The sequence below is a fragment of the Ranitomeya imitator genome, chromosome 5 (assembly GCF_032444005.1).
Source record: "Ranitomeya imitator isolate aRanImi1 chromosome 5, aRanImi1.pri, whole genome shotgun sequence".
Taxonomy (NCBI): domain Eukaryota; kingdom Metazoa; phylum Chordata; class Amphibia; order Anura; family Dendrobatidae; genus Ranitomeya; species Ranitomeya imitator.
In genome coordinates, this window is record NC_091286.1 from 569,203,855 (window position 1) to 569,275,943 (window position 72,089).

Below are 72,089 nucleotides of genomic sequence, written 5' to 3' on the forward strand. Positions count from 1 at the left end.
TACGTTCTTCCAAATTTAAATTGTCTTTGGTTATGTGGGAGGTATCTTTTTAAATTCTTCGCTAACAATTTTAACAAAGAGATCAATATTGGGGTACATAGAATAAGGAGGAAATTTTTGGAACGTGGTGCAATACAAGAGGAGATCTTACCTCCTTCGGGTATCGAGGGTTCCTAAGCTAATTCATTTAAGATTTGTAGTGTCTCTTGCTCCGCGTCTGTTGGAAATAGATCGTATATAGTCTCATCATGAAAATGTTTTTTAAACATCAAGGACCTTGCAAAAAGATGCAAGTCCTTGATGGCAGAAAATGTGTCAAAATAGGAATCCGGACAGAAAGGGAGGCCCTTATGGAGGACCTCTACATCTGTCTGGGAAAGAGAATGAGTATTTAAATTGATTACCTTCAAACAACTGTCATCAGAGGAACGATTAGCATTGCGATTGTAAGGCGCATTATGAAAATTCCGTTTGCACTTAAATGCATCTTTGTAGGACGTGGAGGAAGAAGTAGAGGCGTCAGAACATTCGCTGTGCGATGGAATGGAAGACATAGATGTTGTTCTGGTACGAGTTGAATTAAGGGCTAGAGGTCTTTTTATTTATAAATTGTATTCATTTGTAAATCTTTCACATCTGTTGACAGTTTATTCGCTTGATTCTCTTGTATTTCCTTAACCCAGACATCTAATTCCTTTTCCATGGATGAATTGATGGATTGAAAATTCTCCATAGATAGTTGAGTTTTTGCCAAAGTATATGTGATATCAAGTTGTTGATCAATATTTGCAATATTCTTGGCATTGAGATTAATTAGTAGTTCCATACATTTTTTGGAGGTGTTATTACACACATCCTCCCAACCTTTTATGAACTCTTCATCATCAATGGGAAATGAGGGTATAACTCTGACTTGTAAACCTCTAGGGATCAAATCTTTTGAAATATAATTCTGTGTGGTTGTGAAGAGGTGCATGAGAATACACCTCCCCAAAACAGAGAATGTATTTGAGGTTTTGTTTCGCTGTTTTCACTTGGTGGTGTACAGAAGTCTTTCCCAATCCAGCTCTTGTTCATTTTTATAGCTAGTTTCACACTAGCATTTAGCTGGGCTGCAGAGGGATGCGGACTTCCTCCGTGGAGCTCCGCCCACTGCTGCACCTCTTCATTCAGCTCCGCCTACGGCTGCATGCGGCGTGCGCACCCTATCTTTAATATTGGGTACTCAGGTCATGCTGGTGCGACAACCTGCGCCGAACGCAACAAGTTGCAATTTCGTGCAGATGCAGCACTGTCAAAACGACGCATGCGGTGGCATCCGCATACAGCGGCATGGCCTACGTACCCAATGTTAAAGATAGGGTGCACACGCCGTGTGTAGCCATAGGCGGAGCTGAATGAAGAGGCGCGGCAGTGGGCTTAGCTACATGGAGGAAGTCCACATGCCTCTGCAGCCTAGCTAAATGCTAGTGTGAAACTAGCCTATAAGAGTCAGCCTGTCAGCATTTTCAGTTGACAGGCGGATGCGCTTATCTGTTATAATTCCACCAGCGGCACTAAAAACCTGCTCTGACAGAACGCTAGCAGCAGGGCAGGCCAGGACCTCCAAGGCATAGAGAGCCAGTTCATTCAACGTGTCCAGCTTGGATACCCAATAATTAAAAGGCACAGAGGAATACCGGAGGACGTTTGTACGATCTGCAAGGTACTCCCTCAGCATCTTCCCAAACATTGCACTTCTTGTGACAGCATGCCTTGCCTCTGTCCAGGGACGATGAGAGGGTCAGAGAAAACTCACAGAATTTTGCCATTGTTCCCCTGCCTGAGCTGGATTGTACTTCTGTCTCTCTCTCGCTTGGACTCCTTGGTTGTACAACAAACTCTGACGTCTGCTGCCAGCGTTCTCACATGGGAACTTTCTAAGTAATTCTGCTACAAGGGCCCTCTGGTACTGCAACATTTTAGTACACCTCTTTGCCTCTGGCAGAAGAGATTGAAAGTTCTCCTTGTAGCGTGGGTCTAGAAGTGTCACCAACCAGTAATAAGTGTCACCCAAAATTTTTATAATGCGAGGGTCACGTGAAACGCAGCGCAACTTAAAGTCAGCCATGCGCGCCAGACTGCTAACAGGCAAGACTTCCGTGTCCTCACCAACAGGACGACTGACCATGCTGTCCTCATGCTCCTACTCACTGTCCTCAGGCCATCCCTGCTGAACAGATGGTATGACATGTGTTTGTAGTACCGTCTATAGTGCATGAAAGTAGCTCCTGTTCTTCTTGACTAACAATCCACATTGAGAAGACATGAGGCTGGGCTGAGTGTAATCCCCCTGTATGGTTCCTTGCTCCATGTCCTCGTTCTCTGCCTGCAATGCATCCTCTTTAATTTTGAGCAGAGAGGTTTTCAGAATGCTGAGAAGCGGTATGGTGAAGTTAATTATGGTGTCATCGCCGCTCACCATCTTGGTGTATTTCTCAAAGTTTTGGAGGATGGTACATGTGTCTGACATCCATGTCCACTCCTGAGGTCTTATGTGTGGAATCTGAACTTAATATCGATGGCCTTGTTGATGTTGGCAGTCAACAACTGCCCTCTTCTGCTCACAAATCCTTTCCAACATATGCAGCGTCGAGTTCCAGCACATGGGGACATCACACACCAGTCAGTGACAGTGGCGTATCCAGGGGGGGGGGGGCATGTGCCCCAGGCACAGCCGACAGGGGGGCGCCAGCGGGCCGCCTGATGATCCGGCGGTCCAAGGAAGCTCTCCGTCGGCGGCATTCTGCTGACCCCACAGTCTGAGATAATTCCGTTCTCTGAGCCGGCTGTCAAATTGACAGCCGGCTCTGAGAAAGTGCTGGGCGCCGTAGTCTAATGTCCCAAGGTGTACAGCGACGCCGCGGCTGTGCCGCCGCTGTCGCTAGTACCCTTGGCTTGCCTGGCTGTTGTGAATGTGTGATCCCTTCTGACGACCGCTGAGGTGCCGCTGACCGCTGCTGGCACTTCCGCATCAGTGAAGCGCCAGCAGCGGTGATGTCACTCTCTCTTCACACACAGACACAGCAGGGCAGGCAAAGCACAGGCTGCTGCGTTGCGGTGTTGTTGGATGGTGGTAAGTGTGCTCCAGCTCCAGACCGCGGGGATCGGCTGGGTAATGGAACTGAAGACACCTACCGAACTTAGATTAGAATCTGATAACGTTTGATATTTAAGGGGGCTGGTTGGGTTGGGGGGTCGGTTGGCTATATGGAGCCTGCAGCCAGGATAGGGAGGGAGCAGGGGCCAGGGGCAATTGTCAGTAGTAAATTGTGTGTGTATATATAGAGGTGAGAGATGCTGTGTGTGTGTTGTGCGTGTGTATATAGGTGAGAGGTGCTGTGTGTGTGTGTTGTGTGTGTTTATAAGTGAGAGGTGCTGTGTGTGTGTTGTGCGTGTGTGTATATAAATGAGAGGTGCTGTGTGTGTGTGTTGTGCGTGTGTGTATATAAGTGAGAGGTGCTGTGTGTGTTGTGCGTGTGTGTATATAAGTGAGAGGTGCTGTGTGTGTGTGTTGTGTGTGTTTATAAGTGAGAGGTGCTGTGTGTGTTGTGCATGTGTGTATATAAGTGAAAGGTGCTGTGTGTGTGTTGTGCGTGTGTGTATATAGGTGAGAGGTGCTGTGTGTGTGTGTGTTGTGCGTGTGTGTATATAAGTGAGAGGTGCTGTGTGTATGTTGTGTGTTTGTGTATATAAGTGAGAGGTGCTGTGTGTGTGTTGTGCGTGTGTGTATATAGGTGAGAGGTGCTGTGTGTGTGTTGTGTGTGCGTGCATGCGTAGTGCTGCGGGTGAATGTGCAGAGATGTAAATGGTTTTGTGTGTGCGTACGGGGAGGAGAGGTGAGGGCAATGATGGGGCTGATGGGGAGAGGGCAATAATTGGGATGGAGGGGGAGGAGGAGATGATGGATGTGGTGGAATGGGCAATGATGGAGGTGGCAGTGATGGAGGTGGAATGGACAATGATGGGGTTGGGGGAGGAAATGATGGATGTGGTGGAATGGGCAATGATGGGGAGAGGCAATGATGGAGGGGGAAATTGGAATGGGCAAAGATGGTGGTGGGGAGGAGGAAATCATGGAGGTGGTGGAATGGACAAGGATGGGGGAGAAAATGATGGATGTGGTCGAATGGGCAAGTATGGTGAAGTGGTGATGGCGGTGGAAAGGACAATGATGATGGTGGTGGAAAGGGCCAAGGTGGGGATGGTGGGGGAAGAGAAAATGATGGGTATGGTGGAAAAGGCAAAGGAGGAAATGATGGAGGTGGTGGGTATGGTGGAAAAGGCAAAGGAGGAAATGATGGAGGTGGTGGAATGGGCAATGATGGGAGTGCTGGGGAAGGAGGAAATGATGGAGGTTGTGGAATGGGAGGGGAAGGAATGGGAGGTTGTGGAATGAGAAGGGAGGGGAATAGTGTGATGAGACAGTATGGGGGGAGAAAAATGAGTGGGCACAGAATAGAAACTGAGCAGCGGGGGCGTAGCATGGGGGGACAGTGTAAGGGCACAGCCAGGAGTGGACAGTATACCAAGGAGGGGGAGTGTGATGAGAGAGTACAATATAAATACTGGGCCCTATAGGGGGACACAGTATGAGAGGACAGTGTGAAGAGGGGGCCGGTATGGAAAGGAGAGGTCAGTGTGAAGAGAGTGTACCATAAGAGGGACAGTGTGGGGGTCATATTTTGTGCAGACAATATAGTGAGGGGCAATATTTTATACAGGAGCATTATAATGACACTTGCATCTTTAGGGGCATCATGTGGAGATTTTCTGCAAAAGAACGGAAAAGATGGAGGTCTGCAGAGACGAGCTGTGGATGAGAAAACTCATCATGGGGTCTGGACAAGATGAAGAAAGGAAGGAGAACGGCTCCAGAGACGACATCATGTATAAGGTACCTGGATGTAAATGTTATTTGTGATACTAACTAACTCTCATGTTTTTATTTATGTTAGGAGCATTAAAGGGGATGTCCAGGTTTGTGCTGAGTCTGCAGTCATTCTTTGTGACTACAGACTTCTAAGTTCTCACAGTGCGCACTGCACGCTGTCAGGATTCTCTCGTGCTGGCGATTTACATACATGCGGTCACGTGCTGATTAGATATGTGTGGCTTCACTCAATGAAAACGAACTGAGCGAGGCCGGTCAAGTCTAGTCGGAATGTGGTCGGAAGTATACAAATCACATGCTTGTGCTGACATGACTGTCCACCGGCAAGGCAGAATCCTAAAAGTGTGCAGTGCATGCGTTGTGAGAATTCAGTAGACTGCGATGTTAGGATTCAGCTCTGCAGGTTCCAGTAGTCGTCACATGGACACTTCACTCATATGTGACTTTCACACAAATGGTCTGGGGACAACGAGCTTCTCTTCTGCTTCTCGGTTTTTCACTGAACATTGAGAGCATTAGGGAGAGAGGCTCGTCGGTACATGACTAAGTGTGCAAATCGCATATGTCCTGGGGGGGGCGCCAAAATGAATTCTTGCCCCGGGTGCCAGAAACCCTAGATACGCCTCTGGACAGTGAGCTGGAACCTGCAAATACTGCTGAAGCACGGCAAGGGCGCTTGAAGCTGTAGCTGACTTTCTAAAATGGGCAGACAGACGGCATACTTTCACTAGCAGATCCGGCAGCTCCGGGTAGCTTTTCAGAAAATGTTGAACCATGAGGTTAAGCACATGGGCCAAGCAAGGTACGTGTGTGAGCTCACCTTGCCTCAGAGTCGCCACCAGGTTCCGACCATTGTCACACACGACCATGCCTGGCTTTAGGTTCAGCGGTGTCATCCAAATATCTGACTGCTATTGCAGTGCTGTCCACAACTCTTCTGCATTGTGCGGTTTGTCACCTATGCAGATTAGCTTCAGCACAGCCTGTTGCTGCTTGGCTGAGGCATTGCTGCAGTGCTTCCAGCTTCTGACTGATGTGTTGATTTCAGAGATGAAGAATGAAGAGGAAGAGGAGGAGGTGCAGGAGCTATAGACTGTGGGTGCAACCCTGATTGACGTAGGGCCAGCAATCCTCAGCGTGGGAAGGATGTGTTCCATCCCAAGGTCCGACTGGGTCCCAGCTTCCACTATGTTAACCCAGTGTGCTGTCAGTGAGATGTACCATCCCTGCCCATAAGCACTTGTCCACGTGTCCTTGGTTAGGTGGACTTTCCCTGTAACAGCATTGTTGAGGGCATGAGTAATATTGTAGGACACATGCTGGTGTAATGCTGGTATGGCACACCGGGAAAAATAATGGCGACTGGGGACCGAGTACCTTGGGATGGCCGCCGCCATCAGGTTGTGGAAAGCTTCCGTCTCAATGAGCCTAAAAGGCAACATTTCTAGTGCAAGCAGAAGAAAAATGTTAGAATTTAGGACTGTGGCCTGTGGGGCGTTGGCTGTGTATTTCCGCTTGCATTTCAAAGACTGGGGTATAGACAACTGAAGGCTGTGCTGGGACAAGGAGGTGGACGGGCTTGATGATGGTGCTGCTTGACTGTGGGCAACAACAAGTCCAGGCATCTTCACATGAACGGTGGACTGGGGATTGGCTTCGCCTTCTAAGCAAAACAGTGAAAGAAGCAGTGGTGCACCTGCAGACAGTGTTCCTGGAGCCTGGGGTTTGGCCCACAAAGTCGGGTGCTTTGCTGCCATGTGCCTGATCATGCTGGTGGTGGTCAAGGCTGTTTGTTTTGCTACCCCTGCTGATTTTGGCATGGCAGGTGCTGCAAATGGCCTGTTTGGGGCTATAAGCAGAGTCTTTAAAAAAATAACCATACTTGGGAAAATCTAAGAGTTTGAATGGCAACTTCCCTCATGTTGGTGTTACGGGGAACGGATGCACGCCTTCTGTCTGTGGCCATCACACTGCTTCCTGCCTTTTGTGGGGATATGCCTCCTTCCCCATGTGTGCTGCTGCCCTCGCTCTGCATGTCCTCCTGCCAGGTTGGGCAAGTCTCTATGTCATCCACCACCTCGTCTTCCACATCCACACCCTGCTCCTCCTCCTGACTTTCTGGCAATTGTGTCTCATCATCGTCCACCTCTTGTAACACTTTCCCACCATCACCTTCGTGTGACCGTGGCTGGTCAAAGCTTTGGGCATCGCTACATGCGATCTCATCTGGCCCCACTTCAAATTGACCAGCCGAGAATCCAGAATCTTGAAATGGAAAACTGAATCGCTCTTCAGCGTGTCCAAGTGTGGGATCAGTTGTTCAGGGCACTTGGCATGGTGGGAGGAAGGAGGATAAGGGTGAGGAATATCCGGGCCACACTCACGGCAACTCAGACTTGACCATGCGGAAGACATGCTGGTGGTGGTGGTGGCTAAGTGACTGGAAGCATTATCCGCTATCCAACCAACAACTGTTTCACACTGCTCTGGCTTCAATAGTGGTGTGCTACGGTCCCCTAGAAACTATGACAGGAAAGTCGAGCGAGAAGATTTGGATCTTTATTGTGGCCCACTTTCACCTTGGCCACGGCCTCGTCCTCTGCATGCACCATCAGCATCACGTCCACTTCCCCGCCCCTTGCCTTGCCCATTTTAAATGGACTACTGCACTATTCCCCGCCCCTTGCCTTGCCCATTTTAAATGGACTACTGCACTATTTATAAAGCTCAACACAAATGTATTTATTTGGAGCTAAATTATATCTGATTAGTATGCCTCAAAAGCTATGATTTTTCAAACATAAACACCAGGTCTCAGCCTGACATAACAGACTGTATTAAATTTTGTTGGGGGTTTTGTAGAATTTTTTTAATGCAAAATAGTGCTGTGTATAAGTAGAGTAACAGAAGAGCAAAAACAGTGGGAAACCGGCCTACAATGTCCAAACTTGGAACATGCAGATATATGATGCCTGTCACAGAAATACCACACTGCCAAATATGTGCCCTGTATTTTTATTCGGACTCCCATGACAGCACCACGAGAGAGGGGATTCGCCCTTCAGGAACAGGAAACCTACAGATACAAAAAGGGGCTCCTCTCCCACGTATCAGATAAGTTATTACATATTCAACAACAGGCGATCGATAGACCCTCAATGATCCTTAGGCAGGCTATGTCCCTGTTAGGATCCCTGGCTTCTTGTATCCCAGCTGTCCGATGGGCTCAATTTCACACTAGACCTTTACAGTAAGAGGTGCTGGTTAATGATAGAGCCTTGGAAGGGTCCTTGTAGGGTAAGATAATATTTAATCAGTTAACGCTTACGTCCCTTAGATGGTGGCTAAATAAAGACAACTTATCTGCAGACGTGACTCGTGTAATAACCACAGACGCTAGTCCCTCGGGGTGGGGGGCCCATATGGGTGACATTGTGGTTCAGGGGCAATGGGACTCCCAGGCAACAGCTTCATCCAATCAGAGGGAGTTAATGGCAATTGAACTTTCAGTTAAAAAACTCCTCGTATATCTACAGGGTCACCATGTCAAGATCCTCTCGGACAACCAGATGGCAGTGGCTTATGTAAATCACCAAGGTGGAACGCATTCGAGACTCTGATGCAAGTGGCGGATCGCCTATTCCAAACAGCAGAAAAACATTTTCAATCTTTAACTGCACTTCATATCAGAGGGAAGGAAAACGTTAAGGCAGACTTTCTGAGCCGCAATATCCTAAGGCAAGGAGAATGGTCTGAACAGAGACATCTTCGATCACATTGTCCGCAAATGGGGTCAACCAAAGGTCGACCTCTTTGCCACCAGAGACAACAGAAAAGTGAGAAAATTCTGTTCCCTAAATCCCAGGGAGAATCCTCTGGTAGTGAACGCCTTCTTGATAAGATGGTATTTTTCTTTGGCTTACGCATTCCCACCATTAACCCTGTTGCCTCTTGTGGTGAGGAAAATCAGGGAGGATCGGGCAAGAGTCATACTAATTGCCCCGTTCTGGCCCAGGAGGGCCTGTTTCACATGGCTATGTCGGTAGGCGACCCCTGGGTGCTTCTAGACATTCCGGACTTGCTCTACCAGGGTCTGATCAGCCATACACAAGTGAAGGGACTCCATTTAACAGCATGGAGTTTGAAAGGTCATTGCTAAAAGACAGAGGCTTCTCCCCAAATTTAGTAGATACCCTTCTGAAGAGTAGAAAACAAATCACAACAAAAATCTACTCTAGAACCTGGAAGAAGTTCCTGGCCTTTCCAGATTTTAATGTTGAAGAAGGGGTGCCGATACGTCAGATCTTAGAATTTCTGCAGAAGGGTTTGGAGTTGAATCTTTCCACATGTTCACTAAAAGTACAGGTCTCAGCTCTGGGTGCCCTGTTCTCTTGTAACATTGCCAATAGCTATTGGGTTTTGAGGTTTATTAAGGCAGCTGGTAGAGCTGGACCCATACACAAAAATAAAACCATACCATGGGATCTTAACCTAGTCCTTTCAACCTTGACAAAGCAACCGTTGAACCCTTACGTTCAGCCTCAATTAAGATGTTCCTTACAACAGCTTTCCTGGTAGCAATAACATCTGCTCGTAGAGTAGGAGACATCCAGGCACTTTCTAGACTTTCCCCTTATACAGAGTTCTTACTGGATAGAGTAGTCCTCAAGCCGGACCCAGCCTACTTGCCGAAAGTAGCATCCCATTTCCACAGGTCACAGGAGATAGTTCTACCATTATTTCTCCCTAATCCTTCTAACCCTCTGACTCCATACATTAGATGTTAGAAGATGCCTTCTAGAATATATCTCAGTCACTGATGCTTGGAAGAAAGATAATGTGTTATTTTTATCCTTCCAAGGTCCTAGGAAAGTGTTTCGAGTATCAAAATGCACACTAGCAAAGTGGATTAGGGAGGCTATCTTTCTGGCTTATACTACAGGTGAGGGTCCGGCTCCGCAGAATCTGAGGGTGCATTCCACCTGGGCCATGGCATCATCCTGGGCGGAAAGATCTGGAGTGTCAATCGACCAAATATGTAAGTCGGCCACACCTTCCACCTTTTTAGAAGCACTATCGGTTGGACTTGGGGTTCTCCTCAGATCTCACCTTCGGGTTGAGGGTGCTACAGGCTATAGTCCCTCCCTAAGGTAGCTTACATCTCTGTAAATCTCTCGTGTTGCTGTCATGGGAGTCCGAATAAAGCATTGTTACTTACCTGTAACGGCATTTTTCAGAGACCCATGACAGCACCCTTAGTTCCCTCCCTATTGCACTTCCTAATATAAAAAAATAAAGTTTTTTGTCACGTGTGGTAACTAGTTACAGTTGAAATAGGATGTTTTGTATATAACTGTATATAATGTAATGTGTGCCACTAACCGCGGTAGTTCTCTCAGGCTCTGAAATACAACTGATACGTGGGAGAGGTGCCGCCATTTTTGTATCTGTAGGTTTCCTGTTCCTGAAGGGCAGATCCCCTCTCTCGTGGTGCTGTCATGGGCCCCGGAAAAATGCAGTTAAGTAACTTAATGCTTTTTTAATGCAAAATAGTGCTGTATATAAGTAGAGTAACAGACAGCAAAAAAAGTGGAAAACCGACCTACAATGCCCAAACTTGGAGCACGCAGATATATGAGGCCTGTCACGGAAATACCACACTGCCAAATATGTGGCCTGTATTTTTTTTAATGCAAAATAGTGCTGTATATAAGTAGAGTAAGAAACAGCAAAAACAGTGGGAAACCGACCTACAATGCCCAAACTTGGAGCACGCAGATATATGAGGCCTGTCACAGAAATACAACACTGACAAATATGTGGCCTGTATTTTTTGGGGGGGCTGCAAAATAGTGCCGTATATAAGTAGAGTAACAGACAGCAAAAACAGTGGAAAACCGGCTTAAACTGCCCAAACTTGGAGCACGACGATATATGAGGCCTTTTTTGTTTTCTGGTGAATTTAAAACAACAAAAAAAGAGTGGCACAAAGCTACCACACAGAATTATGCTATTGAGGAAATACGATTATTCCAAAAAAAGATACACCAGGACTCAGCCTGACATAACAGACTGTATTATTTTATTTTTTTTGGCTTTTGGGTGAATTTATAAAAAAAAAAAAATTAGTAGAACAAGGCTAGCACACACAACTATGCTACGTATGCCAGACAAACTATGATATTTAAACAGATGCACCAGGACTCAGTCTCACATATCAGACCGTATATTTTTTTTTGGGGGGGGAGGGACGTGAATATTTTGAAAAAAAAATAAAAAATGAAAACTGCAACTAGGTATATAGTAAATAAGCAGCAGCAGACAGTTATGGAGCTTTGGGAGGGATGCAGTGGGAGCTATGTACTCACATACAGTGCCTGCAGGCCTTGCACTGATGTGGATTTGCTGTGCCCTGCCTACCTAGCGCTGCAATCTCGGGACCCACGAATTAGCCCTAAAAAGGACTGTTGGTTTCTCAGGAGTTGTGGAATTAACAGTTGCAGACCTACACTAACTATTAAAAGCACGATTCTGTCCCTATCTCAGCAGCAGCTCTCCATACTCTCGCTGAATACGGAGCTGAATGCGGCGAGCAGGGTGGCGCCAGGTCTTTTATACTTGTGATGATGCTGTGCGTCCAAGCCAATCACTGCACGACCATAACAAAGATGGCTGCAGCGTTTCATGGCCTGGCAGACAATCCCTGCAGCATGATTGGGTCTCTAAAGTTCGCCAAAAATGTTGGGTGGAGACACCAGTTACCGCCTAATAATCCTGGAAATGCTCGGTGCTCAGCGAGTACACAGATACTCGGGTGAGTAACCAGTAGTGGCGAGCACATTCACTCATCACTATAGGGGACATGTCACTTTGAAATTGTTTGGAGCATCTAGTCAAAGTTATACAGGCCTCATTGACAGGCCCCCAAAAATTCTTCTGTTGCTAACATAATACATTAGGGGACATGTCACTTTGAAATTGTAGCATCTATTCAATGTTAAACAGGCCTCATCAACACTCAAAAAACAAAAAAATCTGTTACTAATTTCATACAGTAGGGGACATCTCACTTTCAAATTTTTTTGGAGCAGATCTTCTTTGTCATACAGGCCTCATCGCCACTGAAAAAATTATTCCTGCTGTGAGTAACGTGATTAATCACCCCGTATTTCACCTTCTAATTTTGTGCCACTGAAATTCAGCTGTGTGCAGAGTAAAAAAATCTATTTTTATTTGCTAATAGTGTGCTCCTAGCACCCTATATAATAATAATAAATAATCTTTATTTTTATATAGCGCTAACATATTCTGCAGCGCTTTACAGTATGCACACATTATCATCGCTATCCCTGATGGGGCTCACAATCTACGTTCCCTATTAGTATGTCTTTGGAATATGGGAGGAAACCAGAGAACACCCACGCAAACACGGGGAAACAAACACCTTGCAGTTGTCCTTGGTGGGATTTGAACCCAGGACTCCAGTGCTGCAAGTCTGCATTGCTAACCACTGAGCCACCATGCTGCCTACGATATATGACCAACATGACTGGGAAAAAGTGAGGTCTTGGAGGAAGGGGGATTAGGCTTGGTGTTCGAGGTGTAGGTGTTAATGTTTCTGAAAGCACTAGTGAACCACTAACGTGACATCCTATAATAAGACAACTGACAACTTCTGTTACTGGATGTTGTAGCTTTTAGGCTACATTCACATTTGTGTTGTGCGCCGCTGAGTCGGCGACGCAACGCACAACGCAAATAAGAACGCACCAAAACGCACGCAAAAACGCTGCGTTATGCGATGCATGCGTCGTTTTTTGCCGAAATTTGGCCGCAAGAAAAATGCAACTTGTTGCGTTTTCTGCGCCCGACGCTTGCGGCAAAAAAAACGCATGCGTCGCACAACGCAGCACAACGCATGTCCATGCGTCCCCCTTGTTAAATATAGGGGCGCATGACGCATGCGTCGCCGCTGCGTCGCCCGACGCAAACATGCAAAACGCTAATGTGAACGTAGCCTTAGTGTGCTGCATTGTAGTCTCTGATATCTTTAGTGGGGCTTACAGTGCCTTGCGAAAGTATTCGGCCCCTTGGAACCTTTTCCCACATATCATACTTCAAACATAAAGATACCAAATGTAAATTGTTGGTGAAGAATCAACAACAAGTGGAACACAATTGTGAAGTTGAACGAATTGTATTGGTTATTTTAAATTTTTGTGAAAATTCAAAAACTGAAAAGTGGGGCGTGCAATATTATTTGGCCCCTTTAACTTAATACTTTGTTGCACCACCTTTTGCTGCGACTACAGCTGCAAGTCGCTTGGGGTATGTCTCTATCAGCTTTGTACATCGAGAGACTGAAATTTTTGCCCATTCTTCCTTGGCAAACAGCTCGAGCTCAGTGAGGTTTGATGGAGATCGTTTGTGAACAGCAATTTTCAGCTCTTTCCACAGATTCTCGATTGGATTGAGGTCTGGACTTGATTTGACCATTCCACCTAGATACATTTATTTGTGAACCATTCCATTGTAGATTTTGCTTTATGTTTGGGATCATTATCTTGTTGGAAGACAAATCTCAGTCCCAGTCTCAGGTCTTTTGCAGACTCCAACAGGTTTTCTTCTAGAATGGTCCATCCATCTTCCCATCAATTTTAACCATCTTCCCTGTCCCTGCTGAAGAAAAGCAGGCCCAAACCATGATGCTGCCACCACCATGTTTGACAGTGCAGATGGTGTGTTCAGTGTGATGAGCTGTGTTGCCTTTACGCCAAACATATCATTTGGCATTGTTGTCAAAAAGTTCGATTTTGGTTTCATCTGACCAGAGCACCTTCTTCCACATGTTTGGTATGTCTCCCAGGTGGCTTGCTGCAAACTTTAAACAACACTTTTTATGGATATCTTTGAGAAATGGCTTTCTTTTAGCGACTCTTCTATAAAGGCCATTTTTGTGCAGTGTACGACTGATTGTTGTCCTATGGACAGACTGTCCCACCTCAGCTGTAGATCTCTGCATCCAGAGTGATCATGGGCCTCTTGGCTGCATCTCTGATCAGTCTTCTCCTTGTTTGAGATGAAAGTTTAGAGGGACGCCGGGTCTTGTTAGATTTGCAGTGGTATACTACTCCTTCCATTTCAATATGATCGCTTGCACAGTGCTCCTTGGGATGCTTAAAGTTTTGGAAATGATTTTGTATCCAAATCTGGCTTTAAACTTCTCCACAACAGTATCACAGACCTGCCTGTTGTGTTCCTTGGTCTTCATGATGCTCTCTGTGCTTCAAACAGAACCCTGAGACTATCACAGAGCAGGTGCATTTATACGGAGACTTGATTACACACAGGTGGATTATATTTATCATCATTAGGCATTTAAGACAACATTTGATCATTCAGAGATCCACAATGAACTTCTGGAGTGAGTTTGCTGCACTGAAAGTAAAGGGGCCGAATAATATTGCACGCCCCTCTTTTCAGTTTTTGAATTTCCACAAAAATTTAAAATAACCAATAAATTTTGTTCAACTTCACAATTGTGTTCCACTTGTTGTTGATTCTTCACCAAAAATTTACATTTGGTATCTTTATGTTTGAAGCATGATATGTGGGAAAAGGTTGAAAAGTTCCAGGGGGCAGAATACTTTTGCAAGGCACTGTATGTGCCTGCTGTTGCTGCTGCTGGAGATGTTAACACTAATTTGTGGAACTGTGAACACTACAGTCCTGATTGGGTGTCCATCTGCTGTGTTGGATGTAGTGGAAGACTTGTCAGTCCCTATTATACTATTTTACTGTGGTAAAATTGATGCCACTTTGTTAATGTCTGACACTATTTTTTGGAAATGTGAACACTCTTGGTTGAGTGTCAATCTGCTGGGTTGGGTGTAGTGGAAAGCCTGTCGTTTCCTATTAGACTATTTCTACTGTGGTGAAATTGATGTCACTTTGCTGGCGTGTGCAAATACATTTTTGTAAATGTGTAAATTCCACGTTTGGTCTCCTTCATGTGTGTTGCCTGTAGCAGTAAGCCTCTGATACTGGCAGTCCTCCATTGTCTTTGTGTCAACTACTAGTAATAGTAATAGTAATAGCCTTACATTTTTCTGACAATAGTAATGTATGAAACGGATATGAGTGCCCCTTGAGTGTGGCTGAGCATCACTTTCAAGTTTTTGGGTGTTTTATCACTTGTATAGCGCCAATAATTCAACATTTGCTTTACAGACATTACTGGCACTGGCATCATTGGGACTCACAATCTAAATGTATTATCTGTATGTCTTTGTAGTGTGGGTAGAAAAATGATTACTGGGAGAAAACTCTCACAAACAAGGGTAGAACATACAAACTCTTTGAAGATGCTGTCCTTGGTGGGGTTGTGACACAGGACTACAGTGCTGCAAGACTACTAATGTTTTTCCATTGACAACTGAATGTTTCTGTGGTTGGAAAGCTATCCCTGTGATTCAAAGTGTGTGCCTCACTGCTACATTGGGGAAAACCACTGTGAAGATTGCCTTCCATCATGTTTTGATACTGCAGCATGAGAGCGACCATTTCCAGAGATGAAGCAACAGCCAAAATTTACTTTTGTATTATGGATAGAAAACACTGGCAACCCAGTACTCCAGCACTATTTGGAATCATAACTATATGGGTAACAACAGGTACGGACTGGGGTGAAATTCAGCCCTGGCATTTGAACTTATACAGGCCCATGTTGTCCCCGTCCAGAAGCACCAGATGGGATACATTACAAATATTTCCCTGGATGGAGGAAAGGAAGATTTACTACAAGACCAATATTTCTAATGATACCCGTAGCCTGCTGGAGTAAGTGATGGAGTCAGCGACTTTGTGCTCCATCTCAACTCTTAATAGTATGGGTATCTTGAGAACACAGATTCTGTTAACAACATAGCAGACAAGGCAGCCCATGACCAGACAGGCCCTTCTGGCATTTGCCAGAATTGCCAAATGGCCAGTCCGGCCCTAGGTAACAATCATATTGCAGATAGTGCTGCAAGAAGGCGCCTATGGGTCCGTCTCTTTCATGAGGTCAAACTCCACAGTGTGTTGGTGGTGGTATAACACTCAAGTTTTCTTCTTCCATCCCCTCCTGACAACCACTGACAACATAGAATCAATATCGTCTTCATCTCCTAACTGTTACGCGTCCCTCACCTCTTCCTTCTCAGCCATTTCATAGTCCTTCTATATTTGTTTCCCCCATGGCAAACATCTGTGAGACGACAGACCTGAACTTATAGATATTGTTAATCCTAAAGGTATCCTCCTCTGCTTCCTCCTCTTCCCCCAGGACCACCAGCACCACCTGCTCACCCACACTATTTAAAGTGTGCTCCAGAATGTAGATGACAGTAAGGCTGGAGTCACACTTGCCATATAAAAAATTGGGCCAATTTTGACGGAAGAGAATCGCAACAATGATACATGTGTTATCCGTTTGCTATGCGATGATGCAATTTCCTCGCATCTAAGTATCTGTGTGTCATCCGTATGGCATCCGTATGGCATGCGTATGCCATTATTTTCTCACTCACTTGCAAAATGGACATTTAACAGATCCATGGCCTGAAATTAATTAAAATTATAATCAACGACCCTATTTACTGCCTCAACAACAGGTGACACCCTCCAATCTTTGCATTAGAGTCCATGCTTGTGTTGTGGTATTTGTGTCTAACATGTCAGACAGGCTTACTTTCAACACTACTGAGCTGGTGCTTTTCCACTGGGTTTTGTCCCGACGTCTTGGGGAGCCATACCCAGTGATTGTGAATCCGAGGAGGTGGAGAAGAATGTGGGTCCATCCATTTTTGAGGCGACGGCTGACTAAAGGCCATTTCCACAATCTGTGTGCTTCGTTACGCAGCCTGACAATTTCTTCCAGTATTGTCGGATGAGCATGGCCACATTTGACATGATGGAGATTGTGTGCCCTGGCCTCACACCAAGATGCGCAATTGTATTTAAGCAGAGGAGCACCTTTTACTTATATTACGGTATGTATTCATCCTCTATGTTGATTATGTATTTTATTGGTGTTTTATTGAAAAACAGTCACACATTCCTATTGTTGTACTGTTTTTTTCCTTTTTAGTTCCTTATTTTTAGTGTAACATTTTGCCTTGGACATTATGTGCTGCTTTGATTATGAGCAAAGGCATTGAATTATGTTTTTAATGAAGCCAGGGCTTATTTTCTATTGCCCATAACTTTTAGGAAGGCCTAAACATTTTTTCAGACATGGATTTGTAATGTTTTTCTTATTCCCTTACAGATTCCTTTCCACTGGGCTCTCCTATGCGGCACTGCATCTTGTGTTCTTGTGTTCCCAAAATAGAAGACTGGCTGCTGATAGCCCGTGGGTTGGAGGAAACGTGCCAGTTTCCAAACTGTATTGGAGCCCTGGATGGCAAACACATTCGTATGCGTAAGCCGTCAACCTCGGTCCCAATATTACAATTATAAACAGTATTTTTCTGTAGTACCGTTGGCCCTGGTTGACAGTGCCTATAGGTTTATAATTGTAGATATTGAGGCCTATGGAAGAACAGGAGACTCCAGAGTCTTCAATTCTTCCATTATGGGTCGGCGGCTGCGCAATAATGAGTTGGACCTCCCACCCCCGCGTCAGCTACCAGGGTCTACTATGGAAGTAGTGCCTTATGTGATGGTGCCTGATGAGACCTTTCAATTAACACACAACCTCATGAGGCCATATCCACGTTGAGGTGTGGACTACCGGTGCAGAATATTTAATTTCCGCTTATCACACGCATGATGACTTGTGGAGTGTGCCTTTGGCATTCTCTGTGCCAAATGGCGTGTACTACAGTCAGCCATTCATTAGTGAGGGAAATCTGAATGAGGTTATAAAAGCCTGTATTGTACTTCATAACTTCACCACATTACAAGACTGTACCTCAAATGCTGGTGATGAATTTGGCTTTGCAAATAATGGAAAGGTTACTACACATGTACTTCATCCACGTCATCAGCCCTCTGGACTTAAAGTGCGGGATGTGTTCACAAATTATTTTGTTTCACCAGAGGGATCTACTCCATGGCAAGACAATGCAGTCTCTATGTAGTTTTTTTTTAATTTTTAAAATAAATGTACTGTTAATGTCAGGAAATAAGAAAATGTTCTGATTACTTCAATTACACATACAGGGCTCTCAGTTGCAGTTTCCTCTGCCTGCCAGCACAGACTGTAATTCTAAGCCACTCTTCCTCCCTCCCCCCTGTTAAATAGATGTAATGTGAGACCAGCGTGCTAGCAACATTCACTGAGGAATTTTTATGGCTTTATGCTGGGAAAGCCAGTCTCCTGTCTAAACCCCTCATCCCCCCTCCCACCTGATACTAGCTAGAACTGGTACAGCAATTTTCAAAATGCATGGGACTCTTTTGTTCTTGAAAAGTTATGTATAATGGCACCGATCAGGGATAGAGATATAAGGGTTACATATTCCGTATGTCCACCGAGAAATCTTTAACTCACTGAAATCATTAGGATCTAAAACCATCGAGATGCAAGGAATGGATTTCTCCATAAGCGGGTCACATGTCTACGCCTTGTTTATACTTAAAAGAACCCCCATGACGTGGTGAGCATCATGATCATGGTGCCGTTCTTCTACTAGGGTCCTACAGCGAGTTATGTATAGAAATGACTTGTCATAACTCTAAGAAAGGAGAGTATTTAGCCTCTGAGTGAGGTCACCACAGGGGGAGTGCCTTGGTTCTGCGCACAGAGATAAGTGAGTGAGCCATCAGTTTTCATGGTTCTTTTATCCTGGGTCCAGCTGCGAGACAGATCTGTAATGCATCTGGATGTATGCCCATCCCCCACAGCACATGGTCTGCCATGAGATGAAATGACATAACGAACTGTAAGTTTTTTTCAACTTTAATCCCATTTTATTTGTCATTGTACTGTACATACGACACTTGTCTACTTTTATAATATCTTTTACTACTTTTGTAAACACTGCCTATCTTTTGGAGTAAAATATATAAAATTACTTGCTTCGTTTCTCCTTGCTCTATAATGTACTGTGATGTCCTCTGAAGGAATTACGCTACTAATTTGGGTTGGCTCCAGACCCGTTATTACTTAAGAAATCAGAGCTGGTGGCAGCGAATTTGTCCTGTGCGTGTGGGAGACTTTGTATCGATGGACGGCATTGATAATTATTGTTCCTGAGTGGAAGTAGTTATATCGCCCTCGCTGCAGTGTGCCCATTAGCCAGTACAAAGTAAGGCAGTAGTTCTGGTGACTAATTATCCTAGGTGCAGTACCCTGTCTGACCTGAGGGTATGGGGGGCGCCAGAGAGCTGCAGGTTGTAAACCGGAAGTGGGATATAGATAAATCTCCTTCAGAAAAGAACTGGCCAACCAAACAACCCCGGTTCATAGCATATTAGTGTGAGCAGTGGGGATGATAAAGGTATCCTCCCTGGGATCAATGACATATTGGTGTGAGCAGTGGGGATGATAAAGTTATCCTCCCCGTGATCCCTGTTTGAAGTGTGTGTTTGCATTGGCATAACAAAGTGTAGACTCAGAAAATAAGCATATCATCTATCTCGTCAGAACACCACAAAATACTCATATTGTTTACACTTTTTACTCAAAACATTTTTTTTAAACAATCAACAATATTTCCATTATATGGCATATTTGGCCTATGCAACTGGGCCTATATTACAGTAAAAAAATACAAACAACATAAAATAAAGGGCCATCTCCAATGAACCTTATAGGTTCTGGTAGTGTCAGTATTCCGGGTTTTCCAAGTCACCTTGTGAGTGATCTTGCCCTTTGTTAAGATGGAGTTTGCTGTTTTTGTCTGCCCTACTTCCTGTTCGTTTGTTTAAAACCTGTCTCAGGTGTCAGCCTCCTTGCTGGAGTATTCTGCTTCCGTTTCCCCTTCAGCTCAGCTACTTGTTCTACTGTGCTTCTACCCATGGCTCTGGACATTCTCTACCTATGTAAGCTACACTCTCAGTTATCTTTAGTCTGTTAACTTAACTTAACCCTTGGTTCACTCCTCCTGGTAAGAACTCTGTTTTTGAACTGTGTTTTGGAACTATGTTGCTGAACTGTGTTTTTGCTACTTAATCCTTCATTTACTCCTCCCGGTGGGAGCTACTGGAATCTACACCAGTATAATACTTTAATGTGAATTTGTTCTGGACTTACCCGTATTTATACCACAACTGAGATCAACTTGAGAACTTGTTTCTGGACTTACCCGTGTTCATGCTACACCTGGGATTAACCCAAGGACTTGTTCTGGACTTCCCTGTGGTTACTACATACCTGGATTTGACTCTTTCTGCACCGACAGTGTTTTGGATCTGCACCACGTCACCTGTCACACTCACCTTGCTGAGGACTCTGCCCTATGAACTCTGCCGATTTGCAGTATATGGTTAAGGGACTTGTTTCATTGTGGGTTATCAGTATATTGTTTTGGGTGTTATTGCTGTGGTACAAATACACTAATTGCACTAGAGAAACCCGTCTCTGTCTGTTCATTGCCCCACGCAACCAGAATCCTAGAGTTCCTACAATAGTATTACAGGTAGCTTGGGGGTGGTGATGGCGGGAGGGCACCTTGTGGGGATTGCCTTGGTTGTTGTGCAACCTCAATTTCACCCTTTGGGTTGCCAGATGCTGAGTCATGATGATGTGCCATGGAATGATACTGTGGTGGAGGATAGTGGGAGGAAACCGGAGAACACTCACATGTGGTGGAGGATAGTAGTGGCCAGTTGGGTACTGAAATGGGTACTCCTGGGTAGATGCGTGCCCAATTGTTTCATACCCCCCAACATGGCCATGTCGACCATACCCATGTTGGGACCAGCCTCCAACAGTGGGTCTGATCAAGTAGCCATATTGGGCAGGTGTAGTATGGTCATAATATTGGTCCTGGACAAATAGTCCAAAACCCCACTGTCGACTTGCCTCCTGGTGCCTGTGGTTGTTTGCTCTCTCCTGTGCCGTCCATGGTGTGTGATGGCGGAAGCCTGGGGTGATGTATCCAGAGCCAAGGTTGGGCTGCTACTGTTGCCCTGGTCCTCTGGATTTGCCTCCCGTGGTGCAGATGCCACTGGTGATGGTGGTGGTTGGGTGCACCTTGAAGGAGCAGAAGATAGGCCAGCCACTTCTTCACCTTCCCCCACTGGATCTATATTGGCCTCGGAGTCCGATGCTATCTCCCTCTCTGTAAGGTTTGACTCGGTTCTGTTTTTTAAAATAAAGAAGATTTAAATAACCTATACAGCTTTGTCCGTAACAGCATATGTAAAATGTAGTGTCACGCATTCACTTACAGTCTCAGATACATAGCGGTAGCCAAAAAATTTAGACGATCAAAGTAGATATCTTTCTTTTTGTGGGAGCTGCATCCCCACTCATGGCCCGCTACTGTCACTCCCGCTGGTACTGGTCCCTGCAGCTGTGCCACCATCTTGTGACATCAGTGCCTGCAACGCAACACACAAAAGGTTATACATTCAATCAATTTATTTGAATAGCAAATTTTTTTTTACAATGTAATGTGGCTGGCTACTTGGCAAGTGTAAAGTGTGAAATAGGCCACATATTATACACAAAATATCATATATGATGATTTTCTGTTAGTTTGCTAACACGTGCTAATTTTATTAATAGTGCTTTTTAATGATTGTACTTACTAATTTGTTTCTGGGCCTCATGAGATCTTAACTCAAATTCGGTGTACATTTGTGTGCAGATTCTCCTTCATGCTGCCTCTTTACGTGCCCGGTCTGCATAGTGTGCGTTCCGTTGGTCCCATAGTTCTGGCCTCTCTTACACCAGAAATATGAGCATCTCCACATTAATATGTGTAGCCATCATGCTGGACTCCGTGGAAGTGTTTCCTGGATTTTTCTAGAGGTTGCCAGGGAAATTTGCATGCGAAAGCTTCCTGACAATGCCTGATTCAATTTCCTGTCACCTGGAGGATGCTTGCATATTTCTCGCAAGTCACGCATGGTCCGTGTGGTATACAATTTTTTTCTCGCACCCATAGACTTGCATTGGCAAGACTTTGCCGATATACTGTGCAAATTGTAGCATGCTGCGATTTCACTCGCACCTATAATACAGCCGAGAAAAAAAACGGTGACGGGAGCTGCCCCATAGATTAACATTGGTCCGAGTTCGATGTGATTTTTTTTCTCGCATTGCACTCATCCATATTTCTCTCTAGTGTGACTCCAGCCTAATAGGGATGCTGATGATGGCATCATGACCGCTAACCATCTTAGTAACCATTAAAAAACGTACAGAAGGGTACAGAGTTCCTTCATCTGTATCCATTACACAAGTGTGAATTGCACCACGTCTGTTGTGCCAGGCTATGAAAAATGTCATCCTGAACCAGGTCTCAGCACTGCTGCCACAGTCGCTGCAACATGTGTAGAGTTTAATTCCATGGTATGGTCATATCGCATATCAACTGGTTAACTGATAGTCCGAAAGATCTCTATATCAACTTAAGTGGAATGGGGGAAGTCAACATTACAGTGGTTTCTTTAGCAATTCATCCAGGCTGGGACAGTAGCGGAGGAATTACTGAACCATCAGGTTCAGGATTTGAGCCATGCAAGGCACGTGTGTAAGGTTGGCCTGGCGTAGGGCCACCACCAGATTTGCACCGTTATGGCACACTGCCTTCCCTGGCTCCAGGTTGAGTGTAGACAGCCATTGCTCAAACTCGGCATGGATAGCTGTCCACAACTGTTGATCTGTGTGACTGAGATCTCCAAGGCATATTATTGAAAACACTGCCACACTGCCTGATTACGATGGGCCCTGGCTGTGCAGTACAGAGGTGGGGGAGGGATTCTCTCTGCATTGTTGGAATGTGTTTAATTAAGGCAGAGGTTGAGGGCGCAGGGCGCAGGTGGAGGCCCTAGAGGAGGTGGAGGAAGCAGAAGCACTGCAGGAAATGTTACATACAGAGGTTTGTTCCGTAAGCCCTGTGGATTCCAAGACTTGGTGTCTAGTGACACCTTGGTGCCTACTGCTTTAGTTCACCATCCCCTGGTGTGTGCTAGCTTAGATCTCCAATAGTGATGAGCGACTGTACTCGTTGCTCGAGTTTTCCTGAGCACGCTCGGGTGACCTCCGACTATTTGTTATTGCTCGGAGATATAGTTTTCATCGTCTCAGTTGCATCATTTACGGCTTCTAAATAAGCTGAATACATGTGGGAATTTCCTAACAAACAGGCATTCCTCACATGTATTCAGCGTATCTGGAAGCCATAAATCATGCCACTGAGGCGATGAGAACTATATCTCCAAGCAATAACAAATACTCGGAGGTCACCCAAGTGTGGTCGGGAAAACCCGAGCAACGAGTACACTCGCTTATCACTAATCTCCAACCCAAGATGTTTAGTAGTTTAGTTCTCCAATCCCTGTTGTCTATTAGTTTAGTTCTCCATGTTCTGGTGTTAAATTGTTTAGTTCTGCAATCATAGCTGTTTAGTGGTTTAGTTCTCCAACCCCTGTTGTCTAGTAGTTTAGTTATCCATCGTATGGTGTGTAGTGGTTTACGTCTCCATCCCAAAGTGCCCTGCTAGCCTTGGGGATTGCAAGACTTTTGGAGCAGCCCCTTCCCTGACTGCACCTACAGCCACCAGAATCACCCAGTGCCCCTGCCTGTCCAAGCTTGCTCGTCTTGGTGTCGTTGTTGAAATGCACCCTGGCAGACATAGAATTTTTCAGGGAACAGGTGATGTTGTCTGTGACTTGTTGCTGTAGTGCAGGCACATCTTTCTTAGAGAAGTAATGGTAACTGGGCAACTGGTACTGGGGGCATTGCGACGGAAATCTGATTTTTTTAAACTGTCTTTATCTATAAAGTGGAAGGGCTGCATTTCCTTGGCCAACTGATTGGTGTGACCATGCAATAATCAGTGAGATCACAGGCCATGAGTCATACAAAAACTAGCGCTGTGATCTTTGTAGCGAATATCTCTCAGCTGGCCCCTATCGTCCAGACAATGACGCAATTGGGCGACGAATCATCCGAGGAGGCCGCAAGGCTGTTCACAATAACTAGTTGTCAGAAAAGTAATAGTGAGCATATGGTTTATCCACATCCAGATTACAACACATGGAATATGCGTATATCCCGCCGTACGATCACTGCTAACTCCACGATAACCCTACACTGCTCGCTGCCAACAACAATCCTGTTTTTAACTCAATAATTCAGGCCGATTGGATGCCATTCTTCTTTTGAGGTTCAAACCATCAAGGTGTTCCATCCCCTCTCCCTCAGAGTAGCAGCCCTCTACCGGCCCCCAGGCTCACCCACCCACTTACTTGACCACTTTTATTCATTGTGGCCACACTTCATGTCCTCAGAATTGACTTTTTCTGGTTCAGTTCAATCTCCTACCTAGATGACTAACCTCTCACCCTTTATCCTCCACGAAATTAGGAGTATAACCACAACTTAGACATGTTTAGGTGATCCTAAAAAACACATCTGTTTAGGGAGGTCTATCACGTCCTTAATCAAAGTCCTATATATATATATATATATATATATATATATATATATATATTTATATATATACAGTGTATATATATATATATATACATATATATATATATATATATATATATATATATATATATATACATTGTAAGATTGCTCTCACTAAGTGTGGCACGGGATTGACGTAGTCAGGCATGATTTTTGAACACAAAACAGTCCATACGGTTTATTAAAGGGTCATAAACCGGGTATGCACAGTTCATATTATACTTTCATCAAACACAATAGGCACCAACTGGTGATATTAACTTGCACGGACACTAAACATGCTGGACCTCCCACTTCGCCCAGTTACCATGGGTGTCCGTACGCCATACACTTCACCAATGTCCATGGAGCACAACAGGCACCAACATACAACATTACGGTTTGCAGAAACTAAACACGCTGGTCCTCTCCTGACCAGTTGCCGTGGGTTACCACACAGTTCATATTATAAGTACCAACAGACTGTACAAGTACCTGACGGGAGCTCCTGCTCCACCTGCTGACTTCTTGTCAGACCTCTGGGAAAGCTGCCTCACAGGAATCACCAACTTGCCTTTGCGGCATATCTTAGTCAGTCCAGACCCACTGAAGGATGGTAGCTTCCCCAACAGTTCCACTGTGCGCTTTTCAGGGATCCGGTCCTACTCCCAGGACCTCCCAACACACAAGCGTGTGACCTGTCAAGGTGCTATTCAGGACTCCGTCCAACACCCCAGGCAACCAGGTCTGAAGCCCCAGCATGTGCTCTTCAGGAAGCCTCCTCCCAGGTCTTCCAACACAGGCTTCAAACAGGAACTTCACAGCCACCATACACAGGGACCATGTGACCCACACCCTGGTCACATTATATACCCTTAAACCACTCCTCTGGGTGGGAGTGTGGGTGTGTGTGGCTAGTTTGTCCCGCCCATCTCACATAACTAGCCCTGCCAAACCTCCCATGACTATTATACAACACTATCACTATAGAACTACAGGTCCCAGAACACCACATCGCTTCAGGCTGGCAGCGCAGAATCTCCTCCTCTGCGACACATATATCGGCCATTCACCACAATGCCGGACTTTGTCACATAATCACATCCATGCATGCAACTGCCATGCACTCTCACAGCCTCAATACGCCTCCGTGTGTATACTGAGGAGACCATGCAGCGCCCTCTACCTGTTACAGGGGTCACTGCATCACAACATATACTGCATCTTTTGGATTATAAGACCCACCCCAAATTTTAATTAGAAAAATAGGAATTTTTTAAAATAAAATGGTGACGCTTCTTATAATCCATGCGTCTTATGGCTCACCGGAGGTGGTGGCTGTACTGAAGTGGGGTCCCATGGTCACTGCTGGAGGAGTGGGGTGATGCTGCAGGGTGGGATGAGGAGGTATTCTGATGTGCGGTGTGCCGTTGCGGGTGTCCGCTGCTGCTGCCGGTGTCTGGTGGTGCTGCAGGTGTCCGGTGCTGTGGGGGTGTCTGGCGCTGCAGGGGGTGTCCGGCAATGCTGCGAGGGTGTCTGGGGCTCTTCTGATGTTTTGTGAAAGGCCAGAGCCCCTGCAGTTCCATGGTTTCCTATGCGGTGGACTTCAGGAAAATAAGTGCCCGGGGGCAGCGCATGCACAGATGGATATCTCGGCACCAAGATCTCGGGAGATGAGCCCACCCTTGACCCATCCTCTGTGTCTACCTATCACCCCATACCATTTCTCCCATATGCCTCCAAACTACTGGAACAACATGTCCATTTTGAACTGTCCTCCCTCCTCTCCCCTTGCTCCCTCTTTGACTGCTTACAATCTGACTTAAGACAGCACAATTCTACTGAAACTGCCCTTACTAAATTCACCAACGATCTACTAACCGCCAAATGAAAGTGACGAGAGTTTGTCCTCCTCCTTTCCCTGGACCTGGCATTTGTCTTTGACACAGTGAACTATTCTTACCACTTACTTACTAGTGAACTCTTACTATAGACTTTCTGATCTGTTGACATTACAGACTTGGCCCTTTGTTGGATCTCTTCGTACTTAACAGACAGGACATTCAGTGTCTCCCTCTCACATACCACTCCCACATCTCGCCCCCTGTGTGTGGGTGTCCACCAAGGTTCAGTTGTAGGACCAGGAACTATGCTTAGAGGGTGCACACTTGCGCTACGTCCCTCTTAAAGGGACAGCTCGCATCAACCTAAGGTATTCCCAACCTATAGCTGGGTGACACCTTCTATTTAAGGCTTCTCCACCATTTGCTCTTACCTGTCTGTGCCCATCTGTTCAAACCTGTCTGTGCTCTTCTGTCCATCAGCCAGTCTAGATCGCACCTGCCAATATCCATCTGTCTAACACCCGATCCAGCCCACACCTGCTTGTGCTTTTCTGTTCCTCATCAGGTCCCATCTGCACCTGTGGTTCCAGAGTGCCTACAGTGCCTGCCTGCATTTTTAATTCCTCCTTTGGGTTGTAGCAGCTTACCTGCTGTATGGGGTCAGCTGCCACGTTTTGTAGGTCAGTCATGGAGTAGCACCTGGTGTCACCTCTTTGTACCTTCTTGGGTCGCAGTTTTCACCTGCTGCCACTCGTCCAAGTAGGGATTTGGTAGGCCACCTAGTTACACCCCTTCCAGGCTTACAGAGGGATATGGAACATTGATTCCACCACCTTGCCTGTTACAGTCTCCATCTGCTGGGTTAGCTGTAGTGGAAGAGATGTCTGTCCCCGCTATACTAATTCTACTTTATTGCAATTGATGACACTTTTTCAGTGTCTGCCACTAATTTTTGTAAATATGTAGACTCCTGGTTGGGTCTCCTTCATGTGTGTTGCGTGTAGCAGTAGGCCTCCAAGACAGTCCTCCACTTCCTTGTAGTCAATGACCTGTGTTACTATCCTTAGATTTTTTGACAATAGTAGTCTATGAAATTTATATGATACTTGTGCTACCCGAGTGTGGCTGAGTATGAAAACAGGTTGAGCTGTTGCATGTGGTATCAGAGTTCCCAGCAAAGGGGCCCTACACTTATCCCTCACCCACCTCGTCTCACTGTGATGTTCAATTGAAAGCTGTAAATGCTGTCCCAGACTGATACCTCATGCCTGGCTGATTGCTGCAGTTCCAAGCTGCAATTTGCATTGAGGGTGAATTGAGGCCACTTTCCTGGTGTCTGCCCTTCATTTGATGTGTTTTGGCAGGATTTGGGTCTGTTATAAGGTTTTGTGCATGTTTGTTTTTTGCCTCCCATTGACCTGAATGGCGTTCAGTTATGTTTGGTGAATATTCGATGAATTTATCCGTATATATTGCAAATTCGGCAATCGTAATCTGACTGGAACATAGAAATATTTGCTCATCTTTAGTTGTAATGTAACAAAATAGGTAAAAAGCCAAGGGGAGTAAATACTTTCGCAATCCACTGTAGGAGTGAGCGCCTCTACTCTGTCCTCTCAAGTTTTAATAATAAATTCTAGTCAAATATTAATTCAATAATTTAATACACTCCATTTGTGTAAAAAAAAAAAAGATTTTCCTGTGTATTTATTCTATGAAATCAGTCATTTAAAAAAATGTAAACACTTTTATTGGTTTCAAGACATACAATGAGAACAGATTATCATCCATTTTAAAAGCATTCAATTAAAATCACATTTACTAGAAAAAGTTAAAAAACATCCAATTGCTTGTTATGTTGAAATGTTACATTCTGTTCATTAATACATTCACGGAATAAAAGATCTGCTATGGCAAACAATGGACCCTCATTCATGTGACACAACAATAAATTGGAAATGTTAGTCCCCCAAATTCTTTTCTATTTCTACAAAATACTAGGTGTCTTAAGTATAGAAAGTACATTAAGAACTTGCTGCAAATCCTTTGCAAAATGAAATCAGATAATCTAAAGGTTCCATTCATTGCTCAATGTATTTTAATGAGTTGTTCCTAAAATAATAAGTTATCCCTTATCTATGTAATAGGTGATAACTTACTAAGTTACTGGGGGTAGCTGCTAGGACCCCATGTGATAATGAGAATGGGTCTCTTCCGCACCATCTTCTAAAGAGTGAAGGCACTTATCCTTTAGCTGTTGGCAAGTTATTCCCCTTGTTATTTTGGGAATAACCCTTTAATAGAACTGACTGCTAGCCTGGTTAAGGTACCTTCACACTAAACGATATCGCTAGCAATCCGTGACGTTGCAGCATCCTCGCTAGCGATATCGTTCAGTTTGACACGCAGCAGCGATCAGAATCCTGCTGTGATGTCGTTGGTCGGGGCTAGAGGGCCAGAACTTTCTTTGGTCGCTGGCTCTCCCGCTGACATCGCTGAATCGGCGTGTGTGACACCGATTCAGCGATGTCTTAGCTGGTAACCAGGGTAAACATCGGGTTACTAAGCACAGGGCCGCGCTTAGTAACCCGATGTTTACCCTGGATACCATCCTAAAAGTAAAAAAAACAAACACTACATACTTACCTACCGCTGTCTGTCCTCGGCGCTCTGCTTCTCTGTACTGGCTGTGAGCACAGCGGCCGGAAAGCACAGCAGTGACGTCACCGCTCTGCTTTCCGGCCGCTGTGCTCACAGCCAGTACAGAGAAGCAGAGCGCCGGGGACAGACAGCGGTAGGTAAGTATGAAGCGTTTGTTTTTTTTACTTTTAGGATGGTATCCAGGGTAAACATCGGGTTACTAAGCGCGGCCCTGCGCTTAGTAACCCGATGTTTACCCTGGTTACTGGCATCGTTGGCCGCTGGAGAGCTGTCTGTGTGACAGCTCTCCAGCGACCAAACAGCGACGCTGCAGCGATCTGGATCGTTGTCTGGATCGCTGCAGCGTCGTTTAGTGTGAAGGTACCTTTACTCCTTAGGCAATGCACTTATGCATCATAGTTTCCATTTAGATATAATCTGCATATTTTAAGGTACTCTGTAAATACTTTATCTTATCAACATAAAGATATTAAATGTATATGTTTCCATATAATATAGTCCATTTATATTAACAAGTACAATGTGGGTTCAGTAAGGGCCCTTTCACACTGCGCTTTGTCCCACGTTCAGTGGTCCATTCGGGGATAACGTCTGAACCCCCTGCAAAATGGATTTCGGGCGTATGCATCGATGGGGCGAATGACTATAATGGTGCCGAAAGAGTCAACGTGGACTCTGATGTGCATCATTCATGGGTGTATGGAGGTGGACACTTAGATGCAGTCTACATACACCCAAATCCTATTTTGTGGGCGTATTCGGCATTTATTCATCAGACAACTATCTCTCCTGACTCCTGAAATTTTAACTGCGCAATCCTTACTTCTCCCACAACATTATTTTTTGGTGGAGAACCAGGAAGCCCTCATGTGCATCACAAGGTTGACCAGTCTCGCCAAAATTGGCAGGTTCGACAAACTTGCATCTACAATGTTCTGGGGCCACATGATTGGCCAATCATACAGAATTATGCTGACATGAGATGCACAAAATTTATTATAAGCTGCATGATCAATAATAATCTAGGCACATTACTGTCTGTGCACCAGGAAGTTCAATCTAGGTTTAAATCAGTAAGCAAAAAGTCCCAAATTATTACAAAATTGCCAGGTGCACCATAATTTCTAACTTTTTTATGCCATTTTGCAGCATAAACTGTTTGAATTCTGTTACTCACGCTTGTTCATTGTCAGTTCAGAGCAGGTCCTGCAGAATAGTGTTCTGGAAGTTTACTCTTTATCCAGACACATTACAGTAACCCATAGAAATGTTTGAGGTTTAAATGACACAGGTTTCTCCAAAATCCTCTGTGTTTGTCCAAATGGGACATAAATTTGAGTGGGAAAAAAAATCTGTGACTAATTGGCAGTAAAGGTACCGTCACACTAAGCGACGCTACAGCGATACCGACAACGATCTGGATCGCTGCAGCGTCGCTGTTTGGTCGCTGGAGAGCTGTCACACAGACAGCTCTCCAGCGACCAACGATGCCGGTAACCAGGGTAAACATCGGGTTACTAAGCGCAGGGCCGCGCTTAGTAACCCGATGTTTACCCTGGTTACCATCGTTAAAGTAAAAAAAACAACCACTACATACTTACCTACCGCTGTCTGTCCCCGGCGCTCTGCTTCTCTGCTCTGGCTGTGAGCGCCGGGCAGCCGGAAAGCAGAGCGGTGACGTCACCGCTCTGCTTTCCGGCCGCTGCGCTCACAGCCAGAGCAGAGAAGCAGAGCGCCGGGGACAGACAGCGTTAGGTAAGTATGTAGCGTTTGTTTTTTTTAAGCGGCCCTGCGCTTAGTAACCCGATGTTTACCCTGGTTACCAGCGAAGACATCGCTGAATCGGTGTCACACACACCGATTCAGCGATGTCAGCGGGAGAGCCAGCGACGAAATAAAGTTATGGACTTTCTTCCCCGACCAGCGACATCACAGCAGGATTCTGATCGCTGCTGCGTGTCACACTGGACGATATCGCTAGCGAGGACGCTGCAACGTCACAGATCGCTAGCGATATCGTCTAGTGTGATGGTACCTTAATACCTGCATGAATTACAGTATATGCAAATTTGTTGCACATTTTGTTACTGATGAGTTGTATACCGCAGGTCAATTTCCTAACCCACTTTGCTGATACTGTAATAAGCTAAGTATTTTCTTCCGAAAGAGTCTATGGTATATACATACTTTTCCTAGCAGTCTTCTCCTCTGCCTAAATTCTGTATAGAGGTGGTGAATGACATTCTAGAAGACAACCTTTCACTAGTGATGAGCGAGTGTACTCGTTGCTTGGGTTTTCCTGAGCACGCTCGGGTGACCTCCGAGTATTTGTAATTGCTTGGAGATATAGTTTTCATCGCCTCAGTGCATGATTTACGGCTTCCAGATAAGCTGAATACAAGTGGGAATTCCCTAACAAACAGGCATTCCTCACTTGAATTCAGCGTATCTGGAAGCCGTAAATCATGCAACTAAGGCGATGAAAATTATATCTCCGATCACTAACAAATACACGGAGGTCACCCGAGCGTGCTCAGGAAAACCCAATCAACGAGTACACTCGCTCATCACTAGCTATCACCAAAAATTCAATTTATTAAAAAATGAAAAATAAAATTAAATGTGTGTGTTTAGTTATTTTAGACAGATTACTGCTTAAAAATGTATTTTTTGTAACTCTTTTTCAATAGAAGCACCCAGCGGCTTCTCACCGATTCCTCTGCACCATGCATGCTTTTTACTCCAATGAAGAGATACCAGAAGCGCGCTGCTCCAGGATCCATACTACTACTTTATTAGGTTTATCTCTGCTTGCCTGCTGAATCACTATCTACCATTGTCACTCTGGTCTGTGCTCAGATCAGAGTGAAAACCCTGCAATCATAGCAAAAACCAATGTGATGCTGATTGACAGAGAAGCAGCTGACAGGCAGGGACAACTGTAATAATATACTTACCACTGGTGGAGCATCGGTGATCGATCTTCTCAGAACGTGCAGTGGTGTCCCCGCTAGCAGCGTATAGGACTCTTCTTGGTCTCTCTCCTCACTAAGCAGTGAGATCTTGCAAGTGGGATATCACCCTTCAGTGAGAAGGGAGCCCAAGAAGTGTTTCCATACGCGGCTCCCGGGGATACCGCTGCACCTGCAGAGAAGATCGATCACCGATACTCCAACTTGAGTAAATGTATATTATTATAGTTGTCCCTGCCTATAAGCAGCTTCTTTGTCTATAACTATTAGGCTGCCGTCACACAGTCAGTATTTGGTCAGTATTTTACATCAGTATTTCTAAGCCAAAACCAGGAGTGGAACAAATAGAGGAAAAGTTTAATAGAAACATATGCACCACTTCTGCATTTATCACCCACTCCTGGTTTTGGCTTACAAATACTGATGTAAAATACTGACCAAATACTACTAGTGTGACGGCAGCCTTACACTGGTCTTTGCTATGATTGGAGTTATTTCACTTTTAGCTGCAAGACCACGCTACTGAGAGCACTACCGTCAATTCTGTGCTGCGGAGTGAGGTAGCACCACTGGGCATTATAGGAAATGGCGGTGACTTCTTACTTATAGTTGGATTAGCATATCATTTGCATTTTTTCACCACATTAAGCCCTTTCCTCGCTGATTTTTTTAGTCACTTATATTTAGAATTTAGTTTCTTTTTTAACTAGTAATATATTAAAATAACAAAAGGCATAGACTTTTTTTGGTGATAGGTCCCCTTTAAGGTCACAGTTTCTGTGCTTTGAGAAATGGCCCTTACTGACTTTACTGCTGTCAGTTCCAGGCACTACTGACTGAATGAAGAGACGGATCCATGTTCAGTACCCAAATATGTATCCTGATAAGCACAATAAAGCTTAAATAATATAATACATTTAGAAAATATATGTTTATAATATATTATATTACTTTCTCTTTGCGAATGACTTAAGCACATTGTCTAAATTAAACGCAAATACATGTGCAATACATGGCGCAAAATTACAGGGTAAAAAAGCAAGCACTTAGTGAGCATGTAAGAAGCTATTGCAAACTATATGCGCTAGAGACTGATAATGTAAAGAGTAACTCTGCTAATATAGTACTGTGGTGGTAACTATTCACACATTCCGAGAATTTCAGAAATGCTGTTCCCATATGTATACGCACCCAATCGCCAGATATATTTTTCTAGAATAAAACTCTGTAGGTGCTGAACACATTCTTTACTCCTAAGCTTCCCTGATAAATGTGAAAAAATATAAAAAATAAGAAAATGCGCTCTATCCATCCTCCCTGGGAGCAGCTTTGAGACTCTGCAGCGCTAACATCCTGTCGACAGTACAGCAGTCAACAATTGAACTTAGCAGATCTGCCTTCTTGGTACCAATCATTGATCATTTATGACTCATCGGATTACCTTTCTATCACCCATTATGGCATTTAGCCTGGACAAGAACAGCAACTCATATCTGCATTGTCTGATTAGATTAGAATAATACCTAATAAAATGGCAGCAGCATGTAGGTTTTGTAGCATCTAATAAATATAGTGTTTTATACAAATGTTTACAAATTATTACACAATGTATAAAAACATATTACACAACTTACAAGAAACAAAATAAACATAAACCCTGCTGTAACTAAATAAGTAAAAAGCAAAAGTGAATTTAAATAACAGGGTTTTAGTAATACTGTTTTTGATTAAAAAAAAATAGCATAGAAGCCATCCCACCGTTGACAAAGTGAACCTGATTGGGACGATCCTACACTGTCTAATATTAAAAACCCTACCATCTGTCAGAGTTGACCTCAGTGTGTGAATAAGGGCAAACAAAAGGACTGGGTCCCAACCTGTGGACACCAGTCTGGGGAAGCCTTTAAATGTAATTTCCAGCTCAGAAGAGGGAGGCCACACCCGGCTTGCACAGAATGCAAAAATACAGAGGAAAAAACACAAAAATTAATTGAGCTTGGTTTAAGTTGGTATGCATGCAGCACATAAACACATGGTCACATTGGCCATAAAGCATAAAAAACCTACAAGAAACAAAATGAGCAAAAACCCCGCTGTAAAAACATATTAGTAGAGTTGGGGTTGGGGGTTCACCAGAGGAAGAATGGGTAGATGTCCACATTCAACTATAATGGATTTGGTATCAGAAACATTCTACCTAACAGTCTAACCTTAATCTCCAGCCAGTGATAGAACTTTTAACAAAGTAAACTGTAATATAAAGGTAAAAAAAAAAATATGAATGTACTGTGTGGTGTAATAAAATGTAAAAAACGATCAAGAAGTTAATTTGAAGCTCTGTAGAGATATATAGATCACCAGATAATAAAGGCAGTCTGTTCTTCAAAGGTTGATAACAAAAGATGAGTTGTCGATGGCATCACTTCAAAGGATGATACAAATCTAACAATAAAAAATCATTAGAAAGAGATGGGAACCATTCATGTGTTGTCACAGTTACATATTTACAAAGTTCCAATCTGTATACCAGTTTTCTTTAGTAGATAGTCTTTTGTGACTCAAAATGAGAAATAATAAAGTGCATGGCAAAAATTGAAAATACAGCTATTGTCAGGAGTATTGGCATCTATCTCAGCCCCAAAGTCTTAGGGCCAATTCAGAGAGGCTGACCAATGTTAATAAATGACCACCAATCTATAATATGTAAGCCCATCAATGGTCATGTAAAATGTGTATTTTAGGTAGGCCAAAAATATTTTTTTGTGCTCAGAAAGAGCGTTAATACAATCTTTCGGTGTACATGGAACATCATGTTCTTGGCAGCACATAAACTGTTTACATGGGACCATATGCAACGGAGAACAATGATTTTTAAACTTATTTAAAATCTGATGAATGAGCATATTGCTTTTACATTGACTGATTGCTTGGCTGTTTAGACAGACCGATAATGAGCGATCTTAAAAATGCTAGTTCCCAATTATCGGCCTGACTTTATGGGCCTTTACTCACGTCGTCCCAGTAACAACCAATCAGAAGATCCACTGGTGTTTTGTTGCAGGCCACTTCATGCTACCTGACCACTCAGGTCCTGGGCACTGTCATTACCCAACCTGGGGATAGCTTGCGCACATTTGTGGGAACCCTGTAGGTGAGACATTGGAGCTGGTATGGGCACCTCCTCTCTGTGCAGTAGATGCATTTTCAGTTTTTGCCCAGAGTTTTACTCTGTATTATCATGATATATTTGTGTTACACTGAAGTTGTTTTTTTCTGATTACTAGGTTTCATATACTCCACTTCTTGTTCTTTGTTATTAATAAACCTGCAAGAGAAGAAAGAACCGTAATTAATGTTAATCACAGGGTGATGAGTTAAATTGACACTATATGATAGTTTGATGGTACATTTTGGTGTCTCAATAGAAGAACAGTAGGACCATAAACCCTTATTTTAAAATGAATATTATTAATTTTATTCTTAACCATCTATACACATTACTCCATATTATTAAAGCATAAATGTATGCACATTTATTAAAATCAGAAATATGATATGTGCATAAGCATTTTAATATACTTATTTTAATTAAAATTTAAGATTTTTCTACAATTTGATTTACAGCCACTTATGATTAATCCAATTGAAAAGATGTGATCTGGAAAGGTGCATGGTCCTGTCTAAAGTCAGTCGGATACAGAGGTTTTGTCAGGATTTCTGACAAAGAACGGCGAAACGCGCATAGGGGCGGCAGCCCGCAGTCCAGGTTCTTATTTCTTATGTAAGTTTTAGTTTGGCACATGTATTATTTGGGGATTATCACTGTTTATTTGCACTATTGGCACTTTACAACAATTTTTTTTTGTACTTGAGATCTCCTTCATTTGCAGATTACAATCTACAAGGTAAGCATGGTGATGGTGTTTTGAGTATACTTTTTGTCATGGTTTCATCACTCACTGTGGCCTATGGATGTCGTGAGGGACAACTCCGTCACCCTACAGGATCTGGAGTGTGCTGGACTATCAGTGTTGTGAGTGATAGCCAAGTGATCCAATCTGAGGCTGGGGAATTCTGGGCTGTTAGCATTTTGGTTGACAGCCCTGCTGTTCAATCGGTCAGCCTGCGGGCTTTCCACTAGGTATTTCCCATTTGTGTTAATTTGCTAGCTATTTAGTTGGCTAGCTATGAGCAGATCATTGTCAGCTGTAGCTTTGCTCAGTAATATGTGTGCTTTGCTCTGTGTTTGATTTCCTGATCTTGTTGCTGGACTTTGCATTCGTTTTCACTGTTCGTGTGTTATCACTTTTGCTCTTAACACTCTTTGACCTCAGATACCTGACCTGGGACTAGGCCTTTGACTATCTGTTTTTCTTTTCCCCTTATCTTGATGACAATCCTGGCATTTGATCCTGGACTGTTACTTGAACATGCCTTTGTCTAGCCCCTTTGTACTGTCAGCCGTTCTGGTATCTGACAACAAATCTTCTGACTACCCTGTCTAACAGCTTTCTTTTGGAGCACAGTATGTGAAGACCAACTGGGCATTTCATCAGAGTCTTCTCTGGGAAGCATGCACTTTCACACCTCCCATCCGTGCTTAGCAGCATCTACAAGGCAGAGGTTAATGTGGACACCCCAGAGAAAATTCTGCTTACAGACAAACAAGGCATTTCTTCAGATATTTCACATACAGTGGGGAAAAAAGGATTTAGTCATGCACCAGTTGTGCAAGTTCTCCCACTTAAAAAGAGGGGAGAGGTCTGTAATTGACATCATAGGTAGAGCACAACTATGAGAGTCAAAATCGGATAATAAATCCAGAAAATCACCTTGTCTGATTTGGCAAGACTTATTTTGCAAATTATAGTGAAAAATAAGCATTTGGTCACCTAAAAACTTGCAAGATTTTTGGCTCTCACAGATCTGTAACTTCTTCTTTAACCCCTTTGCCCCCAAGGGTGGTTTGCACGTTATGGACCGGGCCAATTTTTACAATTCTGACCACGGTCCCTGTATGAGGTTATAACTCTGGAACGCTTCAATGGATCCCGGTGATTCTGACATTGTTTTGTCGTGACATATTGTACTTCATGATAGTGGTAAAATTACTTTGATATTACCTGCGTTTATTTGTGAAAAAAACGGAAACATGGCGAAAATTTTGAAAATTTTGCAATTTTCCAACTTTTAATTTTTATGCAATTAAATCACAGAGATATGTCACACAAAATACTTAATAAGTAACATTTCCCACATGTCTACTTTACATCAGCACAATTTTGGAACCAACATTTTTTTTTGTTAGGGAGTTATAAGGGTTAAAAGTTGACCAGCAATTTCTCATTTTTACAACACCTTTTTTTTTAGGGACCACATCACATTTGAAGTCATTTTGAGGGGTCTATATGATAGAAAATACCCAAGTGTGACACCATTCTAAAAGCTGCACCCCTCAAGGTTCTCAAAACCACATTCAAGAAGTTTATTAACCCTTCAGGTGTTTCACAGGAATTTTTGGAATGTTTAAATAAAAATTAACATTTAACTTTTTTTCACAAAAAATTTACTTCAGCTCCAATTTGTTTTATTTTGCCAAGAGTTACAGGAGAAAATGGACCCCAAACCTTGTTGTACAATTTGTCCTGAGTACACCGATACCCCATAAGTGGAGGTAAACCATTGTTTGGGCGCATGATAGAGCTTGGAAGCGAAGGAGCGCCATTTGACTTTTTAATGCAAAATTGACTGGAATTGAGATGGGACGCCATGTTGCGTTTGGAGAGCCACTGATGTGCCTAAACATTGAAACCCCCCACAAGTGACACCATTTTGGAAAGTAGACCCCCTAAGGAACTTATCTAGAGGTGTGGTGAGCACTTTGACCCACCAAGTGCTTCACAGAAGTTTATAATGCAGAACCGTAAAAATAAAAAATAATTTTTGTGAAAAAAAAATGATCTTTTCGCCCCCAATTTTTTATTTTCCCAATGGTAAGAGAAGAAATTGGAACCAAAAAGTTATTGTACAATTTGTCCTGAGTACGCTGATACCCCATATGTGGGGGTAAACCACTGTTTGGGCGCATGGGAGAGCTCGGAAGGGAAGGAGCGCCGTTTGACTTTTCAATGAAAAAATTCACAGGAATTGAGATGAGACGCCATGTTGCGTTTGGAGAGCCACTGATGTGCCTAAATATTGAAACCCCCCACAAGTGACACCATTTTGGAAAGTAGACCCCCTAAGGAACTTATCTAGATGTGTGGTGAGCACTTTAACCCACCAAGAGCTTCACAGAAGTTTATAATGCAGAGCCGTAAAAATAAAACAAAATTTTTTTCCCACAAATATTATTTTTTAGCCCCCAGTTTTGTATTTTCCCGAGGTTAACAGGAGAAATTGGACCCCAAAATTTGTTGTGCAATTTGTCCTGAGTGCGCTGATACCCCATATGTGGGGGGGGAACCACCGTTTGGGCGCATGGGAAGGCTTGGAAGGGAAGGAGCGCCATTTGAAATACAGACTTAGATGGAATGGTCTGCAGGCGTCACATTGCGTTTGCAGAGCCCCTAATGTACCTAAACAGTAGAAACCCCCCACAAGTGACCCCATATTGGAAACTAGACCCCCCAAGGAACTTATCTAGATGTGTTGTGAGAACTTTGAGCCCCCAAGTGTTTCACTACAGTTTATAACGCAGAGCCGTGAAAATTTAAAAATCTTTTTTTCCCACAAAACTTATTTTTTAGCCCCCAGTTTTGTATTTTCCCAAGGGTAACAGGAGAAATTGGACCCCAAAAGTTGTTGTCCAATTTGTCCTGAGTACGCTGATTCCCCATATGTTGGGGTAAACTCCTGTTTGGGCACACGGGAGAGCTCGGAAGGGAAGGAGCACTGTTTTACTTTTTCAACGCAGAATTGGCTGGAATTGAGATCGGACGCCATGTCACGTTTGGAGAGCCCCTGATGTGTCTAAACAGTGGAAACCCCCCAATTATAACTGAAACCCTAATCCAAACACACCCCTAACCCTAATTCCAACGGTAACCCTAACCACACCTCTAACCCAGACACACCCCTAACCCTAATCCCAACCCTATTCCCAACCGCAAATGTAATCCAAACCCTAACTTTAGCCCCAACCCTAACTGTAGCCTTAACCCTAACTGTAGCCTTAACCCTAACTGTAGCCTTAACCCTAACTGTAGCCTTTACCCTAACTGTAGCCCTAACCCTAGCCCTAACCATAACCCTAGCCCTAACCCTAGCCCTAACCCTAGCCCTAACCCTAGCCCTAACCCTAACCCTAGCCCTAACCCTAACCCTAGCCCTAACCCTAACCCTAGCCCTAACCCTAACCCTAGCCCTAGCCCTAATGGGAAAATGGAAATAAATACATTTTTTTAATTTTTTTTATTTTTCCCTAGCTAAGGGGGTAATGAAGGGGGGTTTGATTTACTTTTATAGCGGGTTTTTTAGCGGATTTTTATGATTGGCAGCCGTCACTCACTGAAAGACGCTTTTTATTGCAAAAAATATTTTTTGCGTTACCACATTTTCAGAGCTATAATTTTTCCATATTTGAGTCCACAGAGTCATGTGAGGTCTTGTTTTTTGCGGGACGAGTTGACGTTTTTATTGGTAACACTTTCGGGCACGTGACATTTTTTGATGGCTTTTTATTCCGATTTTTGTGAGGCAGAATTAGCAAAAACCAGGTATTCATGAATTTCTTTTGGGGGAGGCGTTTATACCGTTCCGCGTTTGGTAAAATTGATAAAGCAGTTTTATTCTTCGGGTCAGTACGATTACAGCGACACCTCATTTATATCATTTTTTTAATGTTTTGGCGCTTTTATACGATAAAAACTATTTTATAGAAAAAATAATTATTTTTGCATCACTTTATTCTGAGGACTATAACTTTTTTATTTTTTTGCTGATGTTGCTGTATGGTGGCTCGTTTTTTGCGGGACAAGATGACGCTTTCAGTGGTATCATGGTTATTTATATCTGTCTTTTTGATCGCGTGTTATTCCACTTTTTGTTCGGCGGTATGATAATAAAGCGTTGTTTTTTGCCTCGTTTTTTTTTTTTTTCTTACGGTGTTTACTGAAGGGGTTAAATAGTGGGCCAGTTTTATAGGTCGGGTCGTTACGGATGCGGCGATACTAAATATGTGTACTTTTATTGTTTTGTTTTTTTTATTTAGATAAAGAAATGTATTTATGGGAATAATATATATATATTTTTTTCATTATTTAGGATTTTTTTTTTTTTTTTGCACACTTGTAAAAAAATTTTTATTACTTTTTTACTTTGTCCCAGGGGCAGGGGGGACAATACAGATCGGTGATCTGCTAGCTTGCACAGCACTCTGACAGATCACCGATCTGTCAAACAGCGCTGCAGCCTTACCAAGTGCCTGCTCTAAGCAGGCACTTGGTAAGCCACCTCCCTCCCTGCAGGACCCGGATCCGCGGCCATCTTGGATCCGGGACTTGCTGCAGGGAGGAGGTAAGAGACCCCCGGAGCAACGCGATCACATCGCGTTGCTGCGGGGGTCTCAGGGAAGCACGCAGGGAGCCCCCTCCCTATGCGATGCTTCCCTGCACCGCTGGCACATCGCGATCATCTTTGATCGCGGTGTGCTGGGGGGTTAATGTGCCGGAGGCGGTCCGTGACCGATCCTGGCACATAGTGCCGGATGTCAGCTGCGATAAGCAGCTGACACCCGGCCGCGCTCCCCCCGTGAGCGCGGCCGATCGCCTATGACGTACTATTCAGTCCTTGGGAAGTAAAGCCCACCCCACATGGACAGAATAGTACGTCTAATGGCAGAAAGGGGTTAAGAGACTCCTCTGTCCTCCACTCATTACCTGTAGCAATGGCACCTATTTGAACTTGTTATTAGTATAAAAGACACCTGTCCACAACCTCAAACAGTCACGCTCCAAACTCCACTATGGTGAAGACCAAAGAGCCATTGAAGGACACCAGAAACAAAATTGTAGCCCTGCACCAGGCTGGGAAGACTGAATCTGCAATAGGCAAGCAGCTTGGTGTGATTAAATCAACTGTGGGAGCAATAATAAGAACAAGGAAGAAATACAAGACCACTGATAATCTCCCTCGATCTGTGGCTCCATGCAAGATCACACCCTGTGGGGTCAAAATGATCACAAGAACGGTGAGCAAAAATTCCAGAACCACACGGGGGGACCTAGTGAATGACCTGCATAGAGCTGGGACCACCGTAACAAAGGGTACCATCAGTAACACACTATGCCACCAGGGACTCAGATCCTGCAGTGTCAGACGTGTCCCCCTGCTTAAGCCAGTACATATCAGGGCCGTCTGAAGTTTACTAGAGAGCATTTGGATTATACAGAAGAGTATTGGGAGAATCTCCTATGGTCTGATGAAACCAAAGTAGAACTGTTTGGTAGAAACAAAACTCATTGTGTTTGGAGGAGACAGAATGCTGAGTTGCATCCAAAGAACACCATACCTGCTTTGAAGCATGGGGGTGGAAACATCATGTTTTGGGGCTGTTTCTCTGCAAAGGGACCAGGACGACTGATTCATGTACATGAAAGAATGAATTGGACCATGTATCGTGAAATTTTGAGTGCAAACCTCCTTCTACCAGCAAGGGCATTGAAGATGAAATGTGGATGGGTCTTTCAGCATGATAATGATCCCAGGCACATCGCCAGGGCAAAGAAGGAGTGGCTTTGTAAGAAGCATATGAAGGTCCTGGAGTGGCCTAGCCAGTGTCCAGATCTCAACCCTATAGAAAACCTTTGGAAGGAGATGAAAGTCCATGTTGCCCAGGGACAAGCCTAAAACATCACTGCTCTAGAGGAGATCTGCATGGAGGAATGGGCCAACATACCACCAACAGTGTGTGGCAACCTTGTGAAGACTTACAGAAAACGTTTGACATCTGTCATTGCCAACAAAGGATATATAACAAAATATTGAGATGAACTTTTGTTAATGACCAAACACTTATTTTCCACCATAATTTGCAAAATAAATCTTGCCAAATCAGACAAGGTGATTTTCTGGATTTGGTTTCTCATTTTGACTCTCATAGTTGTGGTCTACCTATGATGTCATTTGCAGGCTTCTTTCATCTTTTTAAGTGGGGGAACTTGCATAATTGGTGACTGACTAAATTCTTTTTTTTCCCCACTGCACTACTCTCCAAAAGCAACAAATGTGAATATCTCTGAAACGGAGTGATGCTGCGCAAAATGGAAATGAGCGGCAGAATAACTTTTGCAAGGTATTTAATTTAATTTTTGTAGCAACTGGCAGGTCCTCTTTAAGACTTGAAATGCTGTCTCAACAAATTGATGTGTTCAGATATAACACAAACTTATGTAAATGTGACATTTTAGAGTTATTCGTTTTAATATGTTATCTATTTTATTACATACAATATACCATCACCATTACATTAAATATACCATCTTGGCCATTATAGGTGATTTATGATGTATAATCCATTTTAGGGTATGGCTGCAATATGATGATTCAGTGAATAAGGAGTACACAAGGAGCATAGGGGTAATCAGAAAAAATAACAATACTTTATTAAATTACATGTACAAATACAACATATATATCTATATATGTCTGTCTATAGAGCCAGTGTGCAAGCAAACCCTTGATAAAGCCATCTTATCCTTGGGCGAAACGCGCGTCGGGGGTCGCATAGGTGGATCCCGTCCGGTGTGCCCCGTCTTGGAGCCCTGCATCGGTAAGTGTAGCGATGTGACACCTTCCTTTCTTACGCCACTGGGCATGGTTTAATGTATTGGTGCAATTACATATATATGCACCTATAGCGGCACACTGTAACCGTTTGCTTGCACACTGGCTCTATAGACGGTGCACACCGGGGGTTGCCCACTTATGTATTGTTTTTACCATCCTTGAGCACTGCATTTTTTGCGCTATTAGCACATTATTAATACTGGTATGTTGTATTTGTACATGTAATTTAATAAAGTATTGTTATTTTTTCTGATTACCCCTATGCTCCTTGTGTACTCCTTATTCACATAGTCGTATGGAGTTGTTTCCTTTGTTTGGTGGAGGGTTATCTTGCACTACTTAGTGCGCTTACCCCCCTCCTGGATTTATTATGTTGCCTGGTCGTGTTATCAATATGATGATTCAGTCAGGTCTCCACCAGTTCTACTGTTTCTCCTACTCTTCACTAGGCTGTATGTTGTGCACAGGTTTGTTTCACTATATTCTCTTATTATCATTATACTTTCCCCTAAGGCTAGGTTCACATGGGTTAACGCTAACGGACAGCGTTGCACGAGGAAGATGTTGCAATTAACGCCGTGCAACGGGTCCGTTAGCGCACCCATTGACAGCAATGTTATATCTGCCTGTAGCGCATCGCTAGCGCGTGCCATTTTCGGCACGCGCTAGCGATGTGCCATTCCTTTGTGACTTTGTGAGGTCCGTCCCTCGCTACTGCAGATCGGGGATCTGCGCTAGCGGGGACGGCGAACGCGGCCACAAAATAAACATTGCGTTAGCGCAATCCGCTATGCTCTTAACGGATTGCCCTAACGCAATGGGAACCTAGCCTACATGCCTGAGGCCTGTGTACACATATTTCTCGGCCATAATGTTATATACTTCATGCTGAGCACAGGTTACCTTAGTTTGTATGTAAAAGGATCTATTGCTGTCGTAGGATGCTTTATTCAGAAGTACAAATGCTTTTATATTATGTTTAATCTTTTCATGCCTTATTTTATATTGTCTCATCTTATACTATTCAGTTTATGCAGTCCATAGCCACACTTTCTCTTCATTATACAGGATTTATTGTCTGACTTGATACTATAGTATATTTATATACAGTATGTTTAATGCATATTATAGGCACCAGGATTTTCATGTCCCAGGTTACATTGCCTATGTTTTTACATGACACAAACACAGCACAGACACTTTTACATAGCCCAGTATGGTTTATCTACCCTATGTTTATTCTTTAATTCCATAGGCGACAGCATTTTCTAAACCTCGCATTCCTGCTTGTGGCAGAAGGTCCGCTGCCTATCACGAGGCAATATTACAATTCCAATGTGTCAGTTTACTATCTCTTTGTACCATACTTTACTGCATCACTATTTTTTGACCATACATTTTTGCTTGTGTTACAGCTTGACAAAGGGCTTTATTAGCCCAGAAGAACGTCACTGTTATAGTTATGCACAATTATTTCATCAATTTAAGTTTGTGCTGTTTGTGAGTCAGTGACTGGTGTTACATGTGAGGGTCGCTGTATGTTCCCCCAGGAACACGGAGGCATATTGAGGCCATGGGAGTGCATTGCTGTCACAGGTGTTGGTGTGATTGCAATGTGAAATAAAAGTGTCAGCCTTGGGCAATCTATTTGTCTAAGGCAGAATTAAGATAACCTACTCTGGGCTTTTATGTTTTGAAACAGACTACAGGATAGTAGTGGTGCAGTCCGTGGCAGCCGTGGTAACGGGCGATCAGCGGTGTAAAGAGGAGACTCCTAAGATAAGGGGTGATCAGAGGGTGTACCAGTGGTCCTTTGCAGAGACTCGTCTCGCCAGGTCTCAGCCGTATGACTTATTGCAGTTGGTGGAGGAATGGCTCCAGCTTGAGACTTTGACCCCGGCCCAGATGGTAGAGAGAGTGGTGGTCGACTGGCTGGTGAGAGCTCTGCAGCATTGGATGGGGCAAGGGGACCTGGACACTCTGGACCAGCTGATAAGTTGGATTAAGCGGCATACAGCCACTTAGGACTTTGTACAGGAGCATGTGAAAAGTCCACAAACCACTGTTGAAGCAAACTGGAGGATATGCTTCCCAGCTGCAATCCGGAGGGTATCGTGTACTGTGTATTCCTGTGAGTTGAACATTAAAGAGACATTGTACACGGCGGTGCAGTCACCCACGGAAACTTGTTTCGGAGGTGGGCTTGCATGTTTATTGGCTGCAATCCAGAAAATATGGTTCCCAGCTGAGATCCGGAGGATATCGTGTACTGTGTATTGCTGTGAGTTGAGCATTAAAGAGACTGTTGCTTTGAACTTTTCTGGGTCACTGCCTCATCACTGCATAGGGTGCTACCGCTGCACTATGTTTTATACATGTTAAATTGTGGACTATTTCTGGGCTCAAGCCAGTGGGACCCCTTGGAATTGCACTATATATACAACAGTGCTAATTGAGAAGGTGCTGCTCGTTTCTACAAGCAAATCACTGGTTGCCCAGATGTTAAACTTATTCTGTACTATGCTTTTGATTTCCCTGACAGCTGTTTATATTGAAGATTGGAAATTGCAACCAGGGAAAATCTATGTAGGAAAAGAGTAAATAATTCCTTAATTGTCTTCTCCCCTATCTGTCCCTAAACAAAATCCAATAGTGACGTTCGCCGTCATGTGGCAGTGGGCTTCATACATTCTGATCACAACATTAACGAATTGTCATGGTTCATCTAGGGTTAATTCCTGTAGCCTCACACTGATCCTGGGTGGACTTTTTATAGCCTCTATCTGGGAGTTTCCTTTGTCAGTGATACTTCTGCCCTTGGCTAAGTGTGTTGACCCCTGAGTGTGTTCTGTGCTGTGTGCTGGTTTGCCTGATTCCTTGGTTTTTGACTCGGTCTGTTCTCTGGATACTGTTTCTTGGATTCCATCTCTGTACTTTTTCTGTCCATTTGGTATTGACCTCTGCTTGGCCCCTACTATCCTTTCTGTTTAGTCTCTTGGTACCGTCACTCTATCCCGGGCTTTGACCCCGGCCTGATCTGATTTATGTGTCTGTCTGTGCCACTTGGTAGCTCTGTCCTTTAGTTACCTTTCTAGCAGTTTTCCTTCAGCTCCTAGCTCTCTGGAGCTTAGGCCATGCCCCCCAGCAGTGAGGTGATTCAGGTCCTATCAGGCCTGAAGCAATCTCTCTCCAGTCTCGCTTGCCCCGCGTTCCTGGGAGCCCGTGGCTCTCTCCAGGTCCTTTCTTCCCAGGAGAATGCATTGGTGAGTGTCACTTACTGTACAACTCCCGTCGTGATACTAATAACCTTAAGATCAGTTTTGTATTTTTTTCTTAGCTACAATAGATCATTGTATAAGGTTTGGATGTGTGATCCATATATGCAGGCTCAGACTGGCCCGCAGTATAACCTTAGAATCCTCTGGTAGGCCCTTATGTAGGAATACTAATGAGTTGTGCTATTACACTTGATTCACAATTTGCAGAAAAAGGTATATACTAATCATTCATTTAACAAGCTATATCAATTAGTACTACAGTAAATAGAAACAAAAGTAAATTTTTGCACTAGTGTCAGGATATTTTTCCATGTAGCAAAGAGTGGGCCCAAAAAATCAATGCTACTGGTGGGCCTTTGAAAACCCAGTACCACACTGCGTGTATTTATTTTTCTACATTTATGTTGTAAAATCAAGTAGTGACCCAGCGATTCATTGCAGTTTTTACAATATACTTACCACTTTCCTTAGTAAAAGTTGTAGCTGTAATTGACAGGAAATCATCTTCTGGGTATTTACAGTAGTCTACCAATAAAGCTGTTGGATCTTGTGTAAGTGCATCATTACTATTAGGTAATGGGTTGTACTTTCTTGTATTAAAAAATATGATCGCATCTTCTGAGCTGTGCAGTTTGTATAAGACTGAAGAACAGCGAGAAATCACTGATGAGCAGGTTGACTTAAAAAGAGGTAGGAATCCTGGTTTACACGCATCCTTAGAGGATGGAATCTTCTTTGGAGGCAATCTTGATGTTCTCACTAGGTATTGTTGGTTACTAATCGAGTCATCATTGATTTCTTTCTTAAATAGGCTGTTTGCCTGGAGTGGCTCATTGCTAGCCGTTATCATATTTTTCTTATTTACTTGATTATCCGTTATGGTTTGTAATTTTTCTACAGATTTCTTCATATTTTCATATGGTCGCGTTATTTTACTCATGCTATATAATACATATTCATTGCCAAACAGTATATGCAATGGTGGGACATCAGTGCTTTTCTCTAGCATGTCAGCTAGCCATCTATTATTTTCAAGTATAGAATATGTAGGACATTGAAAATCCAAGAGCTGTAAAGAATTTAGATGGTTAACAAGAGGAGGGACATTTGTTATATTTTGATTTGGCCTCAAAACCACTGGAGCTAATGTATTAGTATCTGAACTGGATAACTCTAATTGCTCCCTATATTCATTAATTTTATTTAAGATATTTTGCTTTGGTGATGGTTCATATAAGACTAAACGTGTTACCAATGTAGAGTTATTTTCAAGTTTGCTCTCTTCTGAAACTATTGTAGATTTTGGTGTTTCAGCACATGTGTAGGACACAATATCGAAATTTCCTGTGCTGCTATTGGCACGATCTGTTTGTTCTGTTTCGACATATTCCCAATGTGATATTGTCTTTTCCTGGTCGTCTCCAGTGGCTTCTTCAGCTTTATAGACTTTCTCATACATCGTTTCTGCCGGCTTCTCTAAGTTACAAGGGATATTTTCAACATCAAGCTCATTCTCTGTAATCCTTCCTGTGTTTTTTAACCAGTTAACCATTCCAATAGTTAAAGACAACTCTGTGTCACATAGTTTTAATAAACAATCTCTACCTTTCCATGCATTCTCAGGATTGTCATCTCCATCGAGGTCTAGTGCCGGTTGAGACGCCATATTTTCCTCAGACCCTACACAAAAGCTATATACAGATGTAGGATTGTCTTGATTGTTATCGGGGGCAGACACACAGTCCTGGAAAGTCCAAAGCTTCTTTTCACATGAATCAGAAAATAACTCATAAAGGGCATCTCCACTGTAACTATCCCTTGGAATTGGTCGAGCATTGCCAACGTCATTATTACTTTCTTCCACTGCCGGAGAATATGAGTCATAATACCCCTCATCACTTGTGGACTTGGGAGATTCAGCATCATGAATATTTTCATTCAAAGACATTAAATCATTGAAAGACAGATTGGAAACTTGATCGCTTGACAAGTTGCCGTTACCTTCTACCTTATTGATATCCTGACAAACTGGTAACCTTTCGATTTCAGATAGGACATTTGAACATAGACTTTTTGCAGATGCTTTCAGGTGACCACATAGTCTGGAGAAGTCAATAGACTCAGATTTGGCTGGGGAGGCAAGTTTCTCAACTCCTCCTTGAAAACTAGCAGCTAGCGAACTTGGCTTAGATATAAAGGTGACTCGGCTGTTATCCATATCAATAAAAGAGGCACTTTCATCTGCAAAGATTTCCCCGCAGCCAGTGAGAGAGTCAAAACTTTTTAACGACGCAACATCCTCACACAACGCTTTAAATGAGTCAACAGCATCAATGTACATGTCGTAATCCGGGCAGTTGTGAAGAAGGAACTCATCAGCAGGCATCTCGCCAATACTTAGTTGATATTGTCTTTCACCTGCTTTACTTTCCTTCATCTTAAACACCATTGGCTGGCTCTCATCCTCTGATATGACATCTTGTTGCTTATTCTTCTTTAAATTGAATATATTTTTTAAACTGTTTTTGGACTTTGTAAAAGAAATTCTTTTTCTTGGCAGCGATTTCGCAACAGATGGTACAAAAGGCATCTGAGGCACAAAATTTCTATAATCTATCATATTTTGTTTATATGCTGCTTGTGTGTTGGCGTCTATGTCATTTCTTTTTCCATCTTGATCTTCCACAAGGCCTGGGGAACTGAGACTGTTTGGTATCTGGTCTTGTACTATTTGACTGGTAATTTTCTCTGGTTTATCCTCTCTTATAACACAGTCATGTGTTTTACTTTTTCTTATAAACCTTGGACATCGGACATTTTCAGTTTCTTTTGTGTAAATACCTTTAGACATTCTTTGTGTCTGTGCAGAATTTCTTTTGCTATTACATTCACTAAGGTTCTTCTCAGGCTTTACATTCTTCATTACTTTATATGTGACTGTTGGTACCTTTTCTTGAGGGTTTTGGGTAAAAGTTTTTATAAAGGTCTTGCCTCGAATTTCACAATCATTACATTTTTTTCCAAGTTCTACATTCTTTTTTCCTTTGTATGTTTCAGTTGGTATCTTTACTGTTGGGTGTTGAGCATAACTTTTTATAAAAGTCTTACCACGAATCAGTTCCATTTTCAAAAATAAATATCTGAAAAAAAAGTTACATTTTTAATATTGGTATCAAAATTTTGATATTTTTAGTAGGAGTGTCTTTTTTATCACATTGATCATAAATACCCACAAAACACTATACATTGTACAAGTTGTTGTAAAGCTGGTCATGCACAAAAGATAAATGTTGGCCGAAGCCTCCAATTTCAACAGTTTCAGTCAATGATCTTAAGGTATGTGTATGGGGGTATCTCATATGACACAAGAGTTTAGAGATATACCGTAGGTATTGGCCATGATGGATTTCAAAGAAGATATTTCATATGTATGGCCACAAGAAGGGATGGATGAAAACAGTTTGTGATCTCATGCAATAAATCTCAAGACTCTCTTACCACATACAGTAGAAAGAAACTTACATTTCCCCATAAAAGTACTAAAATATAACAATTACTGGATATACATTAAGCATATACCCTCCACAATGAGAATGCAAATAAAAAGCTGGTATATGTATATAAACTATAGGTGTATGAATAGGAAAGGTAATAGTAATATATCCTAATATATCCTACTATATATGTATATATATATATATATATATATATATATATATATATATATATATATCATTTTTCTAGACAAGCGCAGACTAGCTCACAATAGGTGAATCTCCCGGTGGGCTCCTGGAGTGGGCACCCAGCTTGCCACCCTTCTACATCAGCAGTGCATGGCACAGTAGAATAGATGCACTATATACAGGCAATCCAATTGCATGGGTAGGAAAATTACAGTTTCTGGGTTGACTTTTCACATCATAGAGATGACATCAAGAAGTAAGCATGATATTAAAATAAATAACTTTTGTGAACCAGAAATGCTCCAAAACAGTTTGTGCCTATTGATGTGTAAATTGTGCAACTAATGAAAATGAAAAATTCTATATATTCGAAGATTCTGGTATTTTCATGAAGAGCTTCCTGTAATAACAGTGTAATAGAAATGTATTACTAATTTTAATAATTTAAAATACGTTTATTAATGTATTTATAAAGTGCCAAATACATTTATTTTAATATATTTTAATGGGTTACTCTCATTTGTAAAAACAATCAACTTTGCACTTTACTTGTTATTAAAAATCATCATTGTTCTCAAGGACTGACTGATTTTTTAGTTTTCTTGTCTACTAATTGATGCCTAGGTTACCGGCCACCACTGCAGTCACTGGGAAAGTTGAGCTTTTTTCCAGCAGACCCTACAAAGAGGTCTGGGGGGCAGTGAAAATTTTCAAATGGATGGGAAAAGTCCTGAATGCATGGAGAACAGCATGGGGAAGACACCTGGAAGCATCTCTGACACCCAGATCACTGCTGAGGACAATGGTGTCACACTTTCCTCCACTTTAACCTCTTTCTGACATCGGGTGTAATAGTACGCCGATCTCAGATACCCTCCCCTTGATGTGGGCTCTGGCGGTGAGCCCACATCTTTCCCGGGACATATCAGCTGTTTTGAACAGCTGACATCTGCCCGCAATAGCCGCGGGTGGAATCGTGATCCACCCGTGGCTATTAACTAGTTAAATGCTGCTGTCAAACGCTGATAGCGGCATTTAAATGGCGCTTCGAGTAATCGCGCCAGAAATACGCATAACAGTAACCCGTATCACGTGATCGCGGGTCACCGGTGTGTCGACATGACAACCCTAGATCTACTGGAGACTTCTATGGTGGTCACTGGCAGATTGCTGTTAAGAACCACCCAGTGGTCGGTGCTCATAGAAAGTTAGCAATTCTACTACATAGAGGCGATCTGACCATTGCCTCTATGTAGCAGAGCCAATTGAGTTGTGCCAGCTTCTAATCTCTTATGGAGACTATTGAAGCATACAAGAAAGTAAAAAAATGTGTTTAAAAATATATAAAAAAAGTAAAAATATATAACTGTTCAAATCACCCCCCTTTCGCCCCATTCAAAATAAAACAACAAAAATAAAATCAAACATACACATATTTGGTATTGCCAAGTTCAGAATCGCCTGATCGATAAAAAAAAGGATTAACCTGGTTGCTAAACGGCGTAGCGAGTAAAAAAGTAAAAACGCCATAATTGCGTTACTTTGGTCGCTGCGCCATTGCATTAAAATGCAATAACAAGCAATCAAAAGAACGTATCTGCACCAAAATGGTATAATTAAAAATGTCGGCTCAGCGCACAAAAAATAATCTCTCACTCAACCAGAGATCACGAAAAATGGAGACGCTACGGGTATCGGAAAATGGCGCCTTTTTTTTTTTTTTGCAAACTTTGGAATTTTTTTCACCACTTAGATAAAAAAGCCAAACAAAAAACAAGTGTGGAGCTGCACTTTTTTTGCAATTTCACTGCACTTGGAAATATTTTCCCGCTTTCTAGTACACAACATGGTAAAACCAATGGTGTCATTCAAAAGTACAATTCGTTCCGCAAAAAATGAGCCTTCACTTGTCCATATTGAGGGAAAAATAAAAAAGTTATGGCTTTGGGAAGGAGGGGCAAGTAGCAATAGTACACACGGCACTCAGGGCTTCTTGGCGGTGCTCAAGTTAGGTATCCAACCCGTCAAATGTAAGTAATAAATTACTTGGCACTCAGGAGATTTTGTTGCAAGATAAGAAATCAGTTTATTCAGTGCATCCAGTTCCAACTTTTAAACGTTTTCGGTCTTAACAACAGACCTTCATCAGAAATAGTTTTTATGGAATACTGTAACACATGTATAAAAAACATAGTGAGAGTATCAAGTCCAGAAAGCGCCTTCTGGTCCCGGTACCTACCTGACGCTGGCTCCTCTGATTGCCTTCATATATTCTATTACGTCTTCCAGGTATTATATTGGGGCATTCAGACTCATACTACTCGGGGCACACTTTTGGCACTGCGTGTGTTCAGACAGATATCCCCTGTACTGACTTGCTTAGGCTCTAGGTGGTCACACATTAGGATTGGTCCATTAGCCTGGCGGACCTTTCAGTTCAGTATCACTATATGATACTTATACTATGGCATTAGTGTGTGTACTCATATGTATGTGTTTTTATATTTTTAGGCACCTTACCTTGCACCTCAGCCCGGTGACCCCGTGTCTTGGGAGGTCACCGCACTCTCTGTATCCTTTGGGGGTGGTCATTATGCAACCTACTCGTTCAGTCACCCGATATGGACTTGATACTCTCACTTTTTTCCTAAACACGCTCACAGTCTATTGCATCTCCTGAACTTGACTCACGGAACACCAGTCCGGATCTTTTAGACCGCTACTGCTGTTGTTTGCCATACAACCAGTGATGTATTTAATTGATTTTTTCAAACAAAATGTATTACATCTGTATTTGCTTTGTGCATCATGCGTGTTCTCTAAAAGTATTCTCCTATGTTTTTTATACATGTGTTACAGTATTCCATAAAAACTATTTCTGATGAAGGTCTGTTGTTAAGACCGAAAACGTTTAAAAGTTGGAACTGGATGCACTGAATAAACTGATTTCTTATCTTGCAACAAAATCTCCTGAGTGCCAAGTAATTTATTACTTACATTTGGGAAGGAGGGGAGCAGAGAAATGCAAAACCGAAAAAAGCACCGGTCATGAAAGGGTTAAGGACTGACAATAAAAAATTACAAACCGATGATAAATTGCATTTTACAGGAAAAAAAAGTTAAACATTTTTCCTATATAATGACCATTGAATAGTCTATGGATAAGAAATGCACCCAAGAAGATGTAATACCCTATGAATGAGCAATATAATACAGATAAATTTTGAATGTTTTTCTTGAGGGTCATGTACCAAAAATGTACTCCAGACTACAGAATAGTCTTTGGGTGATCAATATATCTATAAAATTTTGAAAACTTTTTTGGAGGGTTATATACTGACAAAATGTACCCAAGAACACGTAATACTGTATGGCTGAGAAATATAACCCAGCAAAAAATTTTTACTTTTTTTTGAGTCTTGTATGTCACAAAAATGTACCCCAGAACACGGACTAGTGTATGGGTAAGAAATGTGAAGAAACCTGTACTATTTTTCTACATTTTTTGTACATTTTATATACCACTGTAATGCAACAATAACTGTATTACACTGTATGGATGAATCTTTGAATCCACAACAACATTTCGAACAAAAATATTTTGAAAGTGTAGTTGATGTACTTATACAGTCATTAAAGGCTTGGCAGAAAGTGCAAAGCTAGACGGAAAATATTATTAGGGTGATCCATAGACCCCTGAAAGGCAAAAGCTGACGGGTTCATTAAAATATTGAATATTACAAACACTTTATGTGCTGCTGACATCTGGTTGTGTGGAAAAGTGTGGGCTAATCCAGGCTATGTTCATTTTTATGTGAGTGAGCCTGTCTGTATTCCCTGTTGACAGGCAAAAGTGCCTGTTTGTTATGACCCCCGGCAAAACTAAAAACCTGCTCAGATAAGATGATAGGGGCAGGGCAGCACAACACCTACAAGGCATAGAAGGACAGCTCTTGACAGGTATCCAGCTTTGAGACCCAATATTTGAAAGTTGCAGCAGAATTAGGGAGTATGCTGGTTTGGTCAGCCAGGTATTGCTTGACAACATTTAAACTTTTCCCTCCTTGTCAAAAATACCCAGTCATCAGGCCCTAGGCACTGGGCTGGTGTAATGAAATTGGCCTACACCTTTGATAGTGTATCCCTGCCTCTGTTGTGTGTCTCCCTGGCCTCTCCTCCTTGGTTGGGCAAGGAAGATGGCCCCCTGACGCTAGCGTAGTGTGATGGGAATTTTTTCATCATATTTTCCACAATAGCCTTATGGTATAACACTATTTTAGAAGACCTCTCCACCTAAGGAAGAAGAGATGCAAAGTTCTCCATTGTGTGGGTCTAGCAGAGTGAACAATCAGTACTCTTTTTTGGCCAAGATGAATGCAGCCCGAGGGACATGGGAAAGGCAGTAGTACATAAAGTCAGCCATACTGTATGTGCCATGCTCCATACAGCCAACACTTCTGTGGCTCAACTATGATGACAACTCTCCATCTGCACCCCCTCTCCTCCTCCTCATTCCCATCCTCAGCCCATCCATGTAGGAGAAACAGGATGAAGGTTGTGTGGGTACTTTTGACTATTGCGCTATCCACCACCTCCTGCTCCCCTTCCTCCTCCTCCTCGGCGTATGGAGGATGAGGAGGAACAGGACGGGGTGCAGGACCTGCTGTAGGAGGTGGAGGTAACCCTGATAGAAGTAGGACCAGCACTCCTCAGCATCAGAAGCACATTGGTCATGCCAGGGTGTCACTTGGCCCCAGCCTTCACAATGTTCACCCAGTGTGCCATCAGGGAAATGTAGCATCCCTGGCCATGAGCACTTGTCCACATGTCAGTCGCTAATTGGACAATGCCAGTAAGTGCGTTGGTAAGGGCAAAGTTCCTGTACATGTGCTGGTACAAGGCGAGGACGCCACACCAGTACAAAAAGTGGTGGCTGGGGACCGAGGGACGCTGCTGCCATAAGTCGGCAGAAATACTCCATATCTATCAGCCTTTATGGCAACATTACCACTGCAAGCAACCTGGAAATGTGCCTGTTTAGCATTTGGACTTGTGGGTGGGTGGCTGGGAACTTTCTTTTCATAGGCCTGGGGTAGGGACAACTGAACGCTGGGCAGGGTCAAGGATTTGGAAGTCCCTGATGATGGAAAGTCAGAATGTGCAAGAATAGGTGTAAGGCAGGAGATATCAGCACCAGTGTGTTGGAGAGGGGATTGAGAAGCACCTTGCACAGGGTAAGAGGCAGTGGTGTCACCCGATTGCACCATTCGTGGACCCAGGCGTTGTGCCCACTGAATCAGGTGCTTAGATAACATGTGCCTGATCATGCTTGGTGGTGGTTAGGTTCTTAGTGGTCAAGTCCCTGTTGATCTTTACATGGCACAGGTTGCAAATGACCATTTTGTTTGTCTGGAACTCTCTTTAAAAATAATCCCAGACTGGGGAACACCTAACTCTTTGACGGAGAAATCTAGGACTGATGGTGCTCTGCAGAATAGCTTCCCACCTTCTGCCTCTGGTCACCCCACTGCCTCTGCTTGTCTGTTTTGGTGCTGCTCATCTCTCCCCCTCTACTTAGCAGCAACTGTGTCTCATCATCATTTTCCTCCTCCTTATCCCAAATTTGCCCGCGGTAATGTTCTTGTGGCCGTGGCTGCTCTACATTTTGTGCGTAACTCAACACCATGTTGTCCTGTCCTTCTTGGAGCATGCAGGTTGAGAGGCCACAATAAAGAAATGTTGTGGTAAAAATTCCTCGGACTGTGCTAGTGTGGGACAGGAACCTATGTATGGGCGTGTTTCTTGTGCTCCAACAACAGGCGTAGTTGCACCTGCACCACTTCCTCAGCATCTGCATGCACCATCATCCGCACTTCCACTTCCCTGTCGCTTAAGGTACGCTTTACTCATTTTGTAATTGCTAGCTCTCTTGAAACCAAGTTTATTTTTAACAAAATAAAACAAATTGGTCACCTGCAGAAATCAAAGCTGTTTTTGTGTGTTTACTAAACCGTAATGTTAAAAAAAAGAACGCAAAAGTGTATGGAAGACAATCAAATTCAATCCAGAAAATGTTTCAATGTTTTTTCTCAGTTTTAGAGATCACCAAAATGTTCACAGACCACGTAACACTGTATATCTGAGAGATGGAAGCCTACAAAATTTTTAAAAGCTTTTTTGCAGTTTTACAGAACACAGAAATGTTCACGGACCATGTAAAACTATATACTTGTATGTGAGAAATGGAAGCCTACAAAATTTTTAAGATCTTTTGTTCAATTTTAGAGATCACAGAAATGTTCACAGACCACGTAACACTGTATGTCTGAGAACAGGAGGATTACAAAATTTTTAAAAGCAGTTTTACAGATCACAAAAATGCTTACAAACCACATAACACTGTATCTCTGATAAATGACAGCGTACAACATTTTTGAAAGCTTTTGTTCACTTTTGGAGATCACAGAAATATTCACGGACAAAGTAACACTTTATGTCTGCTAAATGGAAGCTTACAAAACTTTTGAAAAGCTTTTCACTTTTAGAGATCACAGAAATATTCACAGATCACAAAACACTGTATGAGAAATGGAGGCCTAAAATTTTTTTAAAAACTCCACACTACGGAAGAGTGGAGGCCTAATCCAAGTCTACAGACTGGATTATGGCTCACTTTCTGCTCCTGTGAATCTCTCCCTCCCTAGGCTAAATGCAGATTGTGTGTGCTGCAAACAATTAGCCCTTAGAAGGACTGTTAGTATGATGGCTCAGCGTCAGCACCAGTATCAACACTACAGCCCTCTGATTCATTGCATTGCGCACACAAGTCTTAATAAGCACTCTCTACCTCCAAAACAAAGTGTCACAGACCTGTGCAATGGCGTTAGTTTGCTGAAGCGGACAGCGCCTGTCTTTTATAACCTCTGATCATGTCACACGGTCTGCCAATCACAGTAATGCCACAACCAAGGTGGCTGTGGCATTAGAGTGACTCACAGGCAATCCCCGAGCATGCTTATTGGCTGTGTAACAGGAGCCAAAGATGCGGGCAGAGATCTGAGTTTGAACTCGAGCACTGCTCATTGCTCCCCGAGTAACGAGCACATCCGGGCACGGTGATACGCAAGTGATAACCGAAAAATCCTATCTTGTCTCCAGAATGGAGAGAATTTTTATTGTATTGTTTAAAAGGATTCTGTCACCCCAAAAACTGAAATTAAACCACTGATATAGTCATTAAGGGGACCCTATAAAAATCATACCTCCAGTATAGTTTGTTTTATACAAAAAAGTTTTACTACGGTACATATGTCGCTCCGCACTTATTCCTTAGCTCTATTGACAGTGCTCGCTTCGAGCGCTACCTGAATTTAACTCTTGGCCCTCCACATTTCCGCTGCCGCTTCAGGAGCCCAGAAAGTGCGCACACACAGTATCATTGCATGTGGGTATGCTCTCATTACCTCTGTCCTGTCTGCAATGGCCACTCGCTGCTCACAGAATCACAAAGTAGTGGGCAACAAGGAGAAAGGGACAAGAGCTTGAGCGCACAGCGTATCCCTATGCTTCTGAGGTGTCACAAATTCAATTCAATCAATGCTCGAAGTGTACGCCATTAATTGTGATAAGGGCAGAGGATGCTGATTGAGAGTGCGGAATGGCCTCTAATTAGTAGATGTAATACAACACTTTCTATTTCAAAGTACAGTAGTGAGATGTGCACTACGGGTATGAGTTTTACATGGACTAAGCCCTATTTATGATTGTATGAGTGGTCTAATTAGGGCTTTGGGATTGTAATGCTCATTGCCTAGGTTATCGCCCACCTCTACAGTCAATCAGCAGTGGCTGGTCTCATACGCAAGGAGCAAAGTGCTTACAAGCTCTTTGCTATGGAGATTGCAAGTGCTGTTCTGCTGCATTTTTGGATCCAGACAGCTTTACAGCCCCTGCTCTTACAGTATCGGAAGGCGCATAGTTTGGGCTTTTGAGGTAACCTATGAGAGATTTCTCACTGTGACCAAGCTAATTCAAATGGGGTATTCTCATCTCCAAGCTCCTACCCTAATATGTAGTAGGTGTAATATTTATAATGTTAGCAAATACCTCCAATTAGAAATGTAGTGTAGTTCTTCTGATCCGCTATGTTGCTTACCCCATGTGCAGGGCTTTGCAATAGCTTAGATATCCATAGTTACGACCACTCCTATAGCGACAGTTAGTTAGTTAGCTGTGAGTAGTCATAACCATGGACACCTAAGCTACTGCAATGGCCTGAATATGGGGTAAGCAACATAGCGAATCAGATGAACTATTCTACATTTCTAATTGGAGGTATTTACTAATATTATTATTATTACACCTACTACATATTGGGATAGGATCTTGGACATGAGAAAACCCCTTTTAAGTTATACTTCTTGTAGGAACCACACTGTATATGTAAATACAAGAGTAAAGTGATTTTATAATACACATTTCGAAATATGTGACAGCTATACCACAGAAATTTCAATGGACAATTAGAATGATATTTTCACTTTTTGGAGAATCCATACAGAATCTGTACCAGAATAAGTGGGAGATTACAGTAATTCATGCGTTGAATACATACGCCCGTGCCCCTCTATAGGAAATTATTAGCCAGATTTCCATAGGGCACCAGATTACAGGCTATGCTGTTAGTGAAAACATTGCCATACACTATCCCTGATAGCTAATACTGATATATTAACATCAGATCTCACTCATCATCAAGATCTATACGTATTTCACTGAACGCCATAGTATAATGGTTCCTGCTGTATATTATATGCTCTGCAGTAATGAATGCAGAATCTCAGTAAGTGAATAGTGAATATACAGCCCACCAGGCTCTGAGCACCAGAAACAAAGAGCTGATCTCTTCTTAGGGAAAAGAGAAGCATTAAATCTCACGCAGAACCCACCATCGCATCATTGATCTGTGCTCGTAAATGAGAAATGTGTCCATCAGGCTGAAAATGGGAGACGTTCAGTAGGGAAAGCCGTCCTTCTGCATCTCTCCTGTTTGCCTGGTTACTCATGTGAACTGTATGGATAATTATAGGCTCCCGCTGCTATATGGCAGGGAAGGAGACGCAGGCGGCATACAGGAATGTGAGATGGAGATGGAAAGAGCCCTCTGCTATTAAATACCATAGGATCATACATTAATAAGACATCCATTGCAAAACATAAAACAAACAGGTTTGACAACAGTATATATAGCATAAAAAGACATCGATCACATGGTAAGATTAATACAGGGTCTGGGGAAATATATTACATGGTCTTGGAAACAGATCATGATGTTTACCTGGAGGCATCAGATTCTGCTCTGTCTTCTAGATTTACCCCCTCCTCCTCATCACCCAGCAAAATCTGCCTTATAAAGAATGAAGAGAGATTCTGTACTCACCGATAAGGCTGCTATATCCTGGGCTTAGAGCATTTTTTATTTTATGGATTACTGCGATTTTTCCCAAGAGGTGATGATGTGGGAAACAAGTGCTGCTTGTGGAGGCTGCTCTTCTCCTGTGCAAAATGTGGTACCCACCCTACTCCCATCTGATAATGTCTCAGCACATGTCTTTCCTGTAGCCTCTGCAATGGGAGACGTGCTGCAAGAGATGCATGGCCGTCTCATCCAATAGTCAGTCCGCCTCATCGGTGCCATGTCACACCAGCTTAGATCATCGCCGAGGTTATTGTAATGATGAAATATTGTGCCATATGTTTGCATGCATGAAAATGAGAGATTTTCTGCTTACATTTATTCATCTATGCCTCACTTTCTTATATACTACATAGACAAAAGATTTGGGACATATACACATTACATGTACAGGAGATTTTATGACCTCCCATTTTAAATCCATTGGCATTAACACTGAGTTGGTTCTCTTTGTAGCTATAACAGCTTCCACTCGTCAGGGAAGACTTTCTACAAGATTTTGGACCTTTTTTTGGCAATTGTTGCCAAAAAAGAAGAGCATTTGTGAGGTCAGACACTTACACTTGATGTTGCAAGCAGGGGGGGCCCACTCGTTGGCACTGGCACAGGGCCCCTCATAGTACGGCGGTGTGTTTGACGTGTGTTTGGTGGTGTGTTTGAAGCCTCCCACTACCAGAGACACTTTTGCGAACTATGAGGGGCCCTGTGCCAGTGCCAACGAGTATGCCCCCCCCACCTGATGAAGGAACCTGCACTTTCATTTGCACCTTCCTCTTTGTCCCCGTGTACGGTGGTATAGTATGCGGGAAGGGGAACCTGACTTTCAGCAGGGTCAGATTCTGGTTGTGTAGAGTGCAAGGGGAATGTAGTGGTCTGGGTCAATGTACCAGCAGACTCATCTTGCAGTGGCTGGGCAATGGGCAGGATGAGGCGGAAACACAGATATAGGCCCAAAATAATAAAGTAGGCTAAATGCAGTTCAAAATTGGTAACAGGACTAAACAGGCGGCATAGCTTTGTTCAGTGGAGGACAACTGTAATGAGTGGCAGACACAGTTAGTAGGCCCAAACTAAAAAAGTAGGCTAAATGCAGTTCAAAATTGGTAACAGGAGTACACAGGCGGCATTGTTTTGTTCAGTGGAGGACAACTGTAATGAGAGGCTGACACAGTTACTAGGCCCAAGTAAGTAAGTAGGCTAAATGCAGTTCAAAATTGGTAAGAGGAGTACACAGGCAGCATAGCTTTTTTCAGCAGAGGAGGACAACTGTAATGAGAGGCTCGCACAGATACTAGGCCCAAGTAAGTAATTACTGTATATACTCGAGTATAAGCTGAGATTTTCAGCCCAAATTTTTGGGCTGAAAGTGCCCATCTCGGCTTATACTCGAGTCACGGTGGGCGGCAGGGTTGGCGGGTGAGGGGGAGAGGGCGCTGAGGCATACTTACCTAGTCCCGGCGATCCTGGCGCTCCCCCTGCCTGTCACACTGTCTCCGGGTGCCGCAGCTCTTCCCCTGTACAGTGGTCACGTGGGACCGCTCATTAGAAAATTGAATATGGACTCCACTCCCATAGGGGTGGAACCGCATATTCATTTCTCTAATCAGCGGTAACGGTGACCGCTGATAGAGGAAGAGGCTGCGGCACTGAAGACCAGCTGTCCGGGAGAAGGAGCAGGACGCCGGGAGCAGGTAAGTATCGCATATTCACCTGTCCCAGTTCCACACGCTGGGCGTCGCTCCATCTTCCCGGCGTCTCTAAGCTCTGACTGTTCAGGCCTGATCAGTCAGAGCAGAGAGATGCCGGGATCGGACGCTGGGAGCTGCAAGCAAGAGAGGTGAGTATGTGGTTTTTTTTTATTGCAGCAGCAGCAATAGCAGAGCTTTCTATGGTACATCAATGGGGCAATAATGAACGGTGAGGAGCACTATATGGCACAGCTATGGGGCAATAATGAACGGTGCAGAGCACTATATGGCACAGCTATGGGGCAATAATGAACGGTGCAAAGCACTATATGGCACAGCTATGGGGCAATAATGAACGGTGCAGAGCACTATATGGCACAGCTATGGGGCAATAATGAACGGTGCAGAGCACTATATGGCACAGCTATGGGGCAATAATGAACGGTGCAGAGCACTATATGGCACAGCTATGGGGCAATAATGAACGGTGCAGAGCACTATATGGCACAGCTATGGGGCAATAATGAACGGTGCAGAGCACTATATGGCACAGCTATGGGGCAATAATGAACGGTGCAGAGCACTATATGGCACAGCTATGGGGCAAGAATGAATGGTGCAGAGCACTATATGGCACAGCTATGGGGCAATAATGAACGGTGCAGAGCACTATATGGCACAGCTATGGGGCAATAATGAACGGTGCAGAGCATTATATGGCACAGCTATGGGACAATAATGAATGGTGCAGAGCACTATATGGCACAGTTATGGGGCAATAATGAACGGTGCAGAGCATTATATGGCACAGCTATGGGACAATAATGAACGGTGCAGAGCACTATATGGCACAGTTATGGGGCAATAATGAACGGTGCAGAGCATTATATGGCACAGCTATGGGACAATAATGAACGGTGCAGAGCACTATATGGCACAGCTATTGGGCAAGAATGAACGGTGCAGAGCACTATATGGCACAGCTATGGGGCAAGAATGAACGGTGCAGAGCACTATATGGCACAGCTATGGGGCAATAATGAACGGTGCAGAGCACTATATGGCACAGCTATGGGGTAATAATGAACGGTGCAGAGCACTATATGGCACAGCTATGGGGCAATAATGGACGGTGCAGAGCACTATATGGCACAGCTATGGGGCAATAATGAATGGTGCAGAGCACTATATGGCACAGCTATGGGGCAATAATGAATGGTGCAGAGCACTATATGGCACAGCTATGGGGCAATAATGAATGGTGCAGAGCACTATATGGCACAGCTATTGGGCAATAATGAACGGTGCAGAGCACTATATGGCACAGCTATGGGGCAATAATAAACGGTACAGAGCACTATATGGCACAGCTATGGGGCAATAATGAACGGTGCAGAGCACTATATAGCACAGCTATGGGGCAATAATAAACGGTGCAGAGCATTGTATATGGGGCACAGCTTTATAAGGAGCATCTATGGGGCAATATTGAACTGTATGGAGCATTATATGGGGCTCCTGATTCAATATGGATATCCAAAAACACTTAACCTACTGATGCCTCAATTAATTTTACTTTTATTGGTATGTATTTTTATTTTTGACATTAACCGGTAGCTGCTCCATTTTCCACCCTAGGCTTATACTCGAGTCAATAAGTTTTCCCAGTTTTTTGTGGCAAAATTAGGGGGGTCGGCTTATACTCGGGTATATACGGTAGGCTAAATGCAGTTCAAAATTGGTAACAGGAGTACACAGGCGGCATAACTTTTTTCAGCGGAGGAGGACAACTGTAATGAGAAGCTGACACACTTACTAGGCCCAAGTAAGTAAGTAGGCTAAATGCAGTTCAAAATTGGTAAGAGGAGTACACAGAGTAAGTAGACAGTGGTAGTTGGCGCAAAGTATTAACTGGTCTAGATGGAGGCCAGGGCCTCTGTATATTTTGACTATCATTTCAACAAATTTGTAATGGCAGTGCCATTGAAAGATTTAACAGCACAGACTACACAGTGGTGGAGCAGGGAGAGGTAAGTTTTGCAAGTGGTAGAGCGCTGTTCGAGCTGGTGTTGTCTCTGTGTTTGTTTTTGCCTGCCATTGCATTCAATGGGGTTGGGGTATGTTTGATGAACTATTTGGCGAACATCGGGACATTTGCCAAACTAAACCTTGAAAGGTTCGCTCATCTCTAGATAGGACTGCTGATTGGTAAACCTTTACTTATTGGCAGTTGCTTAATGGCCTTCTTGCACAGGCAGACAAAAGTTAAGAATGTGTACTAAATGAACTACAGGAGACCGCTCAATGCACATAGGCTGCCATTGTTCTTGGCAGCACAAATTCATTTTCAGTATACGAAAACGTGGAAACTCCAGCTCCAATAAAATGGCAAAATTCTTTATTAGTCCAACTTCATTAAAACGGACATCCTTACAGAGTAAACAGGGCGCAGGTGGTTACATGAATATAGGCTACGTGTTTCGATCACACAGGATCTTATTCATGCCCATTCATGAGTAAATTCATTTTACTCAAGTTGATGCTGGGAATGATGGTCTTTAGAGCTCAAAAAAGATTATTTCAAACAATGAATGGTTGTTTTCCTCATTCATTGGGTGATTAGCAGACAGTTTACACAGCAAGATAACCATGAAATGAGTAGTTTAAAGGTACCGTCACACTAAAGGTACCGTCACACTAGACGATATCGCTAGCGATCCGTGACGTTGCAGCGTCCTCGCTAGCGATATCGTCCAGTGTGACAGGCAGCAGCGATCAGGCCCCTGCTGTGCTGTCGCTGGTCGGGGAAGAAAGGCCAGAACTTTGTTTCGTCGCTGGACTCCCCGCAGACATCGCTGAATCGGCGTGTGTGACACCGATTCAGCGATGTCTTCGCTGGTAACCAGGGTAAACATCGGGTAACTAAGCGCAGGGCCGCGCTTAGTAACCCGATGTTTACCCTGGTTACCATCGTTAAAGTAAAAAAAACAAACGCTTCATACTTACCTACCGCTGTCTGTCCCCGGCGCTGTGCTTCTCTGCTCTGGCTGTGAGCACAGCGGCCGGAAAGAAGAGCGGTGACGTCACCGCTCTGCTTTCCGGCTGCCCGGCGCTCACAGCCAGAGCAGAGAAGCAGAGCGCCGAGGACAGACAGCGGTAGGTAAGTATGTAGTGTTTGTTTTTTTTACTTTAACGATGGTAACCAGGGTAAACATCGGGTTACTAAGCGCGGCCCTGCCTTCAGCTTCCCGCACTGACTGAGCCGTAAAGTACAGCGGTGACGTCACCGCTGTGCTCTGCTTTACGGCTGGCCTGCGCTCACCAGTCAGTGCGGGAAGCTGAAGGCGAGGGACCTGACCAGACACCGGAATGTAAGTATGTAGTGTTTTTTTACATTTACACTGGTAACCAGGGTAAACATCGGGTTACTAAGCGCGGCCCTGTGCTTAGTAACCCGATATTTACCCTGGTTACCAGTGAAGACATCGCTGAATCGGCGTCACACGCCGATTCAGCGATGTCAGCGGGAGATCCAGCGACAAAATAAAGTGCTGGACTTTCCCCAGCGACCAACGATCTCCCAGCAGGGGCCTGATCGTTGGTCGCTGTCACACATAACGATTTCGTTAACGATATCGTTGCTGCGTCACAAAAAGCAACGATATCGTTAACGATATCGTTATGTGTGACGGTACCTTTAAAGGGAACCTGTATGCAGGATTGTGCTCAGTAGCCTACAGACAGTGCAAAATGATACACTGGTTGATGAAATCCATCTTGTGGTTATTGTTTAATCTTTATTTTCAGTTTTGAGTTAATGATATGCCCATGCTCCGGGGCTGGCTTGTGGAGGGGGCCTTCATGTGGTGCTCTGCCTAGGTATTGATACTTGTGGCTTCTGACAAGTCAGTGATCCCTCAGTGACCTGCCCCCTAGTTTAAATAATGAATATTATACAGTATATATTGGATTTTAAAAAAAGCTTAAACAACAACCACAAGACGAATTTCATCACCCCAGGTATCATTTTAATCAGTATAATGGCGCCAACCTGGCACTGTCTGTGGGTTACTGTGCACAATCCTGCTGACAGGTTCCTTTTAAGAACACTCGCTCATGTTTATCTTGAAATGTAACTGCAACTTAAGGCTTGCAAACAACATCTTAGCCATGGAAACCCATGACATGAAGCTCCTGGCAAGAGCACAGTCTTGGTGCTGATGTTAATTCCAGAGAATGAGTAGACAGTTATAGAGTCAGCAGTGCGCTTGTGACTTTTATGCGCTATGCACCTCTACACTCTGTGACTCCGCAGACTTTGGCTGAGCTGGTCAAAACTGGTGTGAAAGCGCTAAAAGTCGCAAAAGTTTTATGCTTTTTTGAGTTGCACAAACAACTGATGTTTGAATATAACCAAAGAAATACAACCAAACATTGTCCCTAGTAACCAGGCTCCGCCACAGAAATAGACATTTGCTTTAAAGTACATTAAACCGGCAGTGCAGTCACAACATATTGAAGTCCTATCCATATGATATCAGATTTGTTGGAGTCTGACACCCAGCTCGCCCACTGCAATTTGCTTCAGTAACGGGTAGATGTAAACACTGAGTGGAACTGCATTGAAAGAGTAGCAGCTGCTGCTGGGTACTGCAGAACAGCTCCAGCATCCAGCATCGTCTGATTGGGGAAATATCTCCTATCCCCGAGATAGGGGATAACATCCAAACTTTGCACAACATCTTTAAAGGAAAATGTACAGTGATGTAGTGCAGCGGACATGACAGTTCTGTTTTGCACACTGTATTGTTTGCTAAAATTCTCACATACAGGTATGCGAGGCATATATATATGAACATGTAGTATTTTTAGGTATAGTAGCAGTAGGGTGGACCCCTGGAGGGAATTTCACCTGTGGACCCTTTGCAGCTTAGGCTACTTTCACACTGGCGTTTTTTTTAATACGTCGCAATGCGTCGTTTAGGGGAAAAACGCATCCTGCAAAGTTGATTGCAGGATGCGTTTTTGCCCCATAGAGTTACATTACTGACACATTGACACACTTGCGACGGTTGCGCAGTGTTGTGGCGGACAGCCGGGACCAAAAAACGCTAAATGTAACGTTTTTTGCAGCTGACGGACCGCTTTTTCCGACCGCGCATGCGGCCCCACCTCCCTGCACCTCACAATGGGGCAGCGGATGCGCCGGAGAAATGCATCCGTTGCACCCGTTGTGCAGCACATTCAATGCTAGCGTCGGGATCTCGGCCCGACGCAATGCGACGGGCCAAATCCGACCCTAGTGTGAAAGTAGCCTTAGTTCAATACTCATGACCTCAGAACTAAGCTGAGTGTTGTCAAACTTTCTCATCTACTTGCACTATAAATTAAAAAAACATGATAACGTATGGCATAAACAGACTATAGAATCTTAATATATACTTACCTTGTAATGTCTTCACATCCTGTTCCGTCCAGATGTGTCCAGATCCCAGAATTCCAAGCGTCGGAAGTTTACCGACCTTCATATTGGGACACCCAAGTGATGGTTTGTCTCAATATAGAAACTGCTGGTGGTACCAGCCTTTTGCGCGATACCACCAGAACACCATTGCACCACACAAACACACACTCTTTATACGCCGTACACACCACACACACACACTGTATATGCCGTACACACCACACACACACACTGCATATGCCGTATGCAGCCTCTTGCGCGGTACCACCAGCGGAACAGCATCACGAACACGCCGCCGGGATCAGCCGAATGATTCACTGACCACCGCCATCTTTGTACAGGAGGAGCGCATGGACAGTTTTAATGTGACCACTGCTGTCTGCACAAAGATTGCGTTCGTCTGATTTACTGCGCCTGCGCGAATTCTGCATAGATGCAGCGAATCAATCGGCTGATCCCGACAGCAGATGCGCGACGTGTCTACAGGCAGAGGAAGCCGGTCACATTAAAGGGGGTTTCCCACAAGCAAAAATTAATTTTAAAAATTGTCTGTGTTTGACCATGTACGGAGCATACCACATCTACTGGCAGGGGAGGACGCAAAAGACAATACTGACATTACAGCAGGGGATCACAGAGGATTTCTTTTGTCAGGTAAAATGTTTCACTGACTGTTTTTAACCCCCTTCTGACCTCGGACGGGATAGTACGTCCGAGGTCAGCTCCCCTGCTTTGATGCAGGGCTCCGCGGTGAGCCCGCATCAAAGCTGGGACATGTCAGCTGTTTTGAACAGCTGACATGTGCCCATAATAGGCGCGGGCAGAATCGCGATCTGCCCGCACCTATTAACTAGTTAAATGCCGCTGTCAAACGCAGACAGCGGCATTTAACCACCGCCGGAAATGATCGCATCGCCGACCCCCGTCACATGATCGGAGGTCGGCGATGCTTCAGAATAGTAACCATAGAGGTCCTTGAGACCTCTATGGTTACTGATCCCCGGCAGCTGTGAGCGCTACCCTGTGGTCGGCGCTCACAGCACACCTGCAATTCTGCTACATAGCAGTGATCTGATGATCGCTGCTATGTAGCAGAGCCGATCGTGCTATGCCTGCTTCTAGCCTCCCATGGAGGCTATTGAAGCATGGCAAAAGTAAAAAAAAAAAAGTTAAAAAAAATGTGAAAAAAATAAAAAAAATATAAAAGTTTAAATCACCCCCCTTTCAACCCCAATCAAAATAAATGAATAAAAAAAAAATCAAATCTACACATATTTGGTATCGCCGCGCTCAGAATCGCCAGATCTATCAAATAAAAAAAAGCATTAACCTGATCACTAAACGGCGTAGCGAGAAAAAAATGCGAAACGCCAGAATTACGTTTTTTTGGTCACCACAACATTGCATTAAAATGCAATAACGGGCGATCAAAAGAACGTATCTGCACCAAAATGCTATCATTAAAAACGTCATCTCGGCACGCAAAAAATAAGCCCTCAACCAACCCCAGATCATGAAAAATGGAGATGCTACGAGTATCGGAAAATGGCGCAATTTTTTTTTTTTTAAGCAAAGTTTGGAATTTTTTTTCACCACTTAGGTAAACAATAACCTAGTCATGTTAGGTGTCTATGAACTCGTACTGACCTGGAGAATCATAATGGCAGGTCAGTTTTAGCATTTAGTGAACCTACCAAAAAAGCCAAACAAAAAACAAGTGTGGGATTGCACTTTTTTTGCAATTTCACCGCACTTGGAATTTTTTTCCCGTTTTCTAGTACACGACATGCTAAAACCAATGATGTCATTCAAAAGTACAACTCGTCCCGCAAAAAATAAGCCCTCACATGACCAAATTGACGGAAAAATAAAAAAGTTATGGCTCTGGGAAGGAGGGGAGTGAAAAACGAACACGGAAAAATGAAAAATCCCAAGGTCATGAAGGGGTTAAACAATATTTTACCTTACAAAATGTATCCTCAGTGGCACATGGGGTAGACAGGTCTGACTGAGGACCTAACCCCGAAGTCCACGTTGCCCATACTGATCATCAGGCTCTGAACCCTTCCTGCTGGTGACTTCACTCCCATATCCCCATCCAGCATAAGAAAAATGTGCAATAGGCACAACAAAACAATGAAAACAGTATTTAAATAGTCACTCACTTAGCTTCGGCATCTTCTGTTCCAGGGGGAAAAGAAACAATCTCTTTTTGTTTCAACAGCTACCATCTACAACAGTCCAGGTTTCTGGATAGAGGGGTACTGCCCTTAATGTAGATAATGTTCTGTCCCCACATGAGGCGAATGAAGGTGTCGCAGACTAATAAGAGTTGTGAGAGAGATAATCGTACCTTCGCATTTCCTCGATATGAGGCAGACAGGACCAATGCTGCTCAGCGTCCAGAGAGATGATGCACTCCAGGGATTGTGTAATCCAGACTTGTTTATTTTGTTGATCTGGACATACAGCGTATAACTGGTAATACAGAACTTCTCCAGAAATGCAGGGTAGACAGGGTACAGTAAGATGTAGCACCAAATGTGTCTGCAAGTGTGAGCAGCAAGAGAGAGTGGTCGAAAGACTGATGCCTTCCTAAGCCCAGTTCAAAAGCACGTCCTCTCACAACAGAAAGTAAACTGGAAATGGCTGCCAGAGGAAGAGAAGATTTGACCCCTGAACCGGATGTAAGACATGCCCACAAGAAATACATGAAAAACAAGCTGCCATACAGAAAAAGGCCATTGGGTGGCAGCAGAGTAAAATATAACAACATACATGGAAACTGAGCAATATACATGGAACAGCACACTCCCCGTCTGAAATTCCGTAAGGGATTTCACTATATCAATGTCCTTAAAAAGTCCAACAACCTAGAAAGTGAAACCAAACATGCATGTAATGCAATAATAACTTTAAACAAGACATTAAGTCAGTTCCTGAGATAATCCAATGGAAAACCCATCTTCGGATCAGAGAAGCCGCACTAGGCCAAACTATCTCTGACCCACTGTAATCCAATGGACAAATAGTAGTGCAGTGTTCTGTTCATAGTTTATCCTACCGGAATGTCCTCGATAGTGAGTATTTTTTGGCAGACGTGCCAACCATGACAGTCTTTGTCTCCATGTGGCTTGTGATAAGATCTCGCAATGTGGACTAAACTTGCAATAGTCTTAATGAGTTTCATCCAATTGGAGAAGCGTTCAAAGCGCTGACAACCGAGGGTGGAAGTTCGTTTAGCGTTCGTGGCCAGAGCACTGACCTCGGAGCGGACTTCTGGATCATCGTCCGGATCCTGGATGCTGAAGAATTCCTGAACACATTCACTTCCCTTCTGTTCCAGCAGAAACTTTGGACCTGAAAGCCAAGAAGAGTTAGCAAAGGAATTTATAGACATAGGTCTAGTGGCATGGTCGGCTGGATTAAGTTCAGATTGGATATAGTGCCACTGTTCAGGTTTGGAAGACCTTCTTATTCTCTCAATGCGGTTACTGACGTACACGTAGAAGCGCCTTGTTTGGTTGTAGATGTAACCTAAGACAACTTTACTGTCACTGTAGTATTGTACGTCATCTATGTGAGTGTCCAGCTCATGCTGAATAAAGTCTGCGAGTTCTACTGCAAGCACAGTCCCACAGAGTTCCAGCCTGGGAATAGTGTGGTCAGGCTTGGGAGCCAACTTAGCTTTGCCGAAAACGAACCCAACATGATCTTAATTGTCAGATCCCGTTACCTTCAGGTAGACAACAGCTGCAATGGCCTCCGTGGATGCATCCGAGAACACATGGAGTTCCGTCCTGGTGCTAGCAGCAAGTGAGATTCCAGCGTAGCATCTCGGTATATGGATTTTATCCAAGGCACACAAAGACTGCTTCCAGGTTTCCCATTTTGGTTCCTTATCAGGAGGTAGAGGGGTATCCCAGTCCTTGACAGTTTCGGACAGCTGTCTCAGAAGGGATTTACCTTGTATGGTAATTGGTGCTACGAATCCCAGTGGGTCATACAGGCTATTTACCACTGACAGGACACCACGTTTAGTGAATGGTTTGTCTGCACAGTTGATTTGGAATCCGAAGGTGTCGGCTGACAGGTTCCACCTCAGGCCTAAGCTTCTCTGCACAGGTGGACGGTCTGGTCCCAGGTCTATGTCCTTGAATCCAGGTGCGTGGTCGCTTGACTCAAAGGCTCTCATGACAGCCGGGCTGTTTGAAGCAATTTTGTGCAGTCTAAGCTTAGCTCGGTACAGCATATGTTGGGTCCTTTTGAGTAGGTTGATTGCAGCTTCTTCTGTAGGTAGAGATTTTAGTCCATCATCTACGTAGAAGTCTTTCTCTACAAAGTCTCTGGCGTCTGTTCCATACTCGGACTCTCCTTCTTGTGCGGTTCTCCGCAGGCCATATGTTGCAACAGCGGGTGAAGGGCTGTTCCCGAATACGTGCACCCGCATGCGATACTCCACCATCTCTTTGCTGGGGTCATTGTCCTTGTACCACAGGAACCTGAGGAAATTCCTGTGGTCCTCTCGGACTATGAAACAGTGGAACATCTGTTCAATGTCGGCGGTGATGGCAATGGGCTCTTTCCTGAACCTCATCAACACTCCTACTAAGTTGTTTGTCAGATTAGGACCTGTGAGGAGGACATCATTGAGAGATACGCCTTGATGTTTGGCGCTTGAATCAAAGACAACTCTAATTTGTTTAGGTTTCTTCGGGTGATATACTCCAAATGAGGGTAGGTACCAGCACTCCTCATTTTCCTTTAAGGGAGACGCTGGCTCCGCATGGTTGTTATGGAATATTTTGCCCATAAAGGTGACAATGTGTTCTTTCATCTCCGGTTTATTGCTTAGCGTGCGCTGGAGAGAGTTAAATCTGGACAAGGCTTGTTCACGATTGTTCGGGAGCCTTACCGTGGTAGCTCGGAAGGGTAAGGGGAAAACCCAGTGATTGGTTTCGTCCTTAAGGAACTCATTGTCCATTATCCTGACAAATTCCTTGTCTTCCATAGATGGGGCTATTTTGTTGTCATCCTTAGTGGTATGAAACACCAATTTTCCCAAGTCGTCTGCATAGGGAGAAGGGATAACATCAGGCAGCTCTACGGAATCTGGAAGCTTTTCCTTCACCTCATAGTGATGAGGACATGGTTTGCAGAAGGTAGTGCGCCCGTCTCGGCGTACGTACGTCTTAAAGGAGTGGACTCCTCTTTGGTCCAAGCATACATTTCCTATGACTACCCACCCCAAGTCAAGTCTCTGGGCGTAGGGGGCGTAGTCAGGACCATTACACTGTTGGCGGACCTTATGTATCCTCAAATTGTCTCTGCCGAGCAGAAGTAGGATTTCAGCATCTGTGTCCAAAGGTGGGATAGCGCTGGGAAGGTGCCTTAAGTGTGGTTGGTGGAAAGCAGCTTCCGGGGTAGGGATCTCATCCCTTTGGTCTGGTATTTGATCGCATTCAATTAGCGTAGGTAGGGGTATTTCTACGTCTTCATTGACAGGAGAAGCGATGAAACCTTGTGCTCTTCTGCCGCTAGTCTCTATGCGCCCCGAGCAAGTATTCAGAGTGTAGGGCGTTGCTGGTCCCTTGATTCTAAAGGCTTCAAAGAACTTAGGTCCAGCTAGGGATCGATTGCTCTGATCGTCAATGATGGCATTCATTTTTACAGCCTTCTCTGGTTGCC

General features: G+C 43.7%; 1 protein-coding gene across 1 annotated transcript; it reads right to left on the reverse strand.

Annotated features, from left to right (window-relative positions):
* Positions 1-33,571: 33,571 nt before the first annotated feature.
* AMER3 (APC membrane recruitment protein 3) lies at positions 33,572-59,439 on the reverse strand. The gene is made up of 3 exons (XM_069727782.1): positions 59,214-59,439; positions 46,551-49,231; positions 33,572-35,350 (listed from the first exon to the last, which is right to left on the reverse strand). Exons 2-3 carry the CDS (start codon positions 49,213-49,215, stop codon positions 35,313-35,315), a joined length of 2,703 nt encoding a protein of 900 aa, XP_069583883.1. The 5' UTR covers positions 49,216-49,231; positions 59,214-59,439; the 3' UTR covers positions 33,572-35,312.
* Between the last annotated feature and the right edge of the window lie 12,650 nt (positions 59,440-72,089).

Excerpts from the sequence above, each read along its gene's own strand:
- AMER3 (XM_069727782.1), bottom strand. The coding sequence starts at position 49,215 with ATGGAACTGATTCGTGGTAAGACTTTTATAAAAAGTTATGCTCAACAC. Across the intron at positions 35,351-46,550 it reads AACTTTTACTAAGGAAAGTG|GTTTATTAATAACAAAGAAC; the intron begins GTAAGTATATTG and ends CTTCTCTTGCAG.